The sequence below is a fragment of the Vulpes vulpes genome, chromosome 12, assembly GCF_048418805.1.
Source record: "Vulpes vulpes isolate BD-2025 chromosome 12, VulVul3, whole genome shotgun sequence".
NCBI lineage: Eukaryota > Metazoa > Chordata > Mammalia > Carnivora > Canidae > Vulpes > Vulpes vulpes.
Genome location: NC_132791.1, coordinates 186,063,139 through 186,135,227, shown reverse-complemented (window position 1 = coordinate 186,135,227; position 72,089 = coordinate 186,063,139).

The following is a 72,089-nucleotide window of genomic DNA, read 5'->3' as shown; positions in this document are numbered from 1 at the left end:
TTTAATTGAAATTTATTTTGAGGTATTGTAGGTTTATATGTAGTTGTAGTGATTTTGTCTTACATACACTTTGCCCAGTTCCCTTGAAAGAGATCACTTTGTAAAACTATACTATACTATCACGAGGATACTCATTAACCCGGTTTTAGTTGCACAGCAAGCACACGCATGTGTATGTGTGCACTTAGTTCTGTACAATTTTATTACCTGTGTAGGTTTGTGAACCGACTGGCGCAGTCAAGGTAACGAACAGTTCCACCTCAAAGGACCTTCCACCCCTCACCCATATTTTCTGGAAGCCACTAATCTGTCCTCCATTTCTAAAGTTGTATTACATCAAATATGTTACAAATATGCAATCATATGGTATGTGATCTTTGGGGATTCTTTTTTCCATTCACTAGAATTTCCTGGAAATGCTTCTGAGGTATTGTTTATCAACAATCTGTTGCTTTTTATTGGTGAATAGTATTCCATACCATGTATATCCACAATTTGCTTAATTTAATAAAGAACATCTATGCTGGAGTTTTTAGCTGGACGAGAGTTCCTATGACCATTCAAATATAGGCTTTTTTTTTCTATGAACATGAATTTTTCATTTTGGGATGATAAATATCAAGGGCTGCAATTTTTGGATGTATGGTAGTTAAATATTCAGCTTCCTAAGAAACTCCTAAAATGTTTTCCAAAGTTCCTTCATCATTTTACATTCCCACCAGCAATGTAAAAGTGACTCAGTTTCTTCACATCCACACCAGCATTTGGTGTTGTCACTATTTTTATTTTAGGCATAGTTGTGTAGTAATATGTCATTATGGTGTTAATTTGCATTTTTCTGGTGGTTAAGGGTGTTGAGCATCTTTTCATGTGATTATTTGCCATCTGTCCTTTTCTGTAAAATGTCTGTTTATGTCATCTGCCAATTTTCTAAGTGGATTATTAAATTTTGTTGTTGTTGACTGAGGTTTGAGCGTTTTAAAAAATATTTTCTAGATACCTGTCCTTTGTCAGAAATGCTTTCAAATACTTTCAAATATTCCCAGATGCAGTTTCTCTCTTTATGCTACTTGGATGGGTTTCATAAAGAAAAGTGTGTTTTTTTTTGCCTGTTTTTGTTTTTAATTTTGATGAAGTCCAATAAAATAAGTGTTTCTTTTATGGATCATGCTTTTGGTATCAAGCTTAAGGTCTCTGCCTAGATAAGTTTCAGAAGATTTTTTTCTTTTTTCTTTTTTTTTTTTTTCCGGTAAGAGTTTCAGTCTTACATTTTATATTTTTAAGATTTGAGAAAGACAGTGGGGGGGGGGGGGCAAAAGGAGAAGAACAGATCACCACTGAGTGCAGAGTCTGATGTGGGGCTCAATCTCAGGACCCTGAGACGGTGACCTGAGCTGAAATCCGAGTCGGTGGCTTAAAGCACTGAGCCTATCCAGGTGCCCCTATATTTTGTTTTTGAACATATGACTCATTTTGAATCGATTTTTATATAGAGTGTGTCGTTTAGGTCAAGGTTCATTTTTTTTCTTTTTTTCTGCTTTTCAACGTCCACATGCTCCAGCATCATTTGTTGAAACGACTATCCTCTCCTCATTGAATTACTTTGTTGTTTTGTCAAAAATCACTTGAGCAGGTTTATGTGAGTTTATATCTGGGTTCCTTAATTCCAGTGGCCTATATGTTTTTGTCTAGTACTTCTACTGTCTTGATTACTATAGACCTCCAATCGGCCTTAGCACCGGGCAGAGTGATCCTGCTATTTCGCGGTAGTGTGTTCTATACATGTCATTCGGATCCTACCGGTTAATTGCATTGTTCAGACTTTATATTAATTTTATGTCTAGTATTTTTATCAGTTCTTGAAAGGTCTATTCTATCATTATCTTTTTGGATTTGTGTATTCAGATCACTTACATTTAAGGTATTATTGATAGTTTAGCACTGGTATCTGCCACTTATTATTGTTATGTTTGTTTCCTCAGGTTCTCTTTCCTCTTTTTTCTGTCTTCTGATGTGTTACTAGATCATTGTACATTTAGGGCTCCATCTTGACTTATTTATAGTACTTATGAATGTGTAAATAGGGGGTTTTCTGGGTATTACAATATACACATATAACCCTGGAATCTATTAACATCAACACTTTACCTCTTAATAGAAATATCTCTTTAAGATCTTTTACTTTTCCCAATTTCAAGTACCTTTGTCTTGAATATTGCTTTACAATTTCTGCTTCAATCATCAAATATGATTTATAAAACCCATAAAGAAAAGTATAGTCTATGTTACATACTCAAATCTCTGCTCTTCCACTGTTTCTTCACGCTACTGAATACTTTATGATTCTTTTTCTAATAACATCCTTTCTGTCTAAAGAAGTTTTGTTAATCAACCTTTAACGGTGGATCTGTTAGCAATAAATTCTCTTCATTTTTCCCAGCTGAGAATTTATGCTTCACTCATTCTTGAAGTTCAGTTTTGCCAAAAAAACAATTGTGGTTGACAGTTCTTGCTTTTCACAACCTGAAAAAATATTGTGACAGTTCCTTCCGGACTCTAAGGTTTCATATGAGAAATCCACAGACATTTGAAGTGGTGTTTCCTATAGGGAATACACTGTTTTCCTTTGGCGGCTTTTATGCTTTTTTTCATCGCCTTTAGTTTTCAAAATGTTAATTATTCTGTGTTGATGTAGGGTTCTTTGTGTTTATCCTATTGCAATTTTCTTAGCTTCTTGAACTTGTATGTTTATTTCTTCACCAAACTTGAGAAGCTGTCAGCCATTATTTCTCCAAATATTTCACCCCTCCTCTCTTTTTGATACTCAAATAATAATACAAATTTTGGATTTTATGTTTTTGTACCACAGGACCCTGAAGCTTTGTTCAATTTGTTTCAATATGCTTTCTATTGTTTCAGATTGGATAAATTGATCTACCCTCAAGTTCATTGATACTTTCCTATGTCATCTCTGATCTATTATTAAGCCCATTCAGTAGATTTTTTGGTAATTCTGTCATTATATTTTTCATTTCCGTAACTGTCCTTTTTTTACATAAATTTTATTTATTTGCTATTGTTTCTATCTGTCCATTTGTTTCTTTTTCCTTTTATTATATATATATATATATATATATATTTTTTTTTTTTTTTTTTTTACTGAAGTCTGATTTGCCAACATATGGTATAATATCCAGTGCCCATCACCCAGTCACCCCATCCGTCTGCCCACCTCCCCTTCCACTACCCTTTGTTTCCCAGAGTTAGGAGTCTCTCATGGTTTGTCTCCCTCCCTAATTTTCCCCACTCATTTCCCTTCCTTTCCCCTATAATCTCTTTCCCTATTTTTTATATTCCCCTTATGAGTGAAACCATATGATGATTGTCCTTCTCTGATTGACTTTGATTTTGATGGATTCTTGTCTCACATTTAGATCTTTCATTCATTTTGAGTTTATCTTTGTGTATGGTGTAAGAGAATGGTCTAATTTCATTCTTCTGCATGTGGATGTCCAATTTTCCCAGCACCATTTATTGAAGAGACTGTCCTTTTTCCAGTGGATAGTCTTTCCTGCTTTGTCAAATATTAGTTGACCACAGAGTTGAGGGCACATTTCTGGATTCTTTATTCTGTTCCATTGATCTATGTGTCTGTTTTTGTGCCAGTACCACACTGTCTTGATGACCACAGCTTTGTGGTACAACCTGAAATCCGGCGTTGTGATGCCCCCGGCTCTGGTTTTCTTTTTCAATATTCCCCTGGTTATTCAGGGTCTTTTCTGATTTCACACAAATCTTAAGATTATTTGTCCCAACTCTGTGAAAAAAGTCCATGGTATTTTGATAGGGATTGCATTGAATGTGTACATTGCCCTGGGTAGCATCGACATTTTCACAATATTAATTCTTCTAATCCAAGAGCATGGAATGTTTTTCCATCTTTTTGTGTGTTCCTCAATTTCTTTCAGAAGTGTTCTATAATTTTTAGGGTATAGATCCTTTACCTCTTTGGTTAGGTTTATTCCTAGGTATCTTATGCTTTTGGGGTGCAATTATAAATGGGATTGACTCCTTAATTTCTCCTTCTTCAGTCTCATTGTTAATGTATAGAAATGCCACTGACTTCTGGGCATTGATTTTGTATCCTGCCACACTGGGTGCATGGATGTATGAGTTCTAGCAATCTTGGGGTGGAATCTTTTGGGTTTTCTACATACAGTATCATATCATCTATGAAGAGGGAGAGTTTGACTTCTTTGCCAATTTGAAAGCCTTTTATTTATTTTTGTTGTCTGATTGCTGAGGCTAGGACTTCTAGTACTATGTTGAATAGCAGTGGTGAGAGAAAACCTGAATAGGCCAATAACCAGGGAGGAATTTGAAAAGGTCATCATAAACCTCCAAGACACAAAAGTCCAGGGTCAGATGGCCTCTCAGGGGAACTCTATCAAACGTTTAAAGAAGAAATAATACCTATTTCTAATAAAGTTGTTCTAGGGCAGCCCAGGTGGCTCAGCGGTTTAGCGCCACCTTTCACCCAGGGTGTGATCCTGGAGACCTGGGATCGAGTCCCATGTCAGGCTCCCTACATGGAGCCTGCTTCTTCCTCTGCCTGTGTCTCTGCCTCTCTCTCTCTGTGTCTTTGTCTCTCATGAATAAATAAATAAAATCTTAAAAAGTAAAGTTGTTCTAAAGGATAAAAAGGGACAGAATACTTCCGAACTTGTTTTATGAGGCCAGCATCACCTTGATTCCAAAACCAGACAAAGACCCCAGCAAAAAGAATTATAGGCCAATATCCTAGATGTCCATTTGTTTCAAGAAAATTGGTACTTGATTATTATAACATTTTTATGGAGGAAGCTTTAAAATCCTTGTCACAGACAGAATTCCAACATTGGATTCATTTGGGAATTAGCATCACTTTACTATCTCCTTTAAGTGTTTTTCTTGTCTCTTTGTCTGATGATAATTTTCTCTTGTATTCTCAATATTCTATCTATTATGCTTAGTGATTCACCATCCTATATGAATCTTGTATTTTGGCAGGCATTCATCTGATTTAGGTTTAGCACACAAGTGTTGGCCTTCATTTGTCGACTCTGATTTCAATGGTACTCTAATTTCCAAAGCCTTTGTGGTGTTATTTTGATATCCTTGGTTTATTAATTAGCAGCAGGGCTCTACAGCTCCCTTCTAGTGCTGTCTGTGATCATGGATTCCTTAGGCCGGTGCACCCTTCCCTCCTCCCTCTAGCTGCCTGCTTGTCTTTAGAGAGATAAGGAGTCTAGACCCTCTAAATCAAAGAGGATGCTGCTGCTGGTATCTTCTTCCCGGCTCTGACCAAACAGTGTAGCACCTCTGGATGGTGTGAGGTTTTCTCACAGCACTTGCTGTGGATCCCTCCATTGGTTGTACCCTGCTCCTGATGTCTCTGGATGGGGTTGAGGGGTTAGGATAATGGAAGAAAAGGCCATTTCAGGATTTTGTGAACAAAGAGACTCCCAAGTGGAATTTTCTATTGTGATTCAGTCTCTTCTGCAGATTCCAGCCTTCTCTCTCAGTATTTCTCAGTGATAAAGGAGATTCTCAGGCCCAGCAGAGTAGCAGAGTAGCTTCCCTGGACACTTGCACCAGGAAAGAACTCCTGATAGATCACCTTTACTGGTGGTGTTGCTGTTAACTCACCTGACATTGCCACAGGTACTCCATTAGATCCAGGGGCAGAATGAACCCTCCTGAACTAAGTTCAACAGCTAGCCTGTTGTCAGGAAGTGCCAGGGCTCAGAAGCCTTCTGTTGAGTGGGGGCTACACTTTAAATACCCTCACGCCAGCTTGTTTTTCCAGTTCTGAGGTCCCAAACCAGCTCACCTTCTTCTCATTATGTTTTCAGAGTTCTCCTTTTGTTGTTTTCTATGGTTTTTCCAAGGTTTATGTTGTGCTTAGCAAAGAGCAGGGAGGCAGTATGGGTATAGATCATCTTGTCTGAATGTGAAGTTCCTAAAGTATTCATTTTCATTTTTAAGATAAATATAGATATTATTTCCCTCCACTTACCAGTAAAAAAACAAAACAAAACAAAAACTAAGGTACAAAAACATGTACTATTTGTTCAAGGTCATCAAGTGACCAAATGGCAGTAGAGATACTCAGCTTGACCTGTCAGTACTTAAGGACAGATTCTTTCCACTTCTTCTCTTTCTTTGCGCATGAAAATAGTGTAATAAGTACAAAAATAAAAACAAAACCAAGTTCTGAGAAACTATCCATTACCTAATATAATTTATCTGTGAAGGTTAAAGAACAACTGGTATAATTAAATGTGTTCATTAAATCGTCCGTGGCAAACGGAGAAGCAAAGAAGATAAGTATAAAACAAACACTTTCTGGGAAAAGCCAGGCAAAGGCAATGAGGACAACTGTACTGTACAGAGGATATTCTTATTAAAGAAAAGCAGCAATTTTAAAGGGCAGGTGTTGTCTTGACAAAATAACTGGCTCAGTTCTCTTGCTGGCTCCTTGGCCTCCCTGTCCAAACCTGATATCAGAAGGACTAGCACCAAAAATCAGGGGCTCATTTGGCCTGGGAGCTTTCCAAAGAAAAAGGACAGCAGAGTTGATTTCAGACTATCTTCCCAGTTTGGAAAGAGTAAAAATGGCTAACTCATTTTCTTTATCTTTCATTGTTAGATATTTCAGATGCTGGCAGGAAAGCAGTCTGCCACTGACAACACCAGCAGTAATTACTGAGGAGACACTCTGTAAGGATATGCTTTGTTTTGTTTTGTTGTCTTCAAATACCAAAGGCAAATAATGAAGTGTTTACTAGAAGTGAAAGATCATCCCTCACTCCTTTTCATGTTGATAAATCCCAGCATAAGTAAAAAAAGATGATCCAAGCTACTGAGTAAGCATGAATGAGTTCCGAATACAGATCCCAGAGAAATGGATGGTGGGGAAGGATGTAACTGGAGGAAGACAAGAAAAAATCTGGAGTGGGTGCATGGGGAGGGGGAACACACTTTGAGATCATCCCCTTGTCATTGTGTGAGAGGGGAATCAAAAGCAATTTCATACCTCTTTAGATTTTGCTTTCTTTAAATAATTACATAGAAGTATTGATTTGCAGTGTTCTGACTTGGTTGCTTCCTAGCATGAGATGGGCCTCTGCCAATGTGACAGAAAGAGCTTAGCAATTCTTTCTTTCCTAAAACTAGGACTTGATACAAATTGTTCACAAAAAGCAAATGGATCTAGTGTACAGTGCTTCGGCACCAAGGCAATTATGGGTCTAGAACAACAAATGTGGATTCTGTGGGGGGAAGAGGAGAATATCTAATACTCATTGAACATATACTGTGTTCCAAACACGGCATATGTCATATTTCCTTCAACTGACACTATTCTGCAATAGGATTATCCAATTATCTGATGAGCAAATAGCAGATCAAAGGGATTTAACGGGTTGCCTAAAGTAACATAGCTAGTAAGTGGTGGAGATGCAATTTGAATCTAGGACTTTTATTCAATATTTTTATCCATATTAAATAAAATTTTCATTTAAATTGATGACATTATTGATTATTCACAAAATACCAATTTTTTTGTTTTACTGTAAAAATTTTGGAGCCTTTAAAATACCAATATACACTAAATATAGAAGGAGGGAAAAATTACCAAAAAAAAAAAAAAGTGGGGGGGGTTGTCCTTGGGACATTTTCCCCAGAAGCACCCGTGCTTCTAGGAATCAATCACAGAGTTCAAGGCAACAAATTTGGAAAAACTTGGTCGAGGTGGTTAGTATTACAGGAGTCTTAACCAACAATTCCAACCCAACAATTTCCTTTCTGAAAACCTCATGTTTTTAGGGTGCTTTCGAGCTTTGAAAACACATGCATTTCCATCTGTTTGTTTTCATTTCACAAAATTCAGCAGAGACTAGAGTGTTTGCCTCCATTTTGGAGATGAGGCTGTCATCTTGAGAAAGGTGGAATTCAAGGTTACGGTGCTCGTTTTCAGGAAACCTTTTTTACTGTTTTATTTACTGTTTTATTCACACTATTATCCATGTCTCACTTGACAGCTCCGGTAGATTGGAGACAATGGGCAAGACAGGAGTCTCAGAGACTTGTGTTTGAATCATGGCTCTGCCATTCCCTACTCATTTGATTCTTAGGTCTCATATTTGTAACGTGTAGAAGTAGTAAGTGCTTCCACAGTTTTGAGGACGTAGTAGAACAAAGCATGAAAAGTCAGAAGAAAGTACTAAAAGTATATTAGTACCTCCTGCCATGCTGCCTTTTTTCTTCTCAGCGTTTACTGATGGCTCCCACATGGTCCCTATCTTCGTATACCCCACCCCTAAGATATTTCAGGTCACATGGGAGGTTTATCCATTTTAGTTCACTGACTATCACACTTGGTTAAATACTAAACTGAAAAGAAGGTGGTGGTGGTAATAAGTAGATGGTTTTTATTTATTTTGAAGAGAACACAAAAGCAGGGGACTTAGGGAGGAGAAAGAAATAAACAAAAGGTTCCACACCCCGAGACAACACATTTAGCCAAGCTTAGTGCTGTAGTCTTTAGATGCAACTATTCAGAAATTGCAACCTCTGTGTTCTCTCTCTCACTCACTCACTCAATTCTTAGGTCTGATTCCTGTTCTCATAAGGGAGTCACTCAGTAACTACAGCAGGATTTTATTTATACCTCAAAATTTCTTCTCAGAGTTGACCAACTTTTACCCTGTATGCTTCGACAAAGAAACTGCAGATTGCATATTTTAAAATTTAATTATAATCTAAATGCCAAATGAAATATTTAATAACCTACAAATTATCTGATAAAGTTCATCTATAATAATAACAATAATAAAAATATAGTAGCCATCAATTATTAAATGCCTACTAGGTATCTCTGCTGTGCAAGGGCTTCGATAAGTATATCTGTAATCCTGATGGAAATCAGGAAAAATACGTTACATTATCCCTCTTTATGCTGAGAATAAAGACAGAGTACATAAGCTGAACGAAGTTATGGGGACCAAACTCAGGTTGTATGATACCACAACGATGTCTTTCATACCATCCGAACCCGCCACTCTCACATATTGCACAGATCCAGCTACGATGTTTGCTGAAAATAAGGCAATGACTGCACTCAGGGCTTCTGTCTGCCTTTGTCTTAAGGTCAAGTCCACAGCTATACGTATAATAGACACAGAAACAGTTTTGCTAATCTTGCTTTTACTAAAATTTTGGATTTTTATAATTAAGTTCAATTTAATGATAAAATAAATTTTGATAAATTTACTGTTAATATTTTATAAAGCTTAGCATTTTATATTACTAACAATTAGTTCATTGCAATGAGGAAATCTCTACTAGGATTATCACCTTGTCATTCCATGAACCTTCTCTGAGGGCTTGCTCTGTTCCTAACACTATGCTAGGCATGAGGATGTGCCCGCCCCTATTGAGCTTACAGACATTATAAAGTGTTGTAGTGTACACAAACAGGATCAAGGCACACTGACTATGCTTAGACTATAGTCTGCATGGAGAATGATACTTGGAAAGATGGCTTATAAATATTAGGCCAAAAAGATCACTTGGTAATTCTTGAAATCTCTGTATGAAAGAGTTAAAAGAAATTATGCCATTGTGGGATTTGACATCTTAAATTTCTTAAGAGGTCTGCAGCCCCTAAAAGTATAGAGGACTTAGTTATGCAGACACTGTGAGCCAGTGGTGATGGCAGGGCTCCGGGTTTCTGAATGTGTAAGATCCTCTTCTGAAGTCTTCCTGGGCTCAAGGAAGGGAGTGATCTTACTGGAGTGGGCTCAGCTACTCAGCAGGTCCTGTGGTGTATGAGTCAGTGTGGACTGGGCAAGGAAAGGGGCCAGAGTTTGGAGATCATGATAGAGAGTGCAGATAGGACCTTATTTCTAACTTTAGAGTGTTTCAGAATTTGTCATCTAGATTTGTTTTTCCTGGCTTCTATTTTCTTTTTCTTTTTTTTAAAGGTTTTATTTATTTATTCATGAGAGGCACACAGAGAGAGGCAGAGACACAGCAGAGGGAGAAGCAGGCTCCATGCAGGGAGCCCGACGTGGGACTCGATCCTGAGACTCCAGGATCACTCCCTGGGCCGAAGGCAGGCGCTCAACCGCTGAGCCACCCAGGCGTCCCACCTAACTTCTATTTCCTACTGACCTGAAATAAGGCAAATTAAGACAAAACTATTTTGTTTTGCTTCTCTTCTCTTTACCTTTTTCTTCAGGCTTGTGAGTCTGTTAGTTTTGGCCTCCCTTTCACTTTTTATGCTAATTTTAGAACAATAAAATAGAGAAATAGATATATATGTATCTATCAACGAAGAGACTGGACCAATATGATTTAAAGAGACAAAGAGGTGTGAAGATTTTAAGTTCTTCTTGCACCAATTTTTTTAATGAGAGGTTAAAATTACATTTAGAAAGAGAAAGTATCTTGAAATGGATAATCCTGGATTGTTGATCCTCGGGCAACTCATATATTCTCCATAAGCCTCAGTTCGCTCATCTGCCAAACAGAACTGATAATCAGCACCTGCCTGAGAGGTGCTCAGTACGCACCAACAGGCTTATTTTCCCACAGAGGGACCAAGTCAGGAAGGATGGCCATTCACTGACTAGGAGTGTACCAAGGTGTGATTTAGAGAATGTGAGAATGTACCCTGAAATCCAAGAACTAGGCATTGTTCTTCAATGTCTGAAATATAAGTAAACACCAAACACTTTTTGCACTATGGAAGTGCAAACATATTTTTGATTCTGGGAACATTTTGATGTACATGAGGCACTGACTGTTATAATTTGTAACAGCAGAAAAGAAATCTTTATCTATATGAAGATTCTCCATTAAAAAGGAAAGCAAATCCATCTAGAAAGATCTGTCAGCTTGCTTAAAGCCAAAACTTAGTGGCAAAACTAAAAACAGATTGCATAACTGTACACTTTAAACCAGACTAGAAAGCATGACAGGATGGGCTCACGAGGCAGAATTATTAATAATTCTTAATAATAATCTAACAATTATTAATAACGGCAATAATAATTAATAGCCAATACTTACTGAGAATGAACAATAGACCAGGTACTGTCTTAGGTGATTTATATATAAAAGCTCATTTAATATTTATAGAACTTTACAAGTAGGTACTATTTTGTTCCTGTATTACTGGAAATCAAATAATCTAGAGATTCTTCTCCATTAAATTTATCTAATTGCTTCCAGGTTGTAAATTGAATATATATTGACAATTTTAAGTTAGGATGATACCTAAAAAAAGAAAGAAAGAAAGAAAGAGAATACTGCTTTCATATGGCAATAAGAAAAGTAGTAATTATGTTTTTAACCTTTTAAAAAAATCTAATTATTTTCTGGTCAACTAATTATATGATAAACACATCTTCTATTAGCAGATCCCTAAATTTATTTATTTTTAATTACATGATAATATGCAACATTTGCTGTTAAGTCCTGTGGGTCAGGGCCAAATAGATTTCCTTAAATATAAACAGACAAAGGAGAGGAATTGGAGCACTTGCCATTTTTATTATTGAGCTCTAAAAACAATTTCAGCATGCTGAACAGAGTTCCTTTGGAAAATTAATTTTAAATGGGAAATGCACTCTGCCTTTGGTTACATGGTTGATTATTTTTCAATATATATGGGATTGCTGCCATTCACAATAATTACCTGTCAAAGATTTCTGCCTGACTCTGTATTCTATTTTTGTCATCAAGATATACCTATTACTATTTTTAACATAATATGCCTATCAATGTATATGTATGTGAGACGTGCAATCAGGAAATATTGTATTAACTAAAAAGCTCTCTAAACAGACAAATTTATCTGTGTTAATATCACATCATGTCACTTTTTATTTACAGAATAATAGGACAGGGATGGATGCCTGTTTCAGTAAAAAGTACATTATGCTTCAGTGTGGTGACTGGTGGTGAAGATGTTAATAGGTAGCACAACAAGGGGAATTTTACATGACTCGGGAATGCATGTAACATGAGGAAAAGTTAATTTCAGCCTTGCCTCATTAATCGGATCTGCCACCAGCTAAAAATTGTCACCTTATTGTGCTTTCTGCGGTGTGGTACTGATGAAGATCCTGACATATAAAACAGAAGTAATTGGGCTAGTGCCAGGAAGAGGGGAAAAACAGAAAGTACAGGAATGAATGTGTCTAAAGCTGACCTTTTGGAAGAATTGCCCAAGGCACCTTCAAGTGGTTCCTGTCATTGCTAATGGAGACTGTGCATTCAACACTGTTTACACAGTTGTGCATGTGATCGGCTGAGAACTGAAATGAACCACAACCGTTTTATGTGCGAGGCCTCACAGGAAGGCCTGCAAGGGGTGAGACTTGGGGTCTCTGTAAGCAAATGCCAGGGTACAGAAATGTTGGAGTATGGATTCGCTCCGCCAGCAAATGCTAGTCTGGGTACGTAGCAGCATCATTACTCCAAAGCCTTTACAAGGACGAGACTACAACTTAAAGGGGAAAAAAAACTGCTGTGACAGTTTACAGAGAGCACTTTTCATATGCATGATTTCAATTGTTCTTCTTCAAGATGGAGAGATAAATATTATTACTTGCAATTTATAGAGGGCTGATTTCATAGACTGTATGCTCACTCTTTATACCACACAGCTGATATTTGCATAAACATGAACCCATGTATTTTATTACAAAAATTCTACTCTTTTCAATGGATTGGTTGTGAACAATTTAATAGAGTATAATTTTCATATAATAAAATCCCTACATTCGAAGTGTATAGTTCAATGAGTTTTGGCAAATAGATACATAATATAACCATCGCCACAATCAATATTTTGAACATTTTCATCAACTCAAAAATTTTCTCATTCTCTCTGCAAGCAATTCCCCTATAAGCCTTGGCCTCAGGCAATCCATGATCAGTTTTCTGTCCCTTGATGTATGCATTTCACACTGACATATGAAGAGAATTCTACAGAGGTAGTTCTTTGTAACTTCTTGTGCTCAGTATACTACTTATGGAGAGTCGCCCGTGCTGGTACATGTGTCATCGTTTGGTTTCCTTTTATTACTGAGGATATCTGTGTGTGTGTGTGTGTGTGTGTGTGTGTGTGTGTGTGTGTGTGTATAATTTATTTGTCTATGAACCAGTTTATGGAAATTTCAGTTGCTTCCAGTTTGAGGCTATTATGACTATTGCTATTATGCACATTCATGTAGGTGTTTGTGTGGGCATGTATTTTCATTTTTGGTGGGTACAATACGTGGAAATGCTACGACATGCATAGGGAGTGGAACTCAGATCCTTGAGATTTTGTTATCATCCTTTTAATCTAATCTTGAAAATTAAAATATAAATTTCCCAGTAAACACCACTTAAGCTGTATCTCTTACATTTTAATAGCACCTATATTTTCTAGTGGCCCAAGTAAAATCTTTAATTCCCAAATATTCCAAATAGCAGTTTTTTTTTTCACCGATATCACTTTTTATGGACTTGTATGAATTACACATTTGTCAAAACCCACAGATCTATACAACACAAAGTGAACCCTAATGTAAACTATGCGCTTTAAAGTTCTAGATCAATATTGGCTTATCAATTGTAACAAATGGAACATACCAAATCAAAGTTATGGTTTTGATTTGCATTTCTCTAATGACCAATAATGTTGAGCATTTTTTCATTTGCTTATTGACCATTTGTATATATTATTTAGAAATATGTCTATTCAGACAGAACATTTTCAACATTCTTTTATGTGGAGAAAATAGAAATACCAATTCTTTCCTCTAGTGTTTTTATCTATTTTTAAAATTGTATTGTTATTTAGGAGGGATAAAATATGGTACTTCAAACACAAACCTCTGTTGCATAAAACTGCCATTGGTTTGTGTTCTACAAATTCAGGTACCAACAGATTATATCCCATATGATTTATATCAAATCATCTATCTATCTATCTATCTATCTATCTATCTATCATCTATCTATCTATCATCTATCTATCTCTCTATCTACTAATCTATCTATCTTTCTATATATTTACTTTATATGATGGCTAATTGGTATATTCCTGACAGGGAAAAAGAGGTTCCATTTAGCCAGGTATTGATGATAACTGAATTTTGTACTTACTATTTTGTATTATAATGTTTTGAATAATTTGATTTTTTTAATTTTTATTTATTTATTTATGATAGTCACACAGAGAGACAGAGAGAGAGAGAGGCAGAGACATAGGCAGAGGGAGAAGCAGGCTCCATGCACCGGGAGCCCGACGTGGGATTCGATCCCGGGTCTCCAGGATCGCGCCCTGGGCCAAAGGCAGGCGCTAAACCGCTGCGCCACCCAGGGATCCCGAATAATTTGATATTTTATAGATTAGATTCTAGATTCAAAAATTTAAATCATCCTTCTGCCCCAATGCCCACATATTTTGAGTACTATGATTCTTTTGTATTAGGATATGGCATCGATCTGTGTACCTTTGTGCTGTGATGTTAGACAAGTCAGCAAAGTCTGTTTTAGGACCACTCCTGGAAGTTCTTTCTATAATGAAAGCCCAAAACTAACTATTCAGACATGATGGTAAATCATGTAACAGAATAGTATTTAAATATAAACTAAACATATTCTCTATTTAATTTCCCCTTAGCTGGATGATGATCGTGTTCTCCTAATATGACCTGAGTTGAGATAAAGTGTGATGCAGGACAAGTCAGAATAAGAAAACAAAACAACAACAACAAAAAAAAAAACAAAACAAAAAACACCAAAACAGTCGTTTTAATCACTCATGGTCAAAATAATTTCATTTAAAAATTTTTGCATGATTATATGACCAAGTGATGATAGTGCACAAAAATACTGACAGATATTATCTCATGATATGGACATATTCTGTGAGTCTTAGGCACTGGAAATATGTGGACAGTGAGGGAGAAATGCAATCTTTATGAAGAACTCATTAAAGACTTGTGGTTTTTTGTTTGTTTGTTTGTTTTTACATTTGACTTTTAACAATGAACATAGTTCCTAAAACTTTATGCATGCCCAAATAAACAATTAGTTTGCTTAATTTCATATTTTAATTAAAAGAACTCAAAGATAAGGGCCCAGTGTTGGCAGAATGCCAGACAGAAGCAACACACTTCCTACTGAATCTTTTTTCTATCATCATTATCAGGGAAAAAGTGCAAAAATTTTACATTCTATTGAATACTATGTGCCAACTGAACTATTAAGTATTTTTACATGCATAGTCCTATTCTATATCCAACTTTGTGAATGTTGCTGATGTTGTTATTGCTGTTTTAATCACCATCATTACTGTTTTATTGTTTCAATCATGTAATGAAGAAAATGATGGGCAAAGAAATGAAACAATTTGCCCAATGTCACCTAGTTAGTATGCCATAGAGCAAGAATCATGAATGCTTTTTACAAAAAGCACATACTCAAAAGAGGGTGCAAAGAAAACTCTTTTTTATCCTTACTTAATGTCAAAATGTAATAATTATATCAAGAAGCAAATAAACATACCTAATGTTTAAAAATAGTAATGAAAAATTCCATGGAACTACCATTCCAGTTAAGAAATCAATCATTATTGGCATCAGAGGAATCCCCTATATACTCTTAGCTAATAAGCCTCATGACTTTCCTATTAAAATAAATCCTATAGGGTGGGCTCAGTTGGTTGAGTGTCTGCCTTTGACCCACCCCAGGAGGTCATGATCCTGGGGTCCTGTGATGGAGCCCCACAACCTGGGATCCAGCCCCACATAGGTGCTCCTTGCTCAGCAAGGAGTCAGCTTCTCCCTCTCCCTCTGCCTGCCACTCCCCCTGCTTGTGCTCTGTTTCTCTGTCAAATAAATAAAATCTTAAAAAAAAAGTAAACCCTATTATGACATTTATGCTGATCATTTTTATTTTTCTTTATAATTCAATCACTAGTAAACATTATATGGTATGAGTCTATATTACCTATAAACAATATTACACATATTGATCTTAATAATATAGCTTTTCCTATTTTGAACTTAATAATATAAGTGGAATATTAATATATTTATCTTTTATGATTTTATGTTTTTTACCCAACATTAATTAGATTATTTTGCTATAGGTAGATTTAGTCCTTTTACTGATATATGACTATACAAAATTTTATATAAATACATGAAAATTTATTCATACATTCTACTGATGAACCTTTATGTCTTAGATTTTAGGTTTTAAAGGAAATGTCATGAGCCTTCACGTACATGTATTCTATCAAATATGTGCAAAAGTTTTTCTAAGGGACATTCTTCAGAATGTTGGGTCATAGGTGACCCATGATAGTAACATCTACAGTGTTACTAGATCATGACAAACTCTTCCAAAATGGTTTTAATGCCAACTGTCTTTCTTCCTTCCAACTGTCTTTCTTCCTTCCTCCTTCTCTTCTTTCTTTCCTTTTTTCTTCCTTCTACAGGAAACATTTTTCCATTACAATATTTATAGCCATGACATCTATTATTTGAGGAACTCCTCTTCTTCACAGAGTCCTCTTTATTAATCAGTGTGTCCCACTCCAAGTGGGTGGATGACAGAAACCAACACAGATCAATTAGGCTATTTTTTTCCTGTTTTTCCTTTTCTGGTTGAAAGTGAGCTGGAGCTGTTGTCTTTTCAGTTGCAAGCCAAAGCACAGAAACCTACGGATATTGGCAGACTCCACTACATGGAGGAACCCTTTACAGAGGCAAGAAAAGTGAGCCTAACAGAAGCATAAACACAAAGAAAAAAAGAGTTGAATGAAGACAGGTTAGAATCCTCAGCTCCACTCCTTGACATCGCTTATATCCAATTTTTACTTGGTATCTAAAAAGTTCAAAGCAGTCCTTAAATAACACAGCCTACAGGAACACCCAGGAGGCCTAGTGATACTGCAGTATAAATTGCAGTAGTACTTCACTACAAAATGCAAAAAACTCTGACGTGAGTCACTGGAAAGAAATGCATTCGGAGTGGAAATGTGAGTGCTTCCAGAAGGCTCCAATTAATATTCTTATGCTGATATGAGTTATATTTCTGACACTTAAATCAGAAAAAGCACTGATATTATATACATATATATATATATTCAAATATATTGTATACACGCAACCAGATCTAATATATATTTCGTGAACGTCTGCCACATGGTTATTTGAGACCAAAAACATCCTCTGTGAGATTAAAACTGGGCAGGATAATCAGAATATTTTGAGAATAATGTCTCTCCTAGAAATCTTTTGAATGATGTCCAAAAGAGACCTAAAAGTTATTTCCTATTATCTCTCACAAATTACCCCAAGGAAGACTAAATGCATAGCCCATATTCTACATTATAACTAGGAGTGATTCACATTATACATGGAAGCATCAGTAATTTAGAACAATGGGTAACATTCTAGACATCAAAAACAGCCAGGATGATGTTGACAATCTGGAACACACCACCCCACCCCTGCCAAAATTATTACAATGGTGAACAAACATACACAGACATCTTAGGAGATACAGTTGGTAGAATTGAGGATGGTATCTTAGATAATATCTGGGAAGGAAGTGATTTTCTAATATGTGAAGTATGCAAAAGGAACAGTGTATAATTCAATTTGGTACACTAGAACCACCGCATAGACGAAATAAGTGGTAAATTCTAGATCTTTATCATGGGTTATACCTGGACTACTGCAGTGTTTCCGTGACCCCATCCTTAACACAGTCTTTCATGTGGTTGATTCTTTTTTTTTAAAGATTATATTTATTCATTTATTCATGAGAGACACAGAGAGAAGGCAGAGACACAGGCAGAGGGAGAAGCAGGCTCCTCGCAGGGAGCGTAATGTGGGACTTGATCCCAGAACTCCTGGAGCACACCCTGGGCCAAAGGCAGATGCTCAACTGCTGGGCTACCCAGGCGTCCCCTTTCATGTGATTCTTAAACATACAATGAACACACATAGGTCTTAAACTCTTAACATTGCATTGTTCTGCCTCGGTTTCTTCAGATGATTTTTGTAAGGACTTGATTACTACAAATACAGTTCCTATGAAAAAGCTTGACATATATTAAGTGCTCAATAAATGTTATTTCTTCTTCCTCCAACTTACTTTCTCCCTCCTTTTCTACCATTATTATTATTATTATTATTATTATTATTACTACTACTACTACTACTAATATCATTATTTCACTCTCCGATTTTAAACTTTTTAGAGTCTAGATTCCCAGAGCCCTTACATATCATCCTTGATATATGACTTCGGACTCAGCTAAATCTTTCTCTACTCCACCTCTCCTATTTTATATTAATTGCCCCACACCACCTGTAGTTATGAAAGCCTTTGTTGTCCCATGCAAAGATATCTTTGTGCATGCTAAGTTATTCCCCTATTTTAATTCTCTATTCTGCAGTGTACTAATTAACCATTATTTTTTCTACTCCTGATAGAAAATTCTAATAGTGGATATATTGAAATGTATGGTTATTTATTGGCTTTTATGCCCTTTCTAAAAGTAGATCACAAGGTCCTAAAAGAAAAGGACAAAGTCCCTTTTACCTAGCACAGTGTCTGACTCATTGATACACTCACTAAATGCAATGTTTGTTGAACTGATAAAAACTCCGTAAGGAAAAAAATAAAAAATAAACTGTTTCACAAATAGAAGTATACAACATTAGATCCCTCACGATGAATCCCTGACACCTTATCATCAGTTTAAAGTCAAATATTACTTCAGTCTATCCTGACAACTGATCAAGGTAATTTATCCCATTTTATTATTTATTATTTCAGAACAGTTTCTTTCACAATACTCAGATCTCGTAACTAATATATTTGTTTACTTGGCTAGGGATTGATCGTTTTGGTTTTGTTTTTGTCTATTTATATCATTGTAAGCTACATACAAAACAGGAAAAGTTCTTAACTATGTCCCATATTCCTTAGTGGGCTCTAGCTCATAATAGACATGCAATCAACAGTTGTAGAATTTAAAATTGAATATTGATATAAAAACTTGGACATAAACTTAACTATTTGTCAATGATATCTTAGAAATTAATTCATCAGTACAGGGGGTATTTGGGCTGTATGTTCCCCAACTCTAAAATTTTACTTCAGCGCAACCTAGAATCACCCCCACTGAATCGTAGCACCACAGAATATGTGAGAAACATCACACTGAAATTTGTATTGCCCCAACTCAGCTAACCTTACTGCTGCCCATATACGTTTTCCTTTTGCCAATCACAGGACTCATCTGTTCTCTTTGCCATTTAGTTATTGAGCTTTTCTTGGCCAGGCATGCCACCCAGGGCCAGCCTAGGCAGTAAGCTGACTGTTTGGCCTTCATTAGCTGCATCTAATCCATTCCCCAGAAAACACCCCCAGGCCATAAAATGCATCTGTGTGTTGTTTTTATTAGGTCATCTGATTGAGCAGATGCTGATAGTTCTAGAAAAGGAGTATTCCCCCTGCCAACCTTAATTTGTTCTGTTTAAGGTACAGGCAGGGCTCATCAATAGTGCTATTTCTGTGGTTTAACATGTCATTTCAGACCACATAATTATTTCTCTATTATAGAATCTTAAAGAATGGGGAAATTACTAAGAGTCACCTGGTAACTCTTCTTTAACACATCACTGTAGGCATGAAACTGATGTCCTCTGCTCTAGGTCAAACTATCCTGTTCTCTCTGTATCTTTTCCAAATGAGGATTTCTGCAAACATGTTATTACTGGGTCACCAATGGACCTTCCTCTTCAAGTGATTCACCAACCACAAAACAAGCTGACTTAGGATTTTTGATAGCAAGAGATCTGTCAAACTACAAAATCAAATAATTCCAGGATTAAAAGGGGAAAAGGACTTTTTTTTTTTTTTCCCTCCAGTGCAACACCTTCATGAGGCTTAACAGTTCCCAAATATGGGAGCCCGATCTCTTCTTGAATGACTCTATTAATCTCCCTCTTTTAAGGGTATTTATTTATTTATTTGGCAGAAATGTGGAGTAAGAGTGAAATCAGTGAATTGTCTGCCATAAAGCTTTCTTTTTTATATACTGAGACAAAATCTGCTTCATTTTAACTTCCACTTTACTGCTATGTCTGGCGTCTAAGAATGTGAGTCATATCTTTGTCTTTCAAATAATGACAAACAGGTACCTTCACCCAAAATCCTGTTAACCACTTTTTCTACGTTTTTCCTTTATTTTTCTCTGCAGAGATGGTGATCAGACCATTCATAGCTTTATACAGACATGAAAAAATACTATTTATGAGTGAGAATTCCTCTCAGTGAAATAGTAGCTATGACTAAGGACACAATGTAGATTAAAATAATGATGATTAACTTGAAGAAGCTATAGAATTATCTTTCATTAATTGAAAATTAAAACACAAGAATGCCTCTTTTTCATTTGCAACTGTGCCGGCCTCCTTCTCTAAAACCCACACTGATCTATAAGGATCGGGGCTTATTTTTCACTCTATTTCCCCTTTCCAGAGTTTATCAGAAATAGGCAAGAGGTGGCTGACATTCAAAGGGATGCCAAGGGAGCAGCAGGGAGAGAAGAAAAGGAGCCAACCCAGATGCACCTCCTATTTCATCCTCACAGAGAGGGTCAATGGCCCCAGATTCTCTAACCAGCTGGCTTTTCTAGAGGATAAAATGTTCCCCAGGATTTAGGCCTTTGCAGAGCTGCATTAGTTATTTGAGGCCACTAAGTCTTGCACTGTGTTAGTGCTTTGTTAATTGGTATCCTAGTGGCTTGAAAAAGTCATATAAATCCAGTGAAATCTGTGTGCAGTCAGCTCATCTAGAAAAAAAAAAAAAAAATTCAATGTGGTATAGCTCAAAGCCCTGGAGGATCGATAGGAGTTATCTGGGAAGAGATTTCATTGTATTTATATTACACACCTTGCCTCGTTCAAGCTGTTGTCTAGTTTTCTTGATCTGACATGTGGGACTGAGGACAAAGCCAAGGTCAAAAACCACAAGGTAAGCTGCAGGCCGGAGGCATTTTGCATCCCCGTGACTCGGATGCCCAAACCTCCGAAAGACTCTCAGATGCTTCTGAGTCACTGACTCAATCCCAATACTATTTAGCAAGAGAAAGTGCTATTTTTATCAAGGTTGTATGGCAGCGCATCTAGCAAGAGACATACTCTCTTTATATGACATGGCCTTTCTTTTGTCGTTTTAGACTGCATTATGATTCTCCACAATCGGGTCAGATCAATTCATACTAGTTCTCAATTTCCTATCCAAACTCGTCTAGGACGTGATTGACAAGACTGTGGGAAGGAGCAAAATAAGAAGTGAAAGAAGTGACGTTGGTAAAGAAGTCTCTTGACGTCTTAAATCCTACACATGAAAATGGGGAGTAAAAAAATGTAAGAATCAAGTGGGCAGAATGGGAGAGAAAACAGACATTGGCCTCAAACTGGCAGAGTCTTTAATGACATTTAAGTTTTCGGGTTGTTTAATTAGTGGTCATTTTTTCCTGCTGGTGAATGCTTTTTGTTGTGTTGCCAAGGACAGCTGGATGCCTATTTAAGCAAACACAAAAGATCAGTGATAACATTTAAGTAAGGTTAAGGTATATTTTCATTTTACTTCAAAAACCCTATTTTCTTACATTTTGTCCTGCTCTAGGCCCTGCAGTGACCTCCATTCACAATGGCTGCACTGTCGGTACAGCAGTCACAAGCCAGGTGTGGTTAATAAGCACTAGAAATGTAGTTAGTAAGAATGGAAACTGAATTTAGCACATGAATCCAGATGAGTGGCAAGTATAAAAAGCGTACCAGATGTCAAAGACTCAGTATGACAAAAAATATAAATATTATACTAATAACGTTTTATATAGATCACAAGCCGAAAGACAACATATTGGATATACTAATTTAAGAAAAATAAATTAATTTTATTTATTTCTTTTTTGCTTTCTAAATGTGGTCACCAGAAATTTAAAAATTAAATATGTGACTTGCATTCTGTTTCTCTTGTATGGTACTGCTGCTCTACAGCATTAAGTCTGGGATCCCTGGGTGGCTCAGTGGTTTAGCTCCTTCCTTTGGTCCCAGGCGTGATCCTGGAGTCCCAGGATCGAGTCCCACATCGGGCTCCCTGCATGGAGCCTGCTTCTCCCTCTGCCTGTGCCTCTGCCCGTCTCTCTATCTCTCTCTCTCTCTCTCTCTCTCTCTCTCTGTTTATCATGAATAAATAAATAAATAAATAACATCTTAAAAAAAAAAAGCACTAATTCTGAACTTTCATCTGACTTTTTAAAGTTGTCTAAAACCAGGTACACACTTAACCTATCATTTATTCACTTATTTATTCATAAAATGCTTATATGAGCATCTACTACATTCCAGACCTTAGGACAGTTTCTGAAGTTCCGAGAAGTATAGCCTGGAGATGTTAATTTTAGACTCATCAGTTTATATAATCGTGGTGATGACTCACAGTACCCAAGGGGAGTGAATAGCAAACAGGGAAGATAAATTGTAATTCAAAACTGTAGAGGATACTGTGAAACTACCGAAGACAAGGGGAAAGAGGAGTCTCTGAAAGAAAAGGAGAAGGAACAGGAAGAACTACAGGATGAGAACAAAGGGAGAGCTAAGCCAAATCTAGATGCGAGGATACTCAACAATTAGGGAAAAGAACCAGCAAGTTTACAGAGCATAGAATGTTCTGTGGTCTCAACTGATATTTTGCTTAAAATCCATAGTGATGGGCAGCCCCCGTGGCGCAGTGGTTTAGCGCCGCCTGCAGCCCCAGGGCGTGACCCTGGAGACCTGGGATCGAGTCCCACATCGGGCTCCCTGCACGGAGCCTACTTCTCCCTCTGCCTGTGTCTCTGCCTCTCTCTCTCTGAATAAACAAATAAATAATCTTAAAAAAAATTAAAAAAAAAATCCATAGTGATGATGTCATGGAGGAAAAAAATCAGATTATTTGGAGAAATCGGATTTAACAAGCTTTCCAGAGCACATTCTTTAGTTGTACCAGTGTCTGAGACATACAGAGACTAACAGGCATCATCTCTTAAGGTTTTCTGTTCAGCCACGAAGATAAATTAGCACTGAAGCCATTATCGCTAGCCTGGGAGTAGGATAGCTAGCTCCTCGGGTAAGAGTGTCATTGGACAGTGGAGGAACAATCCCCACTGGGAACTCAGAGGAAGCACTTCTGGGTACAAATGATGCAGGACTTGAAGAAAGACTATGATTTCCTCAGGTTGAGAGGAAAGCACAAAAGTCCTCCAATTTATGGGGTACGTGGATACAGGTGGATTTGAACTGAAAGCTTCTAACAAATCCAGTACTAGGCCCTGAACGTCCTGCCAACGATTTTGGTCCTGACTTGGACAGAGTATGATGAAGAACCTAATAGGAGAGAAAAATGAAACCTAAAAAGTATTGAAGTAACGTTCAGCGACTAAGACTTCCTCCTGGCACTGCAAGTACCACTGCAAACATTCAAGATTCAGAGTCAACTGTCAGAGGGGAAATAAGAATAAAATAGTGTGAAAGTTGGGTGAAGGCGCAGAATCTGCTTAACTAAATGAACGTCCTTGGCTGAAGGAAAATAAAAGCTACTTATTAGAGACAGACTTTTTACTAGGAACACAGACTGTTCCTGGAAGGAATAACTTGGAAAATCTGAATATGAAACCCCTCCCTTAAGCCTCGGCTCAGCACAATGAAGACTGATTTACCAACCTGCACATAGAAGCTTGGAGAAAAGAAGTAGCCGTTTCGGAGCTCTTAATGGGGATGCAGAGGCTGTGACTGTTAGGAAGCGTCAAAAGCACTGGTTGGCAGCTTAGATAAACAAGAATTAGAGCCACCACAAATAACCAGAGGGAACTGATGTTTGTTAGTAGACTGGGAGATGTGAAATCCATAGAAAATGCAAGTCTCAACACTGATTCTTTAAGGCAGTTTAGCAGTAACCTCAGTCCTAAAAATGGGGCCCAGAGGGTAGGGTCACCAGTATTTCCTGAGCTCCTCTGCTGTGCCTGGCCATGTCACGGAGGCTAACTCATTTAATCCTTTGAAGTAGATTAAAGCATTCCGCAGGTCAGAAAACTTACTGTCAGAGCCATATATACAGGAAGAATTTGGAGAATTTGGACCTAATCCTGAAATAGTTCCCAAGTCCTTACACCAGGAGTATCTCAATTGTCAATGCCAATGTGTTTTCTTTTCTTTTTCCTAATGAAGGATGGATATATTTATAACTTATTAAGCACCAACTGTATGCAAGCTATAAGTACTAGTTTCCCTAATATATATCATTTAATATATAATTTAATATACCACAATAACTTCAATTGATATAAAATGTTGACTGCCCTAATTCTATCTAATGAATTTGGGGGATTAGAAAGAATGTATCCAAAGATGATTGAGGCAATTAGGCCTCTTCGCAGTCTTCTTTGGCTCTTTTGTCATTAGATCAGACTAGGAAGCAGATGAATATTCTTTACACATAGGTTTCCACTAGTCCATATGAGAATCAGCTACTTTCTAAAGTAGCTCTAATGCTAAGAGCCTCCGCCCAGAGATTATCGTTGACTGGTCTCCATTGGGGAGGACACATCCATATTATTCAAAACCTCCCTCATTGGAAAGCCAGCATAGCTTGATAATACTTGAGTTACTCTTTTACAAAAAGTGGTGGTGGTCAACATTACGTGAATAGTGGGAACATTCATCCTCATTTAGAAGTAGAAAGTATTGTCTGCAGAACAAAGAAACAGTTGCTCTGTCCAGAGTGGTCTCTTGCCATGAATTTTAAGAACCTGAGCGCTACTCAGGGAAGAGACTTGACTGGATATTTCTGAATTATTTACACCACGTGGGACTACCCTCTTCAAAGCCTGAGGAGTCTGAGCAGAGTACACCCTCTATTATAATTTGGTTTTGTTTTTTAGAGAAGGCTGGAAACAGTAAGGCTTGGGTGAATAAGGAAGGGTGGAGAGTTGGGTTTTTTTCTTTCTTATCTATGAGGAGTGCGCTTTCCTTGGGGAAGAGGAGAGAACCGGTCATAGCTAGGAGTGCATGGAGGAAATGGTAAGGGAGGATTAGGAAGTCACAGAGAATGAGAGGATGGGGGAGAGTCCATATGGATAAGCTCCAGAATTCGTAAACCATGAAGTATGTACTCTGGCCTCCCCCCATTTTGGGTGACGCAAGAGGTGAGTTAGATTCAAGAGCTCCCAGGTGCTTCTTTGCCCTCCACCACACACTTTTTCTTTTAATGATTTTAGCATGCTACATGTATTGTGAGTAGAAGAACACGTAAATCTCTATTTGAGAACAACGCATATTTAGTGTCTCTACACCAAACAGGAAAATTCGTGCTCCTGATGCTCCTGATGAACTTCCTGGTCATTGAGTCTGACCCTATCTCTTCCTTCCTACCTGTGGATGTCAAGGTAAAACAAAGCTGCAAGGCCTGTTTCCCCGTCCTCCCTGAAAAGCACACCAGGGCCAAAGCTACCGAGTAGACTGTGGTATCCCCATCTATAGAGGCTCAGGAGTGGTCGGACAGTTTGCACTAAGCGGCCAAGCCTGGAGTCAAACCCAAGTCAGCCCGAGGTCTGACATCTTGCTAAGATCACACCCTAAACTTTCTTAAAACACACACATACACACACAGTCAACTTTTTTCTTACCATCATTTTCTTCCGAGGCGAGAGAGAGGGTAGGCTTTGTTAATTATAGCATTTCTCCTTTTTTGTCTGAAACCTCTTCCTCCAGGCGTACACAAAATGAAATACTGAGGTGAGGGAAAAAGTAGACTCTGAACAGGGCGAGCAAACCCTACAGTATTATTTTCTACGGAGTTTAGAGGAGAAAGGAGCAGTAAGATGTTTGCCTTCTTGCCACCGGAGTATTTCATGGAGACTGTAGAGCCTCTCTTTGTTTCTATTGTTCTTTGCACCCCTAGTGGTTCTCTAACTTCAACAGCCTTAAGAGTAACCTAGAGGACTGGAAGAAACACAGGTTGTTGGCCCCACCCTGGAATTTCTGATTCAGGAAGTTGGGTGGGGTCTGAGAAACTTGCTTTTCCAAAAAGTTCCCAGCTGCTTAGAGACCAGCTTTGAGCACCTCTGCTGCTCTGGGGCTCACTGGTGGGTTCTCAGATTTGGTTTAATTTCAGCACGACCTGGCTATATTAAATTATATAGATAGACAGATAGAACTCAACTCCGTGAAGTTCTCAGAAGAATCCCATTAGTTAGAGTCCAGTCATGCTTGCAATTAGTTAAATTACTGTATCTTTTTCTGTTTTAATTTTTCTGGCTTTTAAATACCATTTAATGATACCACCAAATGCTACTTTTTGATAATACTCTTGGTTTCAATGGCATTTTCTTGCCGTGGTAGAAAAAAGCAGGTCTCTGGAATCAAACAGGCTTGGTTACAATCCCCAGATCTCTCACGTACATGTGTATGTACTGATGATGGCATCATTACTTTAATTCCGTAATGATTACATGCTCCTTTCACATAGGGTCTAAGATGTGTCTAAATTTACCATTATTTCTTAAAATGGAACATCAATAGTGTTGTATTTTACTCATGAGTTCCATAAATGTCTTTTTGTTTTCTGACACAAAATTGACAAATAATTGTTTATGGTATATCAGATCCTAGAATTGGGGAATATGTTGTTTGTGAAACATGAAATAAAATGAGTCTTAAAAAATGATGATTAACTGCAATGTTCACAATGATGAAACGATGCAGTTTACAAGATGTTGGAGAACTCATTCCTGTGCTGATGGTTTCAACAAAAAGTGGGAAATGAAGAAGAATTTTAATCTGAATTTCAGACCCGTGTGTGCTTTGAGCAAAGAAGTCAATACTATCCTCATTTGAATTCGGTGGAAATAGGGCTTCTAGAAGCTTACATTACAGAGATAGACCCAGGGACGTGCCGTGTGTTATGCACTAGCCCTGCTTCTAGCAAAGGGCAGAAGTAGTGGCGCCTGTCCCTGTGCAAGTCAGTCAATGTTGGAATGTCATCTGCTGCAAGTTAGGGCGAGCGGGAGTGGGAGCGAACCCCCCCCCCCATCACACGGGCCGCTGCCAGAGTCAGGAAGGTAATACGTGATCCCTGCCAAGCAGGGGTGCTGGGCCAAGCAGGTGGCCTGACCTGCTTTGTGAGGAGAAAAAGCCACCTTTCCCATTCAGCAGGGGGCTCAAGTTTCACAGGAGCCCTAGAAAGTTCTCTTAAAGCAGCTCTGATATAATGAAAATGCTACTTTTACAGCCTGAATGCCACAAAATTGCCTTAAAATGATTTGGTGAGGACAACCTGGATCTGGGGCTCTCCAGCGAGTGGGATTCTGATGAGAACTTGCCATGTGCTTTACACGCCTGATCTCACTTAATCCTCACAGCTACCTACCATAATCATGCACAGTTTAAATGTACTATTTTATATAATCATTTTGTATCGGAGAACTCAGGCTTTAGGAGGGATAGTAACTTGTACAGATTTATACAAGCTAGTGAGGAGGGCAGCAGGGATTCAAAGTCAAGACTGTCGGATGGCAGAGGCTTTTTCTTACCCACTCTATTGGTGTTTGGCAAACTCAGGGTCATCTGACTTGTGCCATAACTGAATTATGCAAATTTCCCTCCATTTTTAGTTTAAATGAATTTTGCCTTTTCCTAAAGCAATCTTACCCTCTACCTAAATCTAAAACAAAGTAAAACAAATAAAAAACAACAATCCAAGTGATCTGCTTTATGTCTAAGTTACTATTATGAAACATCAGTGAAAATTGACACTGCAGGTAACCTCTCAAGGAATTTACAGTCCTTCACTGCTGTTTATCATGCATATTCCTTCTTCCTTCTCTTTTTTTCATCTCTCAATCCCTCCCCCCTTCCTCCCTTCCTTCCTCTTTCTTCCCAGATTCCTCTGGAATCCAGCTAGTTTGGCCTTGTTACTCCTCCTACCATTTTCACATGCTTTTCTCTGCTTCTTCCTCCAAGGCTCAGTTGCAAATTAGGTCACCACCTCCCTCGATCTTAACTTCATAGCCTCCGGTTTCCTAAGATTTTCTTTAAAGAAATAGAATGGATTGTGGGAAAGAAAAACAGTCATACAGAATGACGATGACTGATAAAATTATAGAGCCCTTACTGTGTGCTAGGCTGTGGGGTAACTGCTTATCGTATTTTGACTCTTTTAAACCGCACTACAACTTTATGCAATAAGAACAGTCCCATGCAGTCTTGTAGATGGGGAAATGGAAACTGAGAAAGGTTGTCTTTTGCCTAAGGTTACCAGCTGGAAACTGAAAAGCCATGGTGTGGAACCAGAGACTTACTCAAGATCTCAGACTTTTAACCTCTTTCTTCTGAACTTGGTGATTTAAAAAAGTTTTCCTTGGTGAATTCCTCTCTAGAGTTTTTGTTTTGTTTTGTTTTGTTTTGTTTTGTTTTGCTAAATTCTTTAGATTTTCCTGAAACCTCTCCAAAATGTTCCAGAAGAAAATCCTAGCCTATTGTTAAACTTGTTCTTACTTTTGAAAGAATTCATGAATGTCCCAACACATGTCAAACATCATTTTGAAATCCTACCAAGATACTATGACTATAAATCAGAGTTCCTGACTCATGGCATTGCCAAAAAACCAACTTGTGTAAGAAGATCAATTTTGACTAATTCTATCTTTAAAAAATAAATAAAAATAATACGACCAACAAATCTGTTATGTTCTGAGAGAAAGGCTGGTAAAACTGGGATCATTGTGTCTTTGGAATTAGGAGGGATTTCAGTTAGCACCTGGCCATTACTGAGCTGCAGGACATAACAGTGCTCAGCTTCAGTGCCTTGTCTAAAAATGGGGTTAAGGGTCCCAGGGGGATTTGGGAATAAATAATTGCATGAGTTCCATTCAGTACTTTGGCATGGAGAAGGGGATCAGTGCTACCTCACCCCTGTCTTCCCCCTTCACTACCATAGCCAGCAACTCTGGAGTCCATATTCTTAAACCCTTAAAAGGCTCAAATGAAAAACTACTAAGTTCCTGGAGCATTTAATTTTCCCTCAGAAAGAGGTTTCATCTTTAAATTTGAAAATACTCAGCAACTTCCTTTTGTCAAATCCTTATTCCATAAATTCTGGATCAAGAAACGTCCGTTTCAATTATGATACAGTTCATCAAAGCAATCCAGTCCTTCATTAGGAAGTTGAGAGTTATTAAGGAAGATTACATTCATAAAATCCAACCATATTGTATATGTTTCCTCTCTGCACTTCTCTGTATCTCTTTCATCCCCTTATAGTATCCTCGGTCTACCTCTCTTCCTCATTCTCCCATTTCTTGGTCTTCTATGTCCTTCAGTGTTCCTCAGTCTACCTCTCTTCCTCATTCTCCCATTTCTTGGTCTTCTATGTCCTTCAGTGTAGCCCTGTTTTCCTTTGATGTTCTACATCCTCTAAGCAATCTACTTCCTTTTCTTCATTCTCCTACTCTTTCTCACTTCCTTCCTCAGAAATGCATCTGGCAGACAGAGGACGGGCTTACTCATCAACCATGATACAATGGCCATATTTTCTTAAGTAGATGTGTTAAGGGATAAAAATAATTTACCTATTACATTTGTTAAGGTATGTATTTCAGTTACGTTTATTTTTGCCTCATGCTATCTGGCCTTTCATTTTATGAGCTTTTGAGGACATTTCCTTAACTACATCTCTAAGCCTGACAACACTGGATCCAGAGAAGCTAATCATTTATTCCCCAATCCTTCATTTTCATTTTAGAGGCCTGGTTTGCTTTCTCAGTTGACCATCACAACCTTAACCAAGATGGTGGAGGAGATTATAACCATATCCCAGCCTACTGCTATTTGGATCAGAGGCAAACCTACCTTCCATGGAGACTCTATAGTATGTTCTTCCTCCGAGGTGTTTGAAATCCATCATTATCTTGTTCAGTCAAGCTTGGTTTTGAAATCAGAGTCAATGGGTAGTCAGGCCTGGGGTATATTTGGTCATGTGTTTGCAGAAGCAGAAAAGCAGAGAAAATTGATTGTGGAAAGAGGAGGGGAAAAAAGAGAAAGGAAAAGAGAAAGAAAATCAGAGATAATCTAGAGATTATGGTGTCCTCAAAAGAGCAGAGCAACCTTTAATCCAATAGCATTTTACTCCTTGGTTCCAGGCTCACAGGAAACCCAAATGACTTTTCTGAACGTGGGTTCCATAAAAAGTCTCTTTAAGTTGCTCTGTAAAGGTTATGTCCCTTATTTCAGGCAATTTCTGAAAATAAAAAAAAAAATGGTACAAGACATGGAGATGACAAACCATAGATTTGGTTCACATAAACCTCTAGATTTGGTTCACAGAGTCTATCCTTGAAGAATCATGTTAGAAAAATATAATGCCACTTTATCAAAGGCTGCTCTGATGCACTGGCAGTAGGCTTGGTGAAATATTTAGACTCTTATGTCAGCAATTCTTAAACTAAAACTAAATTGGAGTCTTCAGTAATTCAATAACCAGACTTTGAGATCTCCATCCATAAATGACAAAATTGGAAAATAGACGAGAATTTGAGAGAGGAGGAAATACTTTGCATGTGTGATTTGGATGCGGATCAAGCTAGGTATAAGTTTCACCTCCAACATTTACTAATTAAGATTCTGGGAACGTTGTTTAATGGTTCTAAGTCACAGTTTCCTTTTCTATAAAACTTATAGAATAATTATCTTTCAGGTGAGGATTATGAAAGAAAATAAATAAAAGAGTAGACAGAAAGAAGAAGAAAGGAAAAATAGCACAAGGGGGGAAGGATGTGATGCAAGAAAGAAATGAGAAACGTTCTATTTGAATTGCTACGAGTCGGCTCTCTCTGAAGCACTTACAGACTGATGTGTACACGTAAAAGCATTTAATCTATGTAACTTCAAGGGGTAGGAATGATTCCTAAGTATCACCATTCTGTCTACACAGTTTCTTAGAAATGCTATTTTATTCCTTCACTAGTTGTTTTATTTTTTTATAGGAGTTGTGGGGTTTGTTTTTGTTTTTAACTTACTATTAGTGTTGTAAAAAGAGACCATTATGATCATTATGGCTGGTCAAGATTCACCAACCCTATTTTAAATGTTTTGGATACTCTGAGCTATATCACAAACACAGAAAATATACAATTTGCTGTTATGTTTTGAGAGATTGCACTAATTTAGCCATTCAGTCATTCAACAAGTTCGTTAAATACCTACTAATTCATCTTTTTTAAATATATTTCCTATAGATTTCTAGGTAATAGAAGCCCATAGAAATTCCTTATTTCTATCTTACTCCTTACATGAATGTATGTTTTATACAACAGAAATCTCAAGACTACGTTAGGAGCTAAAAATCTCTGAGGAAAGTTATGTATTAATATACCATGGATGCACCCCTGTGACTTATCTTCAGTCCCATTATTAGATTGCAATAACATACCAACTTCTCCCATTTAATTATTTTTCTATTCTTAGAGGAAAGCAACTTAACCTTCAATTTTTTACAAATTTATATAAAAATGTGAATTGTTCTGAATTAGGAATCCAAATTTCAGTATATTTCCTAATCCTGAAATTCATGAAAAAGATCTTAAATCATTAAATCTGAGGTGACGTGAAGGCAATACAGGAAAGCCATAATTGCGCATGTGTTGGCATAAGCAGAAAAAGCAGAGGTAATTGTGGAAAGAGATGGGAGAGAGAGAAAGAGCATGCGTTTTAAATGAGAAAAAAATGATGTGATCTAGACCATACGCTCATTATGATTAGAAATTATAATTTAACTCTGTTGATTTTCAGGGTCGGGGTGTTTAATCCATAAAATGGCAGTAATAACACCTATTTCATTGTATTTATCTGGAATGATACTATGTATGTGCAAAGCAAGAAGATAATAGGTTTGTGTTATTACATCCTGAAGTTTTGTTTCATTCTCTTTATTATTATGGTTTATTGATAGTGATAGATTGTTCAGGTTGTTTGTCCTATTTCATTTTCATGCTAAACCCATCTGTTATCACACTGAGTTTTTATTAAAGAAAAAAAAAAAAACTATTAAAAGAGTTATGCGACCTTTAAAATGTTCCAGGGAGTTTCCATTACCTTTATCCTCCCCCTCCTCCTCCTCTATGCTCATTATCATAGTAGGAGTGTGATAATGATTTTTATAGTTCGCCTTCTAAAGGAAATCATAAATGCAGGGAAGATTGAGTTGTTTGGTAATGGGCGAGTCAGAATTTCGCCTTATCCACACGTGCACAGCGTTGCCAAAGTTCCCTATCAGTGTAGACTCCGTGTTTGAGAAGTGAGATATTGATTGCTACTGCAGGAGCCAGCTTAGCAGGCTGCATCCTCGGGAGAGTTGCCTAGCGTGGAGGCACAGGATGGATGACTGACAGCCGGCACCCAGTCTCCCTTTCTGACAAAGCTTTCACTTGTGATTAATGCTCCATCTCCTCTCCTGTTAGCAGCTGCCACTTTTCAGCCTAATGCCCAACTGCCAATCAGGTTCCAGTTATTTTTAATTAAGACCACTCACGGATTTCCCTCACGTAACTTGAATGGAAAGAAGGGGAATCCTCTTATTCATAATCAAATTTCATGTGTAAATTGCCTTAATCACACTTGTCTGGCAGTCCTCTAACGTGCTGCAGGAAGCGGCACTTTTCCTGTTCAGTCATGCATGGACCCCACACCTTACCCCTCAGATCCACAGCCACAATTATCTGTTTTTATTTGTGTCTCATTAAATCTGAAATGTGATTCATGATTAGAAATTGTTCCCAAATTTAGTCCTGAGCTCGAAATCCAAAATATACTTTGGGGTTGTTATATCTATTTGGAGAATGGCAAAGTGTGGGAAGTCTTTGCAGTCTCTGAATCACAAAACAGATATTTGAAAACTCATGGCTATGGAAGGGAAAACTGCCCGTCATTCATTCAGTCACACCGAACACCACTAGAGCTCCCTTACTCAGGATGTGCCTGGTTAATGAGCTCTGGTCCTGTGTGTTTCCTTTGTTCCTATCGTCTCCTTCCTCTAAATCCTGACCGTAGCACTCTGGGCTGAAAGTCTCTCGACAGAATCCATCAGTTGGAATGTTACAGTCCATATTTTCTGGTAGTCTAAAAGACCACTGAGCACGCCTCCTTCTCCCCATTCCCCTTTCTTCCTCTCTTAATTTCAGCTGGCATCCGAGTACTCAGCATGCATGGCACTCTTCCATGTTCTTTACATGTATTCCGTCATTTAATTCTCACAGCATATGTGTTTGCAGATGCATATACTGAGGCTTAGAGTTGCTATGATTTGCCTAATATCATAATAACTGTCAATGATAGCATTGGATCTCAGAGATTCTGCTTCCAGAGCCCGTGCTCTTGAGGATTTTGCTGCAGTCAGCCTAAGCTTCAGCAATAAAGGGTTACTAATCAAAACACTGAGGAATATAAAGTATCACTGTGTTAGGGATTCAGCACCTTGTTCCATCCCGCCTTGAAGGCTTGCACATGACTTCCAAAAGTTCATTCACCATGTAATTTTGTCATTGGTCCTCTTTCCTTTATAGTCTTCTACGGAAGTATACTTTATTTTGTCATATCCGGCATATAGAAGGATACAGAGTAAATACACTGAATAAATAATAGTGTTTTTCTGTAAATAAGGATATTGTTCATTGAAGTGATGAAAGTGTAGAATCATAGCGAAGGGATAGGAATTCAATGTGAAGAATGTCAAAATGCATAATTTTATAGAAAACAGCAAAAAATATTTAGGTACCACTTTTACGTAGTTTATTGTATTTGGTCTTCACATCACACGAGATAGGATTGCCAAATAAACCTATTCAACTCTCCTATATTTTTACCAGTCTATCTTTACTTCCCTAGTTATACATTTAAAGAAATACATCTGAAAGTATAAATGCCAAAATCTTTACCAGTGGATTTTTTTTTTTTAATTTTGCAGATAAAGTTAAAGGAGCTTTCATTTTCTGCTCTACTTATTGCTCTATTTCTTGAATTGCATGATCAAACTAAAGGCTAAAAAAAAAATCCTCATGATATAAGTTGAGTCTGAGACATGAAGGCTTCAAAGAACTTGTGTACAATCAAATATGTACCAGACTGGAGTTAGAAAGTTGAGTCTGTACCAGATAGAGAAACTCTGTAGCCACACCATAAACAAGAGCATTTATACTGAGGGGACAGATGGTATCACCTACCAAACAGGTAAAATTTCAAAGAGATGCATAAGATACTTTTCCCTACTAATGCATTCAGATCATCAAAAGGTTTATTTCATTCACACATGTTTAATCACCCTCCTCTCCCAAAATTTTTGGATATTTCCAATGAGGTCCTTACTTTGAGAAGCTGCAAATTAATTCAGCAAATTCCCACAGAGTTTCTGCTTTGGGCCCAACAGTAGTCATTGCAGAGAACTTAATATATATCATCTACACAACGACCTAGGGAGGCAAATACTTTTATTACCCCATTTTACAGATAACAAAATTGAAACTCAGAGTGATTAATGTATTTCCTAAGATTGTTAATAAGTGACTGGGTAGGATTCTGAGTAGGATTCATAGTCTCACCTTAAATAACATAGAAATGAAAACAAAAAAATTGTACTCAACAGATTCAGCTAGGAGGAACTCAAATAAATCGTAGATGTTGATTTTAATATAAACTAAAAATAAATAATTCTAATGAAGTTAGGTCTCAAATGGGTAGCTTTAATTTTATTTGTCACCTTGGGGCACCTGGGTGGGTCAGTCAGTTAAGTGCCTGCCTCTGGCTCAGGTCATGCTCTCCGGGTCCTGGGATGGAGCCCCACTTCTGATGGCTGGCTCCATGCTCAGCAGGGGGTCTGCCTCTCCCTCTGCCTCTCAGTCCCCTCCACCCCCTGTTCTTTCTTGCTCTCTTTCTCTCTCAAATGAATAAAATCTTTAAAAAAAATTGTCATCTATTTTTTTTAAATATTTCTCTTCATCCCATTATCTATCCAACCCTGTGAAATACTGATGGCCCCAAAAGAACATTTAGAACATACTTTTGGAGTTTTTATAGAAGGATTAATTTGAAGTTAATTTAAAATGGTCATAAGAATTTTGACACTCTGGTCATTGACAGATGGGATATATATCACCTCCCCTTGACTCTAAGAAGGCCTGCGACTGCATTGACAAATACTGTGCCGCACAAGTGAGGCTGTGCCCCTCAGGACCCGCCTTTGAAGAAGACAGACAACTTCTGTCTTATGTGCTTGCAGCTGCAAGCCACTATGGAAGAAGTCTGATTACTCTGAGGCAGACATGTGAGAAAGCCCAAAGTAGCCACATGAGAAGCGGTATTGGCGGGGTTGGGGTGGGGGGGACAGACGGACAGACAGACACGCCACAACGTACTCCAGTGAGTCCACAAGAGCACAGACATCGTGGAACAGAGACAAGTGGTCCCTGTGTGCCCTGACCCACAGTATACTGAGATCCATTTAAAATAAACCTAAGCTGTGCCTGTTACTCCACAACCGATAACCAGGATAGAGGATCAATTTCTTCTCACGTCTGGGATTGGAAGAATTGAGGAACTGCTGGCAGATCGTCCCTCCTGTCCTCCCTTCCTTATCTCTTCCCCACACTGCACGTCCCGACGTGGCAATGCAAGGCCGTTTATTTCCAGATGCTCTTCTGTCAGTAGAGGGAGATTCTAGCTGTGAATTGAGGTCACGGTTATTACCCTATTGGCAGGATGAAGGGGAGCATGGAACTAAAATTTGGAACTGAAAGGAAAATAAATTGTCCACACAAACATCTCCTTTAAATCATTCAGCAAACTGAGTCTGTCCTTATCAGTGGCACACACTGCTATGGTGTCAGGTGAAACGGCCTTTCACTGAGACTTTGCTAATTCTGCATCTGCAGAAGGAGAAGCTCTAAAGAACCTTCGATCCTATTTGGCCTCTTTGATTCTGTTGCAGTCTTTCTCCTCAGGTGAGAATCTCAAAGGTTAATACAAGAGGTAGCAGAAGATCAATTCCAGATATTTGCAAAACCTACTGCATGATCTATTTTATGTCAACCACATTTTTTAAAGCAAATGATTCAAGTAAATGCAGATTTTCACCTTTGTCACATGTTCTTATTCTTTTTTTTTTTAAAGATTTTATTTATTTATTCATGAGAGACACAGAGAGAGGCAGAGACATAGGCAGAGGGAGAAACAGGCTCCGTGCAGGGAGCCCTATGCGGGACTTGATCCCAGGACCAGGATCATACCCTGAGCCGAAGGTAGATGCTCCACCACTAAGCCACCCAGGTGCCCCTTTCTCCTTCTTTTCGAGAGAGAGAGAGAGAGAGAGAGAGAGAGAGAGAGCATGCATGAGCAGGGTGGGGCAAAGGGCAGAGGGAGAAGTGGAGAGAAAACCTTAAGCAGGCTCCACACTCAGTGCAGAGCCCAACACCTGGCTTGACCCCAAAACCTGGAGATGATGACCTGAGCCGAAATCAAGAGCTGGAGGCTCAACCAAGCCCCCCAGGTGTCCTGAGTGAATACTTTTAAATATTTTTAAAGGCCAATTATTTTGTAGGAAATAAAAAAAAATTGTTGTCTTCTGTTGTTCAATTCTCATAGTCAAAATAATAGGAAAAACAAATATTTGTTGAATTTATTTTTCTTTCAAAAGGCCATCTGACTTCGATCCATCTGGTATTATTTATACAGAAGAAAGTAGAATGACAACATTTCCACTACAGCAACTAAAAAAACATCTACATGATTTTTCTAATTGCAGCTGTAACTGTTCCAATAGATAGATATTAATGTGACCTACCTAACACAAATTTTAGCTTATCTACTTTTCTTTTAAGAATGACCTACATTTTTTCTTCCTCTGTCAAATCCACACTCTGAGTTACCAAAACAACAACGAGTTAACTTGAAGGCTTAGCATCAAGCTTTTTTTTTTTTTTTTTAATGTGTGGTCACTGGGGATCACATAACATAATTCTTTTTTGATGTCCATTACTTCCCAAGTATTAAATTAATGCATTAACCGAGCATTATAAAGAAGCTTTCCTAAATCAAACACTTAACAGTAAGGCTTCTTCCTCTGATTATTAGCCTTTAAACAGTGTCTTCCTGTTCACACTGACCTTGCTTTGTGTTCTAAAGCAGGACAGCAATTATAGTAATAATATCTTCCTTTGGATTAGGACTTCAGGGGAAGTAACTAGATGATATTTTCCTAAAGAAATTCCTTGACATGTACTTATTTACCTATAAAAGGTGACTTATAAGAGATGACTATGATTTACTTATTAGAGTCATCTTCATTCTACTATACCAGTAATTTAGGAAAACTTTATTTCATGGGTTGGCTTTAGCTCCATACACCTAACTGTGAAAATAAAGGCTAATCTGTATCAAGCTTCTTTTGAGATGTACTTATCCTAGGTGACTAAGTTTTTCTCATTTGATTTTATTTTTTATTTTTTTTTCATTTGATTTTATATATTAGTAGGCGAAATTTATACGGGAGAAAAGTGAGGTTAAGAAATCTCATAACTTGTAAAGGCCAACCCTTTAGTAATTAGTGGTGGATGATGTAGCAATACATTCATTTTTCCTCCTGACTGTGCTGCATTCCTTGATATAAGAAATGCTAGAGGGATATATTTCCATCTGTTTTTAACCTGGTCAGATATTAACAAACATGTTGCTCCTCATTTGATCATTCATTATGCATTTTCTGTTATTCAGGAGAATTTTGTGATTAGTACATAAAGAAATACACCCCTCTAGGGACAATCATAAGTAAATATTAAGGGTCCATTACGTGTCAGGACTGATACTGTGATTTATTTACTTCCAATCACCGTGTAATATCTTTGCCATGTGATTTCAAGATGAGAAAAATGGAAAGGAGTTTGGCATCTAATATATAAAACTGGAATTCAGCCTTAGCTTTTTTGATTCCAAAGTTTATGAGGACTTTCTACTGTCTTACCGTGTTCAAGACATTCAATAATGTAAAAATATCATTGGAAAATGCCTTTGAAAATGGAAGCCCAAGTTCAAGGGTCATTCTGGAAAAGGATGGAAAAAAAAGGAAAATACTTTCTACAAAATGACTATATGAATTTAGGCATATCTTTATGAGGCAGTGTTTTCTAATCAGCAAAAGGGTGTTGATACTACTTTCTTGCAAGTTGGAAAGATACAGAGAGATGATAAAACAGAAGTTGGCCAACAATCTTTTTACAATTTTTAAGGCTACTGTGTGCACTACAATGTGCCACCTGTTTTCGGAATACAACAAAGAAAATACAGATATTGTCTGATCCCTTAGACAGCATACACACAACAAATTATATCTATTGTTCCTTGTATCATCTTTAGTTTACTGTTATTCTAAAAGCAGTTACCACAAATAAGTATAGAGACAGAGACTAAAATCTTGTGCAGAAAATGGATGGCTAAAAGGGCAACTTTTCTTCTCTAATTGTTACCCTTCCAACTTTTCACATAGATTTGTGTACTATAAGCAGATTTAAATGACAGCAAAGTGTTAGTGATAAGGGAAGACTTCCATCCAAAGCCTTACAAATTCGGAGGAATAAATGCAATATGCTGTCTTGACTACTGTTGCCAGGGGTGTATTGTTCTCATGTTAAATTTCTTTTAGAATCCATTGCCTTGCACCTGGGAATATAGTTGCCAGGTAATGTAAGCACTCCAACCCAAAGATTATGCTGTAGAACAAGAGCAGCCCTTATTTCTGGCAGATGCAAATAATTGTAAACAAAATGTCCCTGACGTATACTATTAGTTGATATGAAAATGATTCTTGACGTGGAAGACTGAGAATGGGAAAAGCATTCAGTATATGTGTGACAGATCTGGGGGGGGGGGGAATGAAAAATAAACACTTACGACATATGCCTCCCACATTACAATGACAAGAGATAAATGTTTTCTTTTAACTCTCTTCTGGACAGGGCTAGGACAGAGTTGTTAATTGCTAGATTTGGCCAATTTCGTATGGGGCACTTTATGGTACTCAGTAAGTTGTAACATCATGGATGACAACACGCTTTCGAATCCATCAGACGTAGGCTGGAATCCCAGCTCCCTGACCCAGAACAATCCAATTACCGCTCTAAGCCTCAGTTCCCCCAGATTTACTTGGGCAATAAAAATGCCTTTTTCATAGCATGGTCATGAATCAAAAAAAGACAATATACCCAGAATATTAAATTCAATGTCTGATATGTAATTAATGATTCCTAAGTTAAATGGTATTAGAGTCAGATGCTGTCTACATCTGTGACAATAACTAGAGATGTTCTTTACCCAGGACATGGAGAAAGAACCAAAATCTGATAACAGTCATGAAACTTTCTTGTCTAGATTTTCAGCTGCACCCCACATATTTACTTCCCAGCATGTTTTACTATGTAAGGGCCTGTTTTGCAATTTAGTGGTATTTGAGCTAATGAACTGTAAAGTGTATCAAGATATACATATTAGGTATATGTGAGTATATGTAACATTACATATACTAGTGTATATTATACAAAATCAACATTAAAATTTAATATTTATACTGAAATCATATAATGTGAATGTTCTCAAGCTCTTCCCACCCACTGATCTTAATTACAAAGTCCTCAGGCTTTTTTCCCCTCTATACACTCTTGTCAGTCAGACTAGTGGTTTTCACTGGTCTTTGTTTCCTTTTTTTAAAACTGAGTGGTACGTACTCAAGATCATCTCAAGGAACTTATGCGCTAGGATGACTGAGGGGGTACAGATAGGACTCACATAACTGGTAATTTAATAAAGTAAAACCAGGGATTCATACATTTAAGGGAGGTCATGGGTTAGAGGATGGAGGGAGATGCTTTAGTTTGGCTAGTTGACCATAACTTTCTCAAGAAAGTAGTATTTGAGGTGAGGAGGAGTTTGTCCTTCTTGATTGCTCCTTTGGACTTTGGTCATGGGAATTGTGAGATGGAAAGGGAGAAGAGAGAGTAGGAAAAGACATGCTTTGGCTGGGGATTGGGGAGTGTTCACAGTGCCCATGAACAAACACAGGAGAATTGAAGAGTAGCTATGCTATACTAGAGTAGCTATGATATTGAGAGAATAGAAGGGAAACAGGAAAAAAAAAAAATTATTTCAGACATGTGCCCTTTCATGGCATCCGGGTACTACAAGTAAAATGCATGAACTACTTTGAAATTATATGAGTCTTTTTCTTTCCACAATAGTGACACTAAGTTAGGGGTATGAGTCTTGGAGTCCGTTTACTCGATTCAGATGGCAGTAGGGACACGTCTACCTGGACAGCCTCATTTTTTCTCAGCTGTAAATTGGAGGAAATGAGGACAGGGAACAGTGTCGTCCAGAGCACTGAGTAATTAAATATTTGTGAACTGCTTTAAAATGCCTTTGACATGTAATAATTATTACCTGTTGGCTGTCATTTTATTGTTAGTATTAAAATATTTTATATTGATGAATGAATTCTCTCTTTAAAATTAATTACTTTCACTAGATAATGTTTGTGGGAAACTATTCTTTCTTGATTGGAATGGTCCAAAAAAAAAAAAAAAAAAGTGTTCCTCGATTTCACAAAGCAGTTGTAATACCACGCAATGTATTCAGCCATCAGTTGTACATAATTTGATCATATAAGAATTTTTTTTATATAAACATTATTTGGCTTGTAAGCACAAGTACAAGAGCTAGTTATTAAGTTAAAGAGAGAAGAAACTAACACATAAATGAAAATGACATAAGGATATCAAAGTAAAATAGTTTGATGATCTGTATTTTAAAGATTTTTTCCTTTTTTAAATAATAGAGATTTTAAAAATTATTTCACACATTATAAATGCAAATTACGCTTTCTGCAAATGCCATAGATTGTATTCCTTATATATTTGTTTATTAATACTTAGTGTTTTTTAGGTTCCATAAAGAGAGAAGTGATAAATTCATCATCCCTATCCTCTAGGGGCCATAACTTGCTCAGGAAGCAAATAAACAAACAAACACATGCATAATCAATGATGTTACATTGTGGTGAATGCATTGTAAAGATATGAATAAGGAGTCTTGAGAACAGAGATAAAAATAATTAATAAAATTTCTCAAAGGGGAAAACATGTGAGTTTGGCCTTGACAGATGAGTCAGTTGAAATTACCCACTGGAGAAGGCTGAATATGAGCTAAGTCCTGAAAAGATATAGAAGTTGGGGGAAATATGAGGGAAATGAAAGGAATGATGAAATCATTAAATATCTGAGATGTGTTCTCTTCATTTAGGAGCACCATTAGATGATTTTAAGGAAGGACAGGCTATGGATAAGACCATCTGTAAAAACAATCATTTTGGACATTCCTGCCTAGGACAGACCAAGCACCCAGACGTCTCCTGGCCAACCATATATTTTTTTTCTGGAAAGTGACCTCTCTCAATGGGTATCTACAATACAGATAACATTCCTTTTCAAACATGGATTCTGAACAATCTGAAAATAGGACAAAGAATATATATGGAGGTCATGATATATCCTTGGTTATTGTTAAGGAAGGGCAGGATTAGAGGCTGCAGCATTTTATCTAGTAGCTAGACTATCTTGTTATATTCTAACCCATAATTTGATATGGGGTCACCTAGTCCCAAAGGAGTCTGTGCCAGGGCAACACGCCTAATCACTTAGAACAGGTCTGTCTAGGTAAGATGGCTTATAGGACTGTTGGACACACGTAGGCTTGAACTCAAGAGGAAGAAATGAAACTCAGAGCTGACAGTTCCTATTCTTCACAAATTAACCTACATGACCATCACTCCAGATTCTCCAAGATAAAGAGTATGAAGGAATGAAGAGCACCCAGGAGTATCACAACACTGGAGTTCCCTATACCTGAAAGAAAATAAGATGCAAGGCACGAAGCATTTTCCCCACTCTGGGCAATCTTTGAACCCAGGTTGTTTTGATTATACTCCATTAATTTTAACTCTGGGTCATTAATCCTTATTCTCCTCACTCACTTCCAAACAGTACCTTTGTGATAAAAAGCAAGCCAAAGACTTCTGGCTGGAGGACAGCTGAGTTTTGGAAAGAGAATAGTTAGTTTCTGAGTTGCTGCACTTATGAATTAAGACTCCTGGAATGGTGTTCCAAAGCAGGCATTAGGCTAAACATGCTGGGTAAAGAAGAATGCACCGTGGTCTTTCTGCAGAAACTCTTTCTGAGTGAAAGCTGCCAGCGAGCATTAGTGGCATCCAAGAGGGAGAGCAACTATGCGGCCTGCTGTGCCTTTCACAGAGGGGGATTTTGATGATTCTACTTAAAAAAAAAAAAAAAAAAAGAGGCTTTCCAACATCAGTGACTGTGTATTGTTAAAATTTAAAATCTGGTGCTACGTTTCCATGTGGACTTTACCATTCCCATGGGCCTGGAGGGTCAAGTTATACCATCAATGATGTCTTCATTACATCACCCGGGGAGTGAATCAAACGAAGAGCTACTCTTCTTCTTAAATAATTATACCTCTATGTATATCTCATGCTGCCTTTGCAGAGAAATTGGTGTTCTTTTTTAACTTAGCCGTACAATGAACTTGGTGAAATGTGCACAATAAAGAGGTTCCTATTTTGAGCTGCTTTTTAACTAAGAATATTTTATACTACTGCACCTCCATAGTCTTTAACACACTGGCATTATGTAAATTAAATATGTTAATCCCCGACTCTATGCAATCTTCTACCATTTAAACTTTTTTCCCCTTTTGTTACCAGAGAGGCGAAACAAAAAGAAAAAAAAAAAAGATTTAAGAAAAGACTCCTGCCAAAAATAATAGCTATGTTCAATGTTTTCCCTGGTTTCTTATTGTTTAAAATGTACTTTTCCTGCCAAGGTCCCGTTAAAGTGCATTACCTCCACATGCTAATAGACTAATTAAAATATGAATAAATAAAAAACCCTACATTTCCTATAAACTTTTTTTCACCTTTTCTGGTGAACTTGGAGTTTTTCCAAACTTGGACTAATCAAGGAGATATCTTTTACTTTATTGCTTTTTTTCCAAGAAAACTTCAGTCCCTACCCCTTTTTCAGTATGAACCTAGGACTGGATGGTTCTCCATGGAGTCACAACAAAAAGATTATTTGAGATTAAGAAGACTTAATAGTGTGAAACCTTGTTCTTAGTGTCTTTTAACTTCTCTGTGCCTTATTTTCTTATTTATAAAATGGTCATGTATTTACTTCATCTCAAAAGGGAATTATAAAGGAAAGATGGCAGTTTTGGTCTATCCCTGATCTACAGGAATTACACCTCTGATTTACCTTTTATCCTAATCATTTAGCCCAGGTCTGGAGCGTAATAGGACTTGAGAAAATATTCATTACGTAGATAGAGTTTTGAGGCTTCTATGGTTAAATGTGGAAGTCTGTGACAGTTGGTCTGAAATATGGCTCAGAGGACCTTGGCCAAACTATCCATGTCTTTGATATCCTAGGTAAATAAGGGAAAGCAAACAGGAGACAAGATGTGAGGCAAAAAATTGGATTCATGAAAGATAAGCTCATTGTCTCACTGTTGCTAACCGAATTTCATAACTATTGGGTATTTAACAAGTACCAAGAGCACACTATAGGCTACACTTAAAAGCAATGCTTAAAATATCATTATAAATGAGACAGATTACACATTAACTCAAACTTAATGCGTCACTTAGGAGGAAGAGATTTTGCATTTATCAGTTTTCTATATCAGCTACTGTGACAGACCCTTTCTTGGAGCATTTTGTTTAACCTCTGTGACTACCAATGAGGGATAAGTAATACTACTTCCATTTGACACCTAAGGAAAATGAAGGAGCGATATTTAGAAATCAGTTCATGTACAATGATTATATTTATGAGTTGTGCCAGTTTTTATGCATCTCGACAAATCAGAGTGTCGTTAGTAGGGCAGGCAGATAAAGTCATTGATACAGGTGCTATAATAGGTCGCGGATATGATGAAGACAGAGAAGAGTGAAGTGAGCACTGTGTATCCAACTTCTCTTATGGGGGGAAGAGATGGGTTCATAAGGATATGAGAGATTCATATCATGGGATTTTATAGCTTAGGACATCTTCAGCAAGTATCTAGTAAATACATTCTCCTAACTGTGGACCAGGCCAGAAAGATCATCTTTTCTTTGGACCATCTAACATCTCTAATATCTTTTATAAAGACAGGACTGACTGACTTTATTTTACAAAGTCTGACCTTTCTCTCATGTAGTGTCATTTAGGAATTGAGTTTAATGTCACAAGATGGCAGCTGCATAATTTCGCTAAAAAGAAAAACTCCCCTTCCAACAACACACATATTCCATACTCCTTGATGATGTTTGGTGCTTAGGATCCTTTTTGTTTTGTTTTATCTTAAGAAGGGATCTATGGTGGAACTCTAAGATTAAAACAAATGTCTTTCCCAAGGTTACAGGCTATGCTTATGGATTCCTGGAAGAGAAGGGGGAGAAAATAATCCAAGAACGTCAAATTTGGGGTGCAGAAATAAAATCTGGCAGCCTTAATCTCAGAAAAGCTCTTGGTATCAAAGAAATAAGACCAATCCTTATACCAAGGCTCCAAATTGGATTAGGCCTATTTAATGGCCCATATGCCCACTATTCACTGTCCCATTCACCCAATATTTCAGTGATTTAGCCACCCTGTCACATAACGGGGGTGTATTAATAAATAAAATACCTATGGTCTATGCTCTCAAGAAGCTTGCAATCTGTTAGAAGAGATAGACAATGCTTGAGTAAAGAAAAAATTCACTAATTACTCACTTTGATAATTCCATGGTGGAATCAAAAAGGTGCAGTGACAAGAATAAGAGGGATCTACTAATTTACATTTAGAACTCTAAGCTGGGAAAAAGAACGCAATTTTTGTCAAGGGAATAGACAGTTTCCAGGCAGAGAGAACATAATGTGCAAAAGCCTTGTGATGAAGATTCTATGTTCGGGGGAAAAGAAAATCTCTTCTATATGGAAGTTGTTGATCTTTCTAGCACCAGTCTACTGCCCTTTGTTCTTGCTCTTTTCCTTCTGGGAGGCTGTTTTTCATTCCTACCTCCTGCTGATATCTCTGTGTTTGTCTCTAGCCAAGACCTCTCCCATGAGCTTCAGACTTTTCCATTGAGCATCTCAAACTAGGTATCTCACAGGTGCCTCAAAGTGATCACGACCAGAATTCAATTATTTATTTTCTCCTTCAGTCCTCCACCTTGTCCTGCTCCATCTTCCCTGACTGCTCCTTCTACTTTATCCTCATGTCTAATAGTAACGAAAGTCTATCAGTTCATCCTTAGATGAAGTTCATCCTTTTTTCCATATAGATTTCCCACCCCGCCATTCTATACTTTTTCCTTTAGTCTTCTCTTCCTATCTGCTGTTTCCCCCTAGTTTTTTGTCATCTCATTCCTCATCTATTATGCAAGCTTTTTATCTGGAATTCTTATTAATATCCTCAGAGTGATTTTTATAAACTCTAGATCTATCATGTCACATCCCTGCTTAAAACTCCAGTGATTTCTCCAAAAGAAAGTGCACGTTCTCTTTGACATGGAAAACTCTTATTCTTGAACCAAAATCTTTTTCTTGATTTGTCCCAATATTCCTTGATTCTACAATTTATAGTATGTTAATCATTTTATATCAAATATCTTCTAGCCATTCAAATAAAGAGGATGTGCTAACACCTCTCTGCCTTTGCACATAATGTATGTTCAGCATAGAATATAACCCGCTTCTTTGTGTGCCGGTCATACTTCAGGTTTTTTGTCATATGCTACTTTCAGCACTTAGAGGCTACATCTATCATAACAGTTGTCCCACTGGACTCTAATTATGTCTGTTTTTCTTTCATGGCCATGACTCTTTTGAGTTCAGCCATGTCCTCTTCTTTATTGTATTATTACATCTTCTAATCACCTGAACACATAGCAGGACATTTAGTACAGAGTAAATTCTTCAATGAATGGGTACGTGAATTGTCAGCGGACAAAAGGGCTTTACAGGAACCACTTGCTTTCATGATTCTGAAGACTTTCAAGTGAATGACACATCTGTCTCCACAATAGAGAAATTACAACCTCACGTAAACATCCAGTCATCAATAGAACAAGTTGAAGTGAAATCAACAAGCAGAATGTTTTATGCTAAAAGGTCTGCTTTGTGGGTTTTCCCTCCAGTCATTGTGATGAGAATAGGGATTCCCATTCCCTGTCTATCTGAAAAACAGGCCTTCAAGTATCACACTTCACTGGTTATTCAGTAAACTGTTATAGGAACAGGGCTACAACCAGAAAGTTCGAGAGGGATACAGCAGGAGAGGAAGCTTTAGTCTCTGACTTAACCTTATCATTTAGTCAGCATTATCAGAGGTGCATTATTTGTTGAACCTATACACACATTTGGCAACCATCTTTAATCTATCATACTCGGACTTCTGTAAAAATAAAAGCATGTTTTAATCTGTCCCTGTTGAAGACATACAAATTCCAAATTGGGTTGGTGGCAGAGGGTGAGGGCATGAGGCAAAATGAAAAGAAAGAGGAATTCAGATACTAGACTCTTAAGAGTATTGATTCTCAACCATGGGTGATTTTACTCCACAGGGTGTATTTGGTAAAGTCAAGAGACACTTACACAAGTATCACGAGGTGAGTGCTACTATCATCTAGTGGGCCTCTGCCAGAGTTGCTAATCATTATCATAGAATGCACAGGATGCCCAGCCCCTTCAACAAAGAATTCAACCCCAAAAGTCAATAGTGCCAAAATTAAGAATTTCTGCCCTATTGTCAGTGATATTAATTGATTCTGTGATCTTAAAGTAGTCACTTATAATCTTAGGACCTCACTTAACTCATCTGTGAAATCAAGAGTAGGGACTAAAAGGTTACTGAATTTTTTTTTTTTTTTTTTTTTTTTTTTTTGCTATTTGTTGTTATGTAAGTCCAGATCCTAGGGCATAGAAACATGAAGACAATATAAAATACAGAGAAAAAATTAGAATGACTAAGGAGACACCTGAGTGGTTCAGTTGGCTAAGTGTCTGACTCTTGATTTCACCTCAGATCATGATCTCAGCATCATACTATTGAGTCCCTGATTGTGCTCTCTCTCTCTCTCTCTAGAACAGAAAAGAAAAGCTCACTCATAGAAAAATAATATCACAAGATTTTTTATGCCCAAAAGGGAATTGAGACTCAGCTTATTCATTAGTTTCCAAACTGTGCCTCTCTGGAAACAGACATCTACAGAGGCAGTTACAGCTTTGGGGACAATTTTATAGTTTTCAAAGATTTATTTTCTTAAATATTATTTTAAATATCATTAAGGGGCAAAACTGAAAGTCTCTATGTTTTATTTTCCTGTCTTACATTATATCAGTAATTACATAGAGATTTTCGTGCTTAGCAAAAACTTTAGTTGACTATATATGGGTGTGTATGTGCATATGTAGATGTATATATGTGTATACATTTATAATATATGTATAATATCACATACATTGCATTAAAACATTAATATTTTTTTCTGGGCCTACCGATAAGAGCTCAGGATATAGCACTAAATAAGACATAGAGGGTTCTGGTTTTCAGACTTAGGGGTACAAATAAACAATTACACTGAAAAGGTACACAGTGTGATAAATAGGTACATAAATAGTAACGGATAAATGGAAATATTGGGACATAGAGGGTACGATGTTATACATGCATGAAGTTTCTAATGAAGTCAACTTTAGACATAAAGAAATATCCATGTTAAAAATGAAAATAGAAGTACAAGTTAGAGAGGCGAAAGTGAACAGAGTATTTCCCAAGCAGAGCTAACAGTATTACTGCAAGATAAAAAAGAAGAAGAACAGGTAAAAAAAAAAAAAAAGAAGAACAATATCTTCATAAAAACTTTGATGCTGGTCAACTGACACATATCAATATGGATGAAGGCCAAGAGTGAATTCAAGAGGTCCTTGGTGAGGGAGACTCAGACAGAAACACAGAATTAGGGTGTGAATATAGGCCTCCCTCCTTGTAGGCTGTTGTACTTCTGACAGCAGTGACCTGAGGACCATTGTGGAGTTGTCCAATACCAAGTTCATTGACAGCAAATGGCATGTTCAGCTGATCATGAAATGACCTGACAACACATCTCTCACTCCATAGCATCTCAACCATCATTCTACCCAATCTTCTGTTTAACATTTAACCCCAGATGCTTGACGGCCCCTCCAGGGCAGGGGTCATTTTAGACTCTAATATCATCCAGGGTTTAGTCAAAATGTTAGTGCTTTTTTTTTTTTTAATTACTTCAGGAAAAATATTTGAAATTATTTCTTCTGAATCCTATTTTGTGTGCGTCTCTCTGTGTGTGTGAGAGTATGTTTGTGCATATACACACACGAACATGTATATACATATGTAATCTGTATCTATCTATGGTACACGGTTAGAGTAGTCTAATAAGCTACTCAGAGAAAGGCAGGAACTAGAATCGGGGCATTTATAGGTAGACTTAAAAAGCTCACAGTCACAAAGCTCATTGGAAATACAATGTGGATCACGAATGAAAGGGAGAATGTTAAGAATGAATCGAAACCAGCACAGTACAGTCGTAAGTAATATCCAATAAAGTGGGGATTCCACTCTGGCCAGTGTGAACGTCCCTACCCACACAAAAGGGCTATATTCAGAGTTGCTGGTGTGATTTTAGGCCAAAGATTCTTATACAACCTAGGCCTATGACAAATGGTCTATGTCCAGAAAATGGAAAGGCCAGGGGAAGGCTGGGCATGGTTTCAGAACCTCTGCTAAATCCCTAAATTTCAGCAAGGGACTATGTCTTATAGGGCACTGCAGAGCCTTTCCATAAGTAAAATCAAGGGGTCTCAACAAAATTTTAGAACAATTTTTAGAGCTGAACTCCAGAACCAGTCTGATCGGGGAGGGACTGGAGCACAGGAGAGTTCTATGAGTACAGAGTTCAGATTTACCCTAAATATTAAGCATATTTATCTAGTACCAACTTCTCAATCTTGGATTAGGTTACATCCTTCTATCTAGGTTTCTTGAGCACTTTTACCTTCTAGGTTCTCCAGCACCACTTCCTATTTCCCTATGTTTTTCACTCTTTCTTGTATTCAACGTATTTGTTTGGACCAAAGTTACATCCAGAGATTCCAGGTTCCTTTAAATCCATTAGATCCTATCCTAAATGTCTCAAACAAATAGAACAGAATTTTTCAGTTTAGCACTAAACAGTGGTCCCTTTAAGTAAGCTAGAGGTTTGGATTGAATTAATCCCCGTGGATTAATTTCTAAAAGTAGAGAGATAACACTGATGAGGTCACACCTTCTTTCCCCATCTAAAACACTTCAAAGGCTACCATTACCTTTGGGATATTCTTTTATTTATTTAAGATTTATTTATTTATTCATGAGAGACACACAGGCAGAGGGAGAAGCAGGCTCCATGCAGGGAGCCCGATGGGGGACTCGATCTCGGGTCTCCAGGATCAGGTCCGGGGCTGAAGGCAGCGCTAAACCACTGAGCCACCCGGGCTGCCCAATATTCTCCTTGTATATGGCCCACAGTGCCCCATACAATCTTATCCCCATGTAGCTCGCTAGTTCAGCCTGTCATTTGCCAGCCCTCTCTCTGCATATAGAATATATACATATAGAATTATAATTATATTGATTATATAAATATAAATATATTCACTACATATTCAACACAATTAAATATGTATGTGTGTATATATGTATTCACAGATACATATCATTTATGTTATCATATAATTTCCTTAGATCTTGGAAACACTGTCCCTCTCTTGCTTCCTTGAACTCCGCATGATTTTTGATCCACGGGACCTCTACCCTAACCTGTCCACTAATTAACTTCCCTCTTCCCCAGAGCAGAATTGAAGCACGAATTCCTTAGGTGGGCCAATCCTGACCAGGTCAAAGTCATTCAACACAAATTCACTGAGGGTCCACTATGTGCCAGCCAATGTCCAAGTCTAAGAGCAGTAAACAAATTGTCCTAAGATTTCATCATTCCTTGGAACTGTCCTGTGTATCACTTATCCCTGGTGTAATTTAACTTCTATTCATGTATTACTTTAATACTTACTGCCTTACTTATTCTTACTCTCCCTGAAGCCAGGAAGTATGGCTGCTTTTGTTCACTATTTATTCATTTATTTGAGAGAGAGAGAAAGAGAGAGTAAGCAAGAGTGTGCATGCGCAGACGGGAAGGGCAGAGGGAGAAGCACACTCCCTGCTGGGCAGTACCTCAACGCGGGACTCGATCCCAGGACTCTGGGATATGACCCTAGCCAAAGGCAGACATTTAACAGACTGAGCCACCCAGGGACCCTTTTGCTCACTTTTTCAATCAATGCTCATAACAGTTTGGCACATGATATTTGCAGAATATGACAATAAATAAAATTATGGCTCCATAAACATAACAAAGATCCATAAAAAGGATCTTTGATTTGGACAAGTAACAAGTATTCTCCCCTGATTCATGAGTAGAAAGTTTACCTATTTACCCCTGCTTTAAGCTGAAGTGGGGAGTAAGTCAAAGTACAAACACAGGTGTACAGAACACACACCTAGGGACATTCATCACATCTTAGCCACGTACAGAGCCCAGCCAACTTTGATCAGTGAGGAACATCAACCGAAATCTAAAGTACACTTTGGGCATAAAGAAATCTGATTTTGTTTTCGGCATTGATCAAACTCATCAGCAGATTTCCTTCTCTGTATCCAGCCAACACTTCCGGATGTAACCAAACATTTCCTAGTTCTTAAAGACGTTATAAGGGAAGGCTGGATTGTCTTTGCCTTTCCAAAGCTGCAAAATCCTCAGAATTATCTTGCGGTTCCTTTTCTCTTTGTAGAAGTAACAGCATTTATATTATATTTATTTATTCATTTTTTTATTTTATGAATGGAAAGAAGACAGGGTAGTTGCTGAGACATAGTAGGCAGTCCATAATTACCTGAAAAGGGAGATGAGTGAGGCACAAGATGGGATCTGGAGTGGAGTTCTCATCGCCGCTGTCACCATAGCTTTAAGGATTTCTCTCAACTTATTTTTTCACCTGACTTAGCCAGATTTAACTTAACATATTAATTGCTTTTAAGCTCTAAATTCTGTAATTTTATACAAACCTGGTTGCTTTTATTTTGAAAACTTTCAAAAAAATTGCCCTCTTACGATGAGAACCAGCATTAAAGAAAAATAGAGGTCTTCCATGAGTTTGATTTTACACGAGTCATAAACATGTTTTTAGTATTTAAATTATCCTTTTGTTCTACTCTTTCATGGGGTACATTTATTTTAAAGAACTTAGTCTGTGTGTGTATATTATTGTTTCCCTTTGCAAAACAGACAGCAATGAAGTTAGGAAATTTTGGAATAAAAAAAAAAAGTCACTTGCAGTATCATTAAGTTTATTTCATTTCCCATTCTCATTACTATCACTGTCAAAATAATAGGTTCAATTTGTGTTATGTTCTCATTACAACCTTGAATGAGGCATCAGAATTTTAATGCCTCATATTTTCAAAGAATTAGAGAGCATGCTGTATTACATTGACCTTTTCAATATTCCATATAAATGGATTACTAGAAACCACCTTCGAGAAGACGTGTTTGTATCTCTCCTGCCCTCCCTGCACAGCAACTTAACCTCCTCCTTAACTGGGGAGAAGGGCAGAAGAATTTTTCCAATTAGGCAGCCATAGGTCGTAAAAAGGTTACAATGTCTATATATACATGTGTGTATAATCACATATACACTCACAAACACATATATACATGTACGTATATGCACACACATATATATAATATTGAGTATACACATATTTTTTTGTAATTTAAATATATTGGCATCTTTATTATATCCTAAAGTTAAGAACCCATTCAAAAGATAATGTTCCACATTGTCACATTAGGGGAAATTTCATCTTATTCCCATTTATGAAATACAGACTGAGGCTGGGATTAAGTTTTAATAGATTAATTATGATAATTTAGAGAAATAATTCCATTTGAATCTACTGAAATGAGTATCAAAAAGAAAAAAAAAACACATTATGTAGAATTTACTCAGCCCATCAGCCTAAACAATGTACTTGTATTAAAATATCCTCTTCTCATTACGACCCAAGATATTACCAATATCTGCAGTGCATAGGTGAGGAGTTGAAGAACAGAGAGATTTATCCATTGTTCAACTCCAAATAGCTAAAATTATAAAGCCAGAAATAAACCTCAAAAAGAAAAAAATCCTATATTTACTATGACATCATTAAAATCATAGACTTCGGGATCCCTGGGTGGCGCAGCGGTTTGGCGCCTGCCTTTGGCCCAGGGCGCGATCCTGGAGACCCGGGATCGAATCCCACATCGGGCTCCCGGTGCATGGAGCCTGCTTCTCCCTCCACCTGTGTCTCTGCCTCTCTCTCTCTCTCTCTGTATGACTATCATAAATAAATAATAAAATAAAAAAAAAATAAAATAAAATCATAGACTTTTTTCATTTCCTTGAAAAACTTCAAGTTATAGTTTTATCATACTATGAATTTTGTTATAATTTTATCATGCTAGAATTTTTATTTATTTATTTATTTATTTATTTTAGAATTTTTAACATACTACTATGATACAACTTTGTCACACTATAATCTTCAATAAGGGAGATGAAGAGAAATCTAGTAGATAGCCCTTTAACCTCTTGATCAGGAGGTAATTAATAAAATGCATGAGTGAGTAAATCAGCAGTGTTTGCCACAAGATCCTCGGTCCCACTGCGATCAAATTCAGAGCCCAGGATTATTATTATTATTGTTGTTATTACTTTCCCCACTAGATCACATGTAACATTTTAGACAAATTATACTTAAAATCATACTAAAGCAACACCATAAAAAAATAAAGCAACACCATAAAAGTTTTAACACCAGTCTTTTTAAGTAAGACTAAATATTTGCAATTATCCAATTAGATATAATTTATATACTTATTGTACTTGTAAGACTTCCTGACCCTTGATTACACATTAAAAATAGAAGAAAAAAAAAAGAAGAAGAAAAAAGAAAAATAGAAGTGGGTTTGGTTTTGGAGAGACAGTTTACACATGTTAAATTGTTTCAAGGGTTTTAATTCCATATTTAATTAATATTAACATATTTTTATTGGTAAAAATCACTCAAATAAAAATTGCACATTTTAAACAATTGATTCAGTACTTCCTGGTTGTAGGTTCCCTAATTAAAACTTTAAACTAAATTGAACTTTCTTCTCTACTCTACCTAATACACACATACTCTACAGACACCTAAAACAGATTTCCAAATTTTAATATAGAATTTAAAGACTATAATTTCCTGTATCTTCTTTGTGGATTTTGAGGGCTTAATTGCTATGTTATGGCTGCACTTATCAGAAAGCATTGAAAAGTGTTAATTACTTTGTACTTTCGTTAGTTATGAATGCATGCAAAATTTAACTTTTTCCCTAGAAGCAAATAAAGTTCACATTTATTATGTTACATAAAAGTTACAGAATGATTTAAAATAATTAAGCCAAAGGCAGTCATATTCCAAGTTTCAAACATTTGTGTGGAACATAAAATGAATCTTGGAAAACTCTGTAAAACCATAAAGTCATTTTCATAAGAACAAATCATTGGTGGGACAAAAGGAAAAAACGTCACACGTGTGCATATGTAGACATGCATATAGGCACACGTGTATGTATGTATGTTGTTTGACAAACATAAAAGTTTGTAAAAAAATAAAATAATTGAAAATAAGCATAGAAATGATTCTTTTAAATATCACCTGTTCCAACCATTTCCTTGGTACCTGGATCCCAGCACCACATTTTAATTCTTGAATCTAATGTGAAATTATTACCAATTATCTTTGTTAGAAGACTTCTACTGACTGGAACTCACCATTACGAGAGGTGGTTTCATCCAATACTTAATTCGACTATAATTATCTTAAAAAAATATTCTTTGTCTTTAATTGCACTGTACCACCCAGTTGATATATTTGCTGCAATCCATTAATTAATTCAAGAAATATTTTTGAGTATCTGCTATATAACCAGTATTATTTTATGTGCCAAGTCACAGCAGTGCATAAACAGGTAGAAAATTCCTGTCCTCACATAAACTGTGTGTAGGAGTGAGAGGAGGGGATGTTCAGAGGCAATAAAAAATGAGGATGAAATATTTAGCATGAAAGGACTACGCTATGATGAAGACACGACTTTCAGCACTGGAACGACAACTGCTACGTAATACATATGAAATCCTGGGAGTACCTCCTTCAGTCAAAAGTTATATGAACCATATGACCTAACACACAAATATGGTTTGACTGTGTTCTTGCCTCTGCATTTAGCAGTCTGAATTACTGTTTTACTATTACGAGGCTGATGGTGGTTTTTTATATGGTGGAGGTAGCAGCATATCCTTCTCTACAAGGCAGGCAAATGACAATCTGTTTGACATATCTCAACTCTGAATTTATCTCTGTTGGTTCCTAAAATGGTTCTCTTTTATAATTTATTTTCTACTTTTCTCATTTTTTCAATCTTCTTTGAGAAAACTCATCTGTATTAATTCATGCTCCCCAATTCCACATGCATATATTGAAAAATGAAAAAAAGTAAAGATGTAAATTGAAAATATATGAAGAGTAAAAATCAACAGAACGAAATTTTTAGGCGAAGCAAAGGCTGGACGGTACCACTGTAATATAAAAATTATCTTTAAGAACTACACGTAATGTATAGTATTCGTGCCTATAGTTAGCAATACTGTGTTGCACATTTCAAAGTTGCTAAGAGAGTAGATCTGAAAAGTTTTCATCATAAGACAAAGTTTAACTATGTGAGGTGATGTTAACTTATAATAGAAATCATTTTATAACGCATATTATAATGCGCATATATCAAATGATTCTAGTGTACACTTTGCATTAATACAGTGTTATGTCAGTTATATCTCAATAACACTGGGAAAAAAAATAGCAACATTCTTAATCTTAACATTTTAAAGTGAAACAGAAAGAGAAGGAAACAACCTAACTACAATAAGGATAGATTACTGTTAGAGAAACCACTATCCCAAATAACAATACACTAAAAACCTTATCAGTTCAAACCAGAAAGAGAGATACTGTAAGGTTTTAGCAATTGAAATAATAAATTAAAAATGAAATAACTGGCATACATATTAAAAAATATGTCAAACTATCCCTAAATGGTGGTGACTGTGGTTTTAAGTATAACTAGAGTATAATAAAAGAGGGTAGTAAAGTAGTAGATTCTAATACAAGTATACAATAATGAGTAGCTTTTTCTCTCCTCCAGAAAAACATATGCAAAATGGAAATTTAAAAATCCATTCCCAATCGCATAAAAATATGCAGGAATATACTTAATAGAAAAAAAGCATAAAATGAAAAATCATATAACAAAAATCATATAACACATGGAATGGCATCTTGAACAGAAAAACTTAGTATCATAAAAATGCAAATTCTTCCAAAATTAATAGAAAATATTAATGCAGTTTCCATTAAAATTCCAAAAAGATCAAAATGGTAAAAGGGATTTAGGTAAATTCATCTTAAGTTTATATAGAAAGCAAAGACTCAAAAATAGCCAAGAAAACAATGAAAATGAACACTGAAGATATACATATCTGATAACCAGAATATGTTATAAAGAAGAATAAAATGTGGGGAAATAAAGAACTACGTTGAGAGAGTAAATATTCTGACTACATATTAGGTGTGTTTTTATTAAATTGCCATTTTCTATATTTTGTGTTTATTTTCCCCTTTCTTCCAACCTCCCTCTTTTTCATTCTCGATTTTCACTCAGAAATCATGTCTCATTTCAGTGGTGTATATTTTAATTCTTATGTCCAGTCAAGCACCATGGCTACTTTCCATGAGAAGAGCCAAACTCTAAATCTGAAAGACATAAGACAGGGATTTTTTTTTTTCTTCATAGAGTAATAACTTCCTCTAGGTATTTTAATGCCACGGTAAGTCAATCAAACTACAATTGACTGTAATTGTGATTCCCACAGCTTTTCATCTTAAAAAAAAAAAAAAAAAGTACTTAAAGTTAAGAAGAGATGAAAAATTATCTATGACTTTAAGTATTAGAAAATCTGATCTTCCTATGAATACATTGCTGATTCTAAGTAAGAAAAAAAATATATATATATATTCTTTTCTAAAGCTTTAGCCTCACTAACCCAGAGATAATCCCACATCTTAAGCCGATAGATGGGTCCCTTGTACCATTTTTGACTGTCAACCTGATTTTTTTTTTCCCAAGAAACGATATCAAATACTAAACTTCATTATGTTTGCAGATCTAGGTGATACTGTACTGAGATCTCAATTGTGATCTCCCTGAGAGCAGACATTGTGCATTATTTATCACTTTTCTTATCACCATCATCTTAAAATAGGGCTAGAAGAATATATGATATAAATGAAAATTGAGGAGCAATGAATAGCTTTGTATTGGAGAAATGGCAGTTGCTACCAATGTAACCTATATATTTTTTAAAAACTTAAAACAAAAATATTCTCCTTGTTAGAGTACACATATATACACACATGTACAAGAAGTTCATGTCTTTATATATATATATACACACGTATAAATAAAGTTTGTGTATGTGTATATATACACACACAAACTAATACACATTCAGAAGTACAGTAAAAATGTTTGTGATTATATATAACTTATAACATCTGCTATTTGAAAACACGCCCACTTAAATGGGCATTATCAATTAATACTCTAATTAAACACTTTATATTAGCATTTGCATTCTTATTTCTAAGATATAGAAATAGTGGGAGAGCACATATGGGATTGAACCAAATTAACAGAAAACCAAAAAGGAAATACCTAGAGGGATGTGGCATGTATGTATTTGGTATGGCACAAACCTGGAAAGGTATAATGTCAAAAGATATTTTGCTATTTCCTTTCAAAAGCAAATCTTTCCTCATAGGATAATTTACTTGTTCTTCTTCTCCTTTACAGACTCCGACAAGAATGGTTTGTTTTAGACCTAGAGATGGCACTTTGCTCTCAAGAAATAATGTATTAGAAGTGACAAATTTCTATTCCCAATGACTGAAGTGCTGGCAAATAAAAGCCCTGAGAAAAGGCAGAAAGAATTAGAAGTACAAAGCTGTAAGTGGTGAATATTGTTCCCTAAGAGAATACCTGTTTACAGGGAGATGTCGGTTTGTAATACAGGTTGAGGACAGCAATCCCTTTGTTCACCATCCCTCCTACGAGTAACCATGAAAAGCACTAGCATTACCAGAGGAAGGATAGGGACTGGGCTATTACGCTTTAAGTAAAGAGAGAGTTATTAACATTTAGGGTCTAATGGTGATTCTAATACGTCTATATTTCTTTAAAATGTCTTGGTACAGGTGGTTCAGGTATTTCTATATGGAAATGAGGAGTTCACCGCTGTATGTCTTCCTTACCTTGGACACAGTGCTCTTGCACAAGAAAGTCTTTTCTGATCTTAGATAAGAATTTAGCTGGCTCTAATCATGAGGTACTTTTGATTGTTGAACTACAAAAGGAAACTACAATGTAAACACCTCTTAGTACTTTATTAGAATTAAAATCAGCAGAGATTGTCTACAGGGCAAAGACTATCTAGAAACTCTGCTCTAAAGTTTATCCAAACATTACCTTAAACCTTGGTTTCATGGAACTTGGAAAGGGAAGTTCATCACTTCTGAATGCACAGCTGTAAATATCCCTTTGCATAAGCACATTAATGATCAAATATTAGGTTACCCTTTTGTGACATTTTCTGAGTTTTAATTTTTATTTAATTGAAAGTATGTTAGAACTGCTGTAACATTTAGAAGCATGGCTCTGGGAAGGCCATGCGTTCTTTCTCCTTAAGTACATATTTATCCAGCAGGCTAACACTTTGAGACAATTATGCCAGCTGTTAACAAGATTTTATAGGTTTAATGTTGACACATGAAAATTATAATTTATGCTTTATCGGTTGTTGACACAGATGATTAGTCAAACTGAAAACAAATCAATTGTGTTTTTTAATTAAAAAGATGTACCACAGCATACAATTTAACCAATATTTTCTGTTCCTGATGCCATATTATATTCCACTCTTGGAGTCAGGGATGTAATTTTTAATACTTTATTCTTAACTGGCCATGATATTTTAAAAATTATACTCACCAGCCACACTGCAATTCCCCTAGAATTTATGGGGGTAACTTTCAAACTGATTTAGTTAGTTCACAAATAACTGTGGCAGGTAACAATATTCCCATTTGACAGAGGAGAAATTCACGCTTGTAAAAATCACCAGCTCATCTACAAAGGATCAGGGTTTGATCCTAGATTCTCCATTTCCAAGTACAGTGTTTTCCCCCTGTACACAATCATGCACCTTTATAACAACGTAGTGTCTTAGTCTGTTTGGGCTGCTGTAACAGAAATACCACAGTCTGGGTGGCCTATAAACTTGGATTAATTTCTCACAGTTCTGGAAGCTGGAAAGTTCAAGTTCAAGCTGCCAGCAGGTTCAGTTCTGGTTGAGTCTGCTTCTTGGTTGGTAGATGGCCACCTAGTCAATGTAAGATCACCTGACAAAAGGAATGAAGGTACTCCCTGAGGCCTCTTTTACAAGGGTACTAATCTAAATCCTGAGGTCTCTACTCTCAACCTAATAACCTCTCAAAGACCCACCCCCCAGATAGCATTATACTGGCAATTAGGTTTCAATATATATATTCGTGTGTGTGTGTGTGTGTGTGCGTGTGTGTGTGTGTGTGTATTTGTTCCAGGGAGCTCTAGGAGAACCTGCACAGGTATCTCTGAATCATGTGCCCAAACACCTTGAGTAGTGGAAATAGACGGTTGCTAGAGAAGTATGTGTCTGCATTTTAATGACATTATTGCTCAATATTTACATTCAATTGTTCAATATACTCAATATGACTTTTTTTTTTCTTCCAGTATGACTTTCTTGTTGATTCTGTGACTGGTCAGCTTAATCACTGAAAATAATGTTTCAAACAAACACTGAATGTTGGGCCATATTTGCTTTTTACTCCAGATGCAACAGCAGACTCTGTCCCTAACCCATATTAAATCTGGTCTTGTAAAAATGTGAGCAGAGGGATTTCCTAAGAGGTCAACCTAAGGGTAAAACTCAGTAGAAGAAAGGAACTCACAACATTTATTGATTTTTGACTACACCAGTCCAGAGAAGCTGGTTATTAGAAGTGCTTTAGTGCATGTTCTCTCTCAACTATTTGCTCATGCCCAGCATGACTTTTCCCTTCACCTATTATTTTAAATATATATATTTTTTTACTTTTTAAGTTATCTGATATACTATATATTTATTATATATGGCATATTCTTTATGCCACTCTATCCATTATAATATATACTCCATATATTTTTACCCTGTTTTGTATTCCCTTCCCACGCCAGAATCTAGAACAGTGCCAGTTACACAACACACGCTTATAACTATTTGTTGAGATGATTTATTGCACAAAAGGACAAAATATTATTCTTGCATTGAGAAGTATTATAGACGGTAAGACTTTGAAATTGCCTTATTCTAAATCTTGAACATTGCTGATGAAGTGTCTGTTGCACCACCACCAATTCCCATTTCATAAATTTAAAGCCACAGGTCAGAACTGCATTTCTTTCATCTATTCTCATTCTCAAATATGTTGAAGACACTGTCGAAGGCAGTTCAAAAGGAGGGGGAGAAATAGCCTGGTGAGATTGTGAATAAAATTTTCTTCATTCATGTGATCTCTTTTATTAAAAAGGTCTCCCAAGCTTCGACCCATGAGCCAGGCTTAATTAAAGTTATTTGCTTTTAGCTTAGAATATGAATTGCCCCTTCTCATTCTGAGGTGGAATCTACCACTGACAGCGGGAGCTGAAATCTGGGGCTCTGTCTTCCATAGAATTTGTCCCTTTGTCCTCAAATGAATCACTTTAATTAAAGTAACTTAGTGACCTTTGTCCTGCTCTCTCTGCTAGAAAAATTTTCTCCAAGCCTAAGATTTGCCCTTGGATAGTTGAAAATATTGCACTGAGAAACTCCTTTTATTTCCTCTAGAAATATTTTTCCTTGTAAACATCTTTTCTTTCTATTATGACTGGATATTTTAGTTGATGTCTTTGATTGATAAAGATTAATGCCACAAACAAATTTAATATACTTCAAAGCCAGGGCAATAGCAATATTCTTCAATATTTGATTCTTTCTGGGCTGAACACAATGCTTGAGACTTAGTAAGACTCAGAATAAACCTGGTAAATGAAACAAGCAATGAATTATATGACTGATTATTTATGATATTGAGAAGGATTTGAAATCATTACCATGTAGTAAAGCTACTTTAAAAATAAACTATTTTTTGTATTGTAAGACATAAATTTTGCTCAAAATAATGATATTTAGTGAGAACTTATTATACATTTATTTTATCAGAAATATTTATTGAATCATATGCCAACCAATGGATCTGGTGTGCAAAAGAACAGTGAAAGATTCATCCTCTCTCTTAAGAATTATATGTGCTCATGGGAGAAATAGATTTTACTCTGAAAATCACATATATAACAAAATATTTATATCCATGTTAAGCGATGTGAAGAAAAAATAAAGAGTTTTATAACAAGGGAACGCAACCTAAACAGTGGTAGAGGAAATTAATAGGGAAAACCTCTCTGTGGAAGAAGCATTTGCTCTGAAGAAGAATTAGCTTTGTCACAATGAGCAGGAAAGAGAAAAATATTCCAGACAGAGGAAAACAGCAGGTGTGAAATGCCTGGGGGACGGTCCATTTGAAGAATGAGGAGCAGTAAGGAGAGTAGCAGGAGAGGAGAAAGTAGATAAAATGGCTTCTGAAGGTCACATGAAAGTTCTGAATTTAGTTGTAACACAAATGGCAAAGGATTAACCAAAATTGTTTTTATTTTCAGATGATTCCATTTTCTATATGCAGTACTGAACCTGAAAGAGGCGAGAAGGGCAGTGAGGCTACTGGATATAAGGTTCCTATAAATGGCCCATGTGATGGTAACATGAGCTTTGAGGGTTTAAAGACTAGCTGGGGGTTTAGGGTGCCTAGAAAGACTTGGCTCATATGTAGACACCTTAATAGATATGACAGCCTTAAGGAAATAAAAACTGAAGTAAGGATTAAGTGTTCTGTTTCAAATGTGTTCAGTTTGGCATTACTGTAAGAAATCCAAGGGCAGATGCCAACTAGACATTTTTATATTTACACACCCACGTAGGTATAGTTGCACATGGGTCTGCAGCTGACATGAGGGATCCATATCGGAGATAATATTTGAGAATCAACAGCTGATCAATTATATTTATAGCAAAGAGGACTGATAACTTGCAGCAAAAGGGTGGAAGGAAACCCATGGACATGCTATAATACGGAAACCAGAGACAGCAAGTTTTAGTAAAAGATAAATGTATGAAATGATTTTTGGAACTAGGGATGGGTATGGTTACCATCAATATTATCTTCATTTTATAATTAAATAACAGGGGATTCAGGAAGAGTAAATAGCATGCCAAAAATTATGCACCGTGATAGGGTCAAGATTTCAAATCAAGGCACTTTTATTTAAACCATAAATTTTCATCTTACCACATCATAATATCTTATAATGTGTGATATATAATATTGCCCATGTAATATGTAATATGATGACTTGTAATAGTAATAATAGCAATTGAATTTAATTTCTTGCGTAGACAGAATAGAATAACCAGAGCCTGGTCTCTGCAAGATGAGTGGACAGATGCATTCTTTTTTATTAGAAGGTTGCATTACAGTCTCTCCTGCCTTAAATTGGCCACTTTCTCTTGACCAATCTGAAATTATTATGGCAGTTCTAAAGGCCTGACTCTGAAATTTCTTCTGTGTTTGTCATTAAGGTGCTTTATAACATGGAAAGAGAGTCACAGTGGAAGAGTAGAATAGTAGAATAATAAAGAATCATGACACTATAGTTCTTCACACACAAAAAAAATAATCTTAGTTTTGGCCTCCTTTGGCATAGAAAAACCACCTCTCTGAATCTCTCTTTCCCATTATCCTGCTACATTTGCGTAAAATCCATCCATCTTTATTTGTCTACTGCCTTCCTTACTCCCTAATAAGCCCAAAGAAGATCAGAACGTTGCCTTGTTATTCTTTATTCATAGCATCCAAAAGAAAGTCTATCCATACTGTTCACTCCATAAATAATTATAGAATGATTAAATGGATTATTGAGATAAACTTCAGAGGTGACCCACGAGTTGTTCACTTGTATAAACCTTACAAAGTTTGAATGCTAGTGTAACTAGAATAGCTGTAATTTGTCATATGAATGCATATATCAGCCTGGTACTTAGAAAAAAGACATATAAGGCACAGGGTAGGGGGAACATGGACTGCCACTCTTTATTGAGAGATACCCAAAGGGGACAGCCAGTGGATACATGGAATGTGGTATTCCAGAAAAAGAGAATAAAGTCTGGGTAGCAAGGATACGCAACAGTCAAAAAAAATGAGCACTGAGATAACACATCTCCTTTCATCTTCCTCTTATGAATAAGTATTCTCACTGGATTTCATAGGCAATCCCATTCTTGAAAATCTCCTGTTCTTCCCTATTCCTAGTTTCTACCATTCTATTAGGAACGAGAACATGTCAGTAAAGTTTATGTATAATAGGATATAGCCCCAGGGAGTAGAGTTTCAAAAAGCACTAGTCAGTCACATGCACATGGATATACTTCAAACTGATTTTTTCCAAATGTGTGATTGTTTCTTTAACATATCGAAGACACATTTTACATCTTCCAATTTCTGTCTGTGGATTGAGGGACTGAATTTGGAATTTGTTGTCCAATCTTACTCAGGGAGTTCAAAATCATCTTTAATATAAAAAGCCTTATTTCATTTTCTATCCTATAGTTAAAAATGCCCAACAAATGAAGCATTATTAGATGCCGCTAAAATTCATAAGATAGCACTCAGGTTTTCACTAAACAAAGGAAACTAATCTCATCCAATTTTGTTTGTATGTTCCAGGAAAAAAACAAAACAAAACAAAACAAAAAAATATATATAGTTTCCATGCATTCTTGAATACAGAGCCTATACCATGAATCATTGTCTAAAATGTCTCATAGTAAGTCCTATAAAGGTTAAAGAAGTTTACAGATGCAAATGATCTGAAATATTATTACATATTTTATATATGTGCGTACATGTATATTTACAAGTATGTGTGTATAAATACACGTGTGTGCATATATATATGTGTGTGTGTGTGTGTGTGTGTGTGTGTGTATGAAGTAGTGATTAAACTACCATGTTCCCATGTGTCTGGCTTTTCACTTAGTCTAAAGCAGGATTCCTCAACCATAGCACTACTGATACTTGGGACAGTTTTGTTATGGAAGCTGCTTTATTCACACTAAAAATCTGCCATCACCTGTGCCCTCTACCTACTAGATATCAGTTGCACCCATTCCCTGATAATGAAAACCAAAAATATTTCCAGACATTGCCAAATGTTCCCTGGGGGGCAAAATTACCCCAGATTGGGAACTATGCTCTAGAAAAGCGTTTCTCAAGTTGTTTCTCAGAGCCCCACTGACTGAATATGTTTAAATGTGAAGGTCTCTGGCCCCTCTCACAACTAATTCAATCAAGATCTCTAGGGAGGGGTTTCTGGGAATCTGAATTTTAGAGACTGAGGAAATTTTAAGTTTCATATGCAAATGCACCATGAGACAACCACCATACAAAGCTCAGTCCTGAGACAGAGTAAAGACAGTGATTCTACGAGGTTAGCATGTATTTTTCTGGCTTGCAGATGCACAGGCTAAAAAACCATTTATGACTAAAAGGCATGTTTTACTGGATTTGCCATAGAGAATATTGTGGTCCATGAAAATTGGACTCCTAATTTAAATGCCAATATTCTCTTTGTCACATCACGAATCATTTTTATAGTTCTAGGTATGTCTCGGTGCCTAACATGGAGTTAGTGAACAGTATGTGTTAGTCTTCTCTTTTTCCTTCCCATCCTTTTTAAGCATTTCATTTAAAAAAAAAGAAAATTGAACTGGAATTACTTTGCCTATTTCACACACACACAAAAAAAAAAAATTAAAGGGAGATTGTATTAATGCTTTGATAAATACAAATGTTACAAATGTGAATGAGCTAGAATTATCATCCGTATGATATGAGCACTTAAAAAAAAAAATTCCTGTTTTTCCTCTTTCCTATGTGCTGCCCTCACACATAGTCCAGCTGTGGCATATGGTCAATTCTTGATTATCTATGAATGGATTAGCTGTCTTGCAGATTATCCACGTGCACTGGGAGCTGACTCATTATCTACCAGAACAGCTGCTAACACATCTGTCTTCTCCCACTCACAACGGGATTCCCAGAGAGGCTTTCCCCTTCCACCACCAGCTCATACAGCTCTGTGAATCTGTGCCTCCTCTGAAATAACCCAGCCTGATAGAGGCTCCAGCCTAAGGGTTTGTGGGCAAAAGAAGTGGAAACAAAGTAAGACATTAGACATATATCTAAATTCCCTCTCCTCCTCATGAAGAAGCCCATGGATATTGGCTTCCTTCCTACTATACAAAAGGGTAATTTTTGTTTGATGAATCGTGTTTCCCTATCAGCACAGATATTGGTGCGTGAATAGAAGAGGGGAGAACACAGTCACAGACACTTCAGAAAAATCTCTAAAAGAAAAATGTACACTTTACATAACCCACTATGTCACTTTAAAACATGTCTATAAATTCTTTGACACTCCTCCCAGCAAACGGTGGGCTTTTAACCCTTCACTTTGATTCTGGCTGACTCAGTCAGTAGCCAACTGAGGAGTATGGCAGACATGACATTACGTAACTTCTAAGCGTAGGTCATAAAGGTGATGCGGCTCCTGCCTGATACTCTAGAAGACTCAAATGAGAGAACTAGGCCACCGCGGAATCATTGTGGCTGCCCTGAGGCCACTATACTGTGAGGAAGCTCAAACTATCCCATGCAGAGACTCACATGGAGAATACCCGAAACTACATAAAGAGACAGAGATACCAGTTAGCCAGCCCTCATCTGACTGCACCTCATTAGCGACCCCCAACTGGAAACACCAGCCAACCTCTCCAAATTCTGAAAGAACAAAAAATGGTAATATTGTTCTAAGCCATTGACTTTGGAGGTAACTTGTAGAGCAATACACGGTTGATTCACCCCCTAATACATCAACTTGTAACTTCTCATTATTGTTTAAGAATCAGACTCTTCTCAGGTGCCTGGGGGGCTCAGTGGTTGAGAGTCTACCTTTGGCTCAGGTCAGATCCCAGGGTCCTGGGATCAAGTCCCTCATCAGACTTCCTGCAGGAAGCCTGCTTCTGCCTCTCTCTGTGTCTCTCATGAATGAATAGATACAATCTTAGAAAAAAAAAAAAAAGAATCAGACTCTTCTCTGATAGGAAATGTGTATAAATGCCCAGCAGTATAGGGACTTCTCATTTAATTAATAAGCATATGCTACCTCAGACACTTTTCTAAGCAAGGGTGATTTGTAGTAGAACACACATAGTTCCACACTTCTGGAATGTATAGAGCACAGAAGGGATACACGTGTTAGGTGTAAATAAAGTATGAAACATGGTTGGGGAGCAGGGAGGCTGGTGACTTTATTCCCTAACTGCCCAATGTCATATCCTGACATCTCTGGGTTATCTCTAGTTCAAAGCTCAGCCACATGATAGAATATGAGATGTAGCTAGACATAAAATCCATTATATAAATTGTGACATTTCAAGGTTCCATGGGGTCTGGAACCTTAGGTTTTTAAACAAAAGTTTAACCAATTAGGAAATGAAAACAAACTAACTGAAATACGAGAATAAACCCTTTTTTTGCAGACCAAATTTGGACCTCAGGCTTCAACAATTTGATGACTGCTTTGCCTCGGGATAGTGATGAAAATAGTCATTGACTTATTGGCACTTTTGTACCATCTGTGCTCATGTTCCTTCTCATTAGCGTCTAGCAGCAAGAGCTTATTTTATTTGATAAACAATAAATTCAATGAATCTCTACTATCCTAAACTCTGTGGGAGAAAGAAAAATAAGACAAGAAAAAAAAAAGACAAAGCTTCACCGTTCATAAATTCATATGATGAAAATATACAGACTATTGCCCAAAAGATCTATTTAGGTATTCTGTAGCAGTTTATTAAACACCTATTTAGGGACCTATTACTAGATGCTAGGTGCTGTAGGAGATAGCAAATAAGTATCAGATACTGTGGCTGCTGTCGGACTCAATCTTTTTTTTTTTTTCTTACTGAAAGGATTAAGATAACTTATCACATAATTTCATTCCAGTTTTCTTTCCTATTACAAAGTAGCCATGTTTCAGTAGAAGTCGAACTTTACTCATAGTTTATCTTCTGATTTTTAAAATTATCCCTATAAACACACTTTTTCCCCTTTTATCATTCCTAATAATATTAAAGATGATTGATGTTAATAAACTTCAGTAACCTTTATAGGATTTACTAGGCATCAGTAACCTTTATGGAACTTTATGACACAAATTCTGGATTCAAGAATCCATGGGAATTAACCCTGAGATCTGCCTTTAGAGCATGTGTACATTTACAAATCTCTCTGTTCCTAAATTTCATCACCTGTAAAGTGGGGCCAGTAATGAAAGTTTAAGGAATAAAATGAAAGTATTCAGTGCAATGTATTGCAGATACTGAACACTCAGTAATATATTACCATAAAATTACAGTGATTTTATTTTATTTGGCTATCAAAACATCTCATTTAGATACATAAATATACTTTTATTATCCTCATTTTATAGAAGATGGAAGTTAAGAGATTATATTTTTTGCTTATGGCCACATAGTAAGTTAAATAGTTGGTATTCAACTCCCAATATTCTAATTCTATATCCAGATGTAATTTTATAATTACTAGGATTTACAAGTTTTTTTCTGGAGATTTCACATCTGTCTCATTTATTGCTATAACTAGAAATAATTTAGGAATAATTAATTCCTTTTCTCTTCCTCTATTCCTCATCTTCATAAAATAAAGCCTATCAGTTCTAGTTCCAAAATTTATTCTCACCTATCCACTACTTCCCATCTACACTACATCACCTGGTCCAAACCATTATCATGTCACAACTGGAAATCAAGAGGAATCACCTCACAGTCTCACATCGGTGCCCTTTCCCCACTTCTCCACGCATAACACAATACAAATCCATTGTTGTGGCCTAGAAAAGTGGACACAGTGTTGCTATGACTACTACTCCTCTTCACCTCAACACCCTATCCCTTTTGCCCAAGCCAGTAGCCTTCAGACTCACTGGTATTCTTTCTAGTGTCGGCTTACTGGCTTTATTAGTCCAAAATATTCTTTCTATACATCTCAGCTCTTCCCAAGACTGGATCCTATTTGGAATTCAGAAGTAAATTCAGACATAAATTCAATAAATTTTCACCTCAAGTGTAACAATGCTTCCGTCCCTGATCACACAATCCAGATTCATCTCCCCCAATAGTCAGATGCTTCTATTTTACTTCCTATATAACACATAGGTCTCTACAAGATTATCTCATTTGACTGTGTGTTTATTTGTTTGTTTATTTATTCATTTAGTCTTTCTCCCCTAGAATAGAAGCTCTGGAAAATTCATCCACTTTGTCTGTTACTGAATGCATTACCCATGCAACAATGTGAGACAGACTAGGCCTCCAATCAGTACTTGTTGAAATACTCAATTAACTTTACTCCCTGATGATTTTCTGAGCTTAAGAGTCCACTTAAGAATATATATATTCTGCAAAGTTGATATTTCCAAGGAACAAGATATCCATTTGAGTGACTCTCATAATTAAGACAGAAATAGAGACAAAAAAGGCATTAGCATACTAATATTAGTAAATAGTACTGTTTGTAATAATAATTTTGATGCATTGAATGCTAACAATTACCCAATGTAGTTTAGAATAACTTACATATGTCCCATCATTTGGTTCTTACAACAAAGCATGAAGCAGATGTTAACATGCCTGTTCCACAGACGAAAAAACTGGCCCAGAAAAGCTGCATCCTAAAGTCACTCTGCCACCAAATGACAGAGACAATATTTGAATCCAGGTTTATCTGCCTCTAAAGACACATTCTCTGTAAAGTGTCTTCTGTGAAGCAACCTGCTTTCTTCTCAATGCTGGCTTGTTAGTTTTCAATGACAGATAATTTTTTTCTAATTCCATGAGAAGGGTGAGAAAACTGCCGCACTCAATATCTATTGCAATGATTCTGCTTTTGAAAACTGGTAGAAATAGTTTTCCCCGATCAAACATACCACCAAAATCCTTATTATCCGTATAGTTTTAAAGTCCAGTACAGCCACAGAAAGATTTAGGTTTTGTTTTGCTCTAAGTCTTCATCTTAGGAAATACAAAGATCAACTGCAAGCAAATATCTCAACACTGTGATTATTCCACACCAGAAACTCTGCTGGGAACACAGAGAGATGAACGTGGGGTCCACTGAGGGGATTGTATCAGTGCTTCCCACTGAGCAGGATGAATGAAAGGGGTCTTCAAGGTTGAACACCCATAACTAGGGTCAGCACACTGGATTTATTACTATTTTCCATTCAGGGAAAGGCCCTCTCCTATGGTTTCTTTTCATTTTCAGCTCCTTGTATTTTAAACATTGAGTGAAATGCAAATGTGACATTTAAACTTTCAGAGGGACGCTGAAAATGAACAGCTATGTGTAGAGACTATTTGATATGGACTGGAGGGGGGGCATTAAAGAGACAAAAGTTATTATATCCAAAAGAAATTTAACCGAAGGGGGAAAAAGTTACTCTTATAAGTGGGGAAAACAGAAGGAATATAGAAAGGTACTGAATATAATTCTACTCCTTCCTAGAATTGTTTGGGGAAAAAAATATATATATATACTGGGAAAGTCTAAAAATTTTATCTTACCTGAGAAAATATAGATGGTCTCTTTTCCAGGGTTGATTGATAAGATGGAGAGGTTTTGTGGGGAAGAAATCTCAAGCACTTTTTAAAGTAATATTTTAATTCTCCATACTAATTCAAGAAATTTTGAAAATACTGCATTTTTTGGACAGAAGGGAATTTGATGCATACCAGTGGCAATCAGATGAGGAAAAAATATATATGAATTTATATTTTTAGAAATTATCTGTGAACTTTCTAACATCACAGGAGAGAATTATATAAACCAAAATAGTATATACAAACCAAATAGTTGCATAACATAGTTGGGTCAGAGGATATGTGGCAATAAAGTAGCTGAAATAGTAAATAAAACCTGTGAAGATGGTGAGTCCAGAAAAGTCCAGTGGTTTATCCAATAACCATTGTGGAAGGTACTTCACAATAAAGTCAGGTAAATGGGAAGCCAGGACTATCCAGTCTAGGGGTTGTTTCTGTAGGTGGAAGTCCAAGTCAATGGTCAGTAGTGTATGTTAGTCTATACCTAATTCTGGGGTAAAAAACCACTCAGAAAAAAAAAAAGATGCTTTTCAGACTCTCTCCCTCTCAGAATTCTTATAAAGCACCCATATTTGACCATTATCTGCATATGAAGATTAATGGTCTGCTAGAATTATAGCATGGGATCTCTTGTTTACCTTCTCTCTTTTCCCTCTTGCTCCCTTTCCTCCTTTCCCCTCTACCTCCTTTCCCAGCCTTAATTAAGATGAAGAGTGTGATGGTTGGGTAGATCGGTGCAAGAGTTATTGGGAGTAGGAAGAGGTCAACTTCCCTTTGAGAATTTCTGCCTTTTTGTTCTTGATCCTTAACCAGCTCTACAATTGAGAACATCAGTGAAGGTTTGAACATCAAACATCACACTATACATTACAACAATCTCCCTCCTTTCTGCCTTCCCCGGGAATTAAAGTGCAGAAGCAATCAGGTCAGAAAAAGACTAGCCCTGGGCCAACTGGTTGGGTCAGTTGGGCTTCCCACTCAGTGGGGAATCTGCTTGCCCCCCTCCCTCTGTTCTTCCCCCTACTTGTGCTCTCTCATACATACATACATATTTAAATAATCTTTTAAAAAATAGAAGGACCAGCCCTTTCTTTACCAACAGCTCAATAAGATGCCGCCAATAATGTTCTGTTAACATCTTAGAATGATACATCATGGCTACAACATGGCCTAGATGTCTTTACATGAGTATCCCTGGATCATGAGATGCTCGAGGATCAGGTCCTTGGCTAACTCACTGCCTATCCCATTAGAAAATGGAATCTTGGGTCACAGAATATTTGACACTCTTACTTGGAATGCTTGTGGCTGTTGGCCCAATTGTTTTTGTTGGGACTCTCCATTCAAGATGGCACAGCCTAGCTTCTAATTCACTGATGAAGCTTTTCGTACTACTGTCTACTCCTCAAAAATATGATGTTTCTCTTTGGGGAAAGATATATATGAGTCATTATCTCATTTTACCTTGACTAACATCTTACAAGTCGATGCCGTCTTTTTCCTTAAGAGAAAAAATGAAGTAGGGTCCTTGATAGATTTTTTCCTTTACAACAATGAGTCATGTTATTCTGCTAATAATTCAGGTAAATCCATAGATAGGCATTGGGCCCACGATTCCATAAGAAAATTCAAAGCATCAGTGGCTGGCAGGTGCCTAACATGACTATCCCAGTTTTTTGTTTTGTTTTTGTGATTTATTTCTTAGATCAGAGACTTGGCTTTACTCGCTTGCTGTATAACCTCAGATGAATCACTTCTCAGTTTATTTGCTTGTAAAATGCTTAATGATTGCTCTTTATATTTCAAGGGATGATTATTAGGATAATAAATAATAAAAGTAAGGTATAAATATAAATAATTATCAAAATTCTTTCAGGTCAAATTGCCAGGTGTACAAAACTACCCTGGCTATGATGAGGGCCCTTCTGTGTTTGAGCAGTACCATGATGCCCAGAATCTCCCTCTACTCTTTTGCTTTTGTGTAATTTTAGATTTCTATTGGGCCCGTCTCTTTCTAATTAGCCTCTGACTCTCTGATCAGTCCCCTCCATCTTCCATCTCTGAATGTCAGAAAAGTAATGATCATCAGCCCCAATTCTAAGAAATTACCGTTGATAAGCTATCCATTCTTGTTTCCATAGGATAATTTATCTTACCTCTGGACTCAACATTTTTGTCTCCACATTTCTATGCTGTATCTACCTCTGATCCCTTTAATTCAATAATTTCACAAATTGATTTCTCCCAGTATTTTGATTATTTTTCTTGTTTCTTTTCCTTGACTCTAAGGTTCTGGGTCACTTTGCCAATAATAGTTAATTCCAGCCACAGATCCTATAGAAGTCCATTCACAGGGCACCAGGGTGGCTCAGTGGTTGAGCATCTGCCTTTGGCTCAGGTCGTGACCCCGGGGTCCTGGGATCAGGTCTTGCATCAGGCTCCCTGCATGGAGCCTGCTTCTCCCTCTGCCTGTGTCTCTGCCTCTCTCTCTCTCTCTCTGTCTCTCATGAATAAATAAACAAAATATTTAAAAAAAAGCAGTCCATCCATAAAAAAGTCAAACTCCAACCACTCAAAAATAGTGGAGACAGAATGTTCTC